The following is a 72089-nucleotide window of genomic DNA, read 5'->3' on the forward strand; positions in this document are numbered from 1 at the left end:
GCACTCTACCACTGAGCCACTTTCCCAGCCCAGCTCTGTTTTTACTGTTATCTATAAAGTTCAATTAAAAATTTTCTCCCACCTTGCTGGGTGTCAGTGGCTCATGCTTGTAATCCTAGCTACTCAGGAAGCTAAGATCTGAAGAACATGGCTCAAAGCCAGCCCTGGCAGAAAAGTCTGTGAAACCCTTATCTCCAGTAAACCACCAGAAAACCGGAAATGGCGCTGTGGCTCAAGTGGTAGAGTGCTAGCCTTGAGCTAAAGAGCTGAGGGACAGCACTCAGACCCAGTGTTCAAGCCCCATGAATGACAAAAAAAAAAAAAAAAAAATTTCCCACCTCACCTATGCAGTGGATAATTAATCTTTCCCTAAATCAAAGCAATCACTTAGTATACTATAATAATTTGAAATTCAAAACAGACCTCTCTTTAAATATTTTCCTGAAACTTATCATTGTTTTATTTTTCAGATAGAAATAGGTAGGTGGCCCTATAAGAAAATATAAAGGAAAATTAAATCTACAAGGCAGATAAAGGGATGAAGAAAGATGAATTGTACTTCAATGTTTTTCCCAGAATTTTGTTTCAAACCCGAGGCTTTTCTAGCCTCAAGTTTAAAATATAGAATTAAGAAGATAATAACTAAAATTAATAATATATTAGTCATAATCATAAATTTTTAAGATGATAAATTTTTTGAGGAAATTTATTTCCTTTATAATAAAAAAGTTCAGGTAATTTTGCCATAATAAACACATGACTTAAAATGCATGTATAGTAAAGTAGAAAAGGAAGAAACTAAGAATATAAATTAGTATCATGACCAAGTCATTTTTCTCTAAACAATAACCATGAATTTTTTGTAGTAGGCTGAAACAGTATTTTCTGTTTCAATCTCCAAGTAACTGGGATTACAGGTGTGATATACTATCCCTGACACCTATACTTTTAAAAAGATAGTTGTTGTGGTGGTGGCATACACCTACAATTCAAGTACTCAGGAGGCAGAGGCAGGAAAATCATGAAAAATCATGCCAGCCTGGGCTAGCTTAGAAAGGAAGACCCTATCAAAAAGCAAAACAGAACCAAAAAGGTAACAGTCTGCACTGGTGGTTCATGCCTGTAATCCAACTCAAAAGGCTGAAATCTGAGGATCAAGGTTCAAAAACAGCTTGGGCAGGAAAGTGGGTGAGACTATTATATCTCCAATTAGCCACCAAGAAAAAAAAGGCTAGAAGTTGTACTGTGGCTCAAGTGGGAGAGCACTAATCCTGAGCAAAAAAGTTCAGGGGTAGTGCCCAGACCCTGAATTTAAAGCCCCAGAACTGGCACACGCGCACGCGCGCGCACACACACACACACACACACACACACACACACACACACACACATACGATATAAAAATAGAGTTGAAATAATAAGCAAAATTCTATGCCCTACTTTTTGGAAAATATATTTTCCTATGTTTTACATAGTCATATAACCATTATCTTAAATGTTTGCATAGCAAGAAAACGTACCATAAGTTATGTAACTCCTTTTGTTATGTAACTCTTGGATATCTCTGTTGCTTCCTCTTGTACACATATATCCCTGCAATGAACATCTTGTGCACATTGTTTTTACATCTCTTAAATATATAAGCCAGATTTGCAGAAATGAAGTTTCTAAGCCATAAGATAGGAACATATTTAAGGACTCTTGATGGATATTATCAAATTTTAATGCCTTCTTTTTGCCATTCACTGTCCACAACTCTAAAAATAGTACAAGGAAAAATTTTGACAAGGACAGTCTTAGGAACTTGAGTTTCATGTTTCTCTTTGTATTGCTGAGTGCCACCACACGAATACTGAGTGTCCTGGGAGAAAAAAAAAATTAAAGCTATGAAAAGAGAAGTGCAAACAAGGAAAAAAAAGATTTTTGAATTAAGGAGAAACTGATAAGGGACAGGAAAGGGATTAGGCAAGCTGGTCACAGTCAGCGACAGTGAGATGTGACAATAAAAACTGGGTCATTGAGTTGGGACAGCCCTAGGACATAAAAAGACTGAAATGAAGTAAAGCTCTGGATTACTTTGTTCTTGAATATTGAATTTTTTCAGAAGCATAGAGCATGAAATATTATTGTGATAAGCCTAGATTGGAAACACAGCCAAGAAAAAAAGAGCTCTTTAAGGGATGGTTTCAATCGTGCTGAAGGAATAATTTGGTTTGGTCTTAAAACGGCTCAAAAAGTAAATTGACATAAAGCTTTTGCATAGCAAAATAGGTGTAGAGACAGGAAACAATGAGGAAGTAGAATAGTTTACCTGTACATTTATTAACATGCAAAGTATTAGATTTTGGTCAAAGGAAATGTTTGTCAGATGTAACTGCTGTATTTTGTATGTTCAACTAATACCAGTTTATTATGAGTATATGTATTTTAGTTTCTTAAAACTTCAATTTCAGGACTGTAAGCCAATAAGCATTATTTAGATATTGTAAGCATTATTTAAAATACACACTCATATTTTTAAACACTCAGGCCTTAGAAATATATGTTTAAATATAACTTAAGCCACTAAGTTTTCTTCTGGGCCAGTACTAAGGACTTGAACTCAGGGTCTTGTGTTCTCATTTGGCTTTTTCCCCTTAAGACTAGGACTCTACCACTTGAACCACAGCTCCAGTTCCACTTTTTTGGTAATTAATTGGAGATAAGAGTTTCATGGACTTTCCAGCCCCAGCTGGCTTCTGACTACAATCTTCAGATTTCAACCTTCTGAATAACTAAGATTACAGGCATGCGTCACCAGTGCGTGGCCTGCCACAAGGCTTAATAGTTGGTGCATAGATTTGTATCTTCTTGAAAATGAGCACAAGTATTGGTGTGTAATGTTGAACCAAAATCACAAAATGACAGGATACACATCGCAGAAGATAGCATGGATCATATATTATGTGAAAGCCCAAAGACATTTGGAAATGTATCTTGGCAACATGATCAAGCTACACAACCCACAACTGAACACCTTTGTCTGGAGGGTCTTTTCTCTGAATGATGTATGCAGTCACATGGTTCGTGTCTCAGCTGAGCATCCTGCATTGTGGTATAGACTAGGTGTTTTCCCTTCAGCAACATTAAAAATGAAGGCCTTTAAAAACAACAATCAACCAAGAATGGCCTTGTCTTTAATTTTTCAAAACCCTAATAGCACCATATTTGCCGAATAGGAAAATGGTATTATCAATTCATCACTAATGGTTTTTAGTTCCTGAGTTTGAGTTATTTATAGTTTAATTGAAAACACATCAGAGACACTGTTTGTCAAGCCACAAAGAGAATAATACTTAATATTCAAGTTATATACACATTTAATAATGCTTTTATAAATGCTTGATTTATTATTGTCTAGAAATACTAAAATGACCACTAGAGAGACATAGAAGTTTAGGAATAGAAAGGCAACAAAAGTAGTAAAAGAAAAAAAGGGGGAGTGTCCCATGAGCTATTGTCATTACTTATTTATTTTAATCCAATATCATGTTTATGTATGTAAAGACAGAGCCAGCATACTACAAAGACTGGGTAAAACTTTGGGGTGCAATTCCACTGCCCCTCAGCATTGAGCAGTATTTTCAGTCATTTCATGTTGATCCAAGTAGACTGGCAGTTACAGAAATGTGGGTTTGCTTTACTTTTTAATGGAATTACCCTTTGTAGACTAATTAAAAGGATTGTGCTTTACTATAGTAGGTCCTTGTGAAATGTTGTTTTCATTGTAATCCTATTTACCCCTTGAAGAAGAAGAAACTTCTGAGAAATGCAGCTGTATCATTATGCAAACATCATACAAACTAAGACAGTGACAGTATATAATCTTGGGTAATATAATCTTAGAGAACCATATTCTTATAGACAATTTGTCATTGACTGAAATGTCATTATGCAGTGCATGACTGTAATTGTGTCATTAATGTTATAATGATAATGCCATTTTCCATTTTGAAAACGAGGAAAACTGAGTCTCAGAGAGGTTGAATAAGTTAACCAAGATCACACAACTAATGACCGGCAGAATTCAGATTCAAATAGACACTCCAAGGCTTTCCCATGTAGTTCTGTTCTACAAGTTAATTGAGGTCCCATGGCTTGCAGGCACAGGAGATTCTAGGATGAGAAAGATGCTGTTCATATGTAGTCCAAGACTTGGAGTGCAGGAGGGAAATAAGGGCCCTTGGTGTGGGGCTGAGCCGCCCTGAACCACACTCTGTCCCATTTCAAATGCCAAGAGGTACAGAGCAGAAGGCCAGTGCTGGAGCCAGGAGGCAACCCGGCTTCTAACCCTCTCCCTCCCTTTGGAATAAAACTGAAAGCTCATTTTCATAAAGCAAAATTCCTGGCATTGCAAATTGATCAAGTACAAGCTGAGACAGAGACAAAGAAAACAAGGGACCCTCATGAGGACATCAGAAAAGGGTTCTTGACGGAGACTATTTGGCTCTTTGTGACACGTAGGGTGTTCCCATATACTTCTGTTTCTCTGGTAAAGGACCTAGTTGTTAACAGAGAGAGACAGAGAGAGAAACACCATTTCCCCAAACACGTAGCTTCTTGAATTCTTTAGAGCAACTCATGAATCTATGAATCTATGACTCAATGTTTCTACACTGTAATCTTAAGAATATGAGAAGTTTTCAGACCTTCCTCAGCATTTAAAATAAGGCTTTTTAAAACATCACACAAATATTTTCTGAAATCAATCTTATCTTTAGACTTAATAATAAGGGACTTGTTATTTTTCGATTTGGTAGACGTGAAGACCGTGGAGCTCAAATGGACAGAAGTATCTAACAGAATCTTGATGCAGGGATTTTGGTTTTGTTGTTTTTGTTGTTGGTGGTGATGGTGGTAATAGTGGTAATGGTGATGATGTTGATGGTGATGATGGTGGTGGTGGTGGTGGTGGTGGTGGTGGTGGTGGTGGTGGTGTGTGTGTGTGTGTGGTGGTACTGGAGCTCGAATTTAGGATCTTGGCACTGCCCTGGCCTTTTTTCCTCAAAGTTAGCTTTTACCATTTAAGCCACAGCTCTACTTGCAGCTCTTTGGGGTTTGGGTTTGGTTTTGCGTGTTGTGTATTCTCTGTGCCTGTATATGTGTGTGTGCAAGTGTGTGCACACACTCGTATGTGTATGTGCCAGTCCTGGGGCTTGAACTCAGGGCATGGGTGCTGTTCATAAGCTTTTGTGCTCAAGGCTAGCACTCTACCACTTCAGGTATAGCTCCAATCTGGCTTGTTGGTGACTAATTGGAGATGAGTCACTTTCCTGCCTGAACTTTGAACCTTGCCCTCTGAGTAGCTAGGATTATAAGTACGAGCTAGTGACATGACTTACTTTCAATTTTGATTTTTGTTTTCTCCATAAAGAGGCACTGTGGCTCAAGTGGTAGAGTGATAGCCTTGAGCAAAAGAAGCTCAGGGACATGGCCCAGGTCCTGAGGTCAAGCCCCAGGACTGGCAAAAAAAAGAGAGAGAGAGAGAGAGAGAGAGAGAGGCATAAGTGCACTTCAGGTATTACATGATTCCTTATCACACAAAATTTTGATTATGTATTTTGAAAACTTCTGCCTGCTGTTATAAAAACAGTTCCTAAGACCCCTGTAAGCTCCTGCCTTTCTTGCAGGAGCCAAGTATTTCTTCCTTTTGCAAACAAGCCCAAATCAGCGTCTGAAAACAATCAGCATATGAAAAATGAAAAAGACAACAAAAATACATGAGAGACTAACAAGCCTCTCATGAAATAACCCTCTCTTTGCTGCAGCCAGGCCATCGCGGGTCCACATTGATCTTCACCAAAGCAAACCTAAATGTGGCTAATAACACAAGCAATATCAAGAGCAGATCTGACTGCACACATGCCAGTAAGAGATTTTCCTGATTTCGGTAGTGAAAACTCCACCTTTTACTCCATTCATAGCCAAAAGCAAAGACAGGCAAGCGGAAAATATGCTGGAAACACTGTTGGGACTCTCCAACAAAAACATTCCTTCCCTTGTCATTTTAACTCTTTGAGGCATGCATGCTTTGGAGCTGTCTGAGCTACTGGGCCACTCAGGGACACCTTTGCCATTTCATATGGGGAGGTGGGTCAGGGTTCTGTGGGATTTGTGCTGCCGACCTTGAGTCCTCTAGTAAAAGTGTCTATGAAAGTCACCATCATTTTTAATTCCTAGTTTGAGTATACTCTCTGGACAAATAGCCCATGTTTCTCCCATATGTCGAAGCTAGATCTAAAACACAACTGGACATGATAATTTATACAGAGCTTTATGCATTTACACACACACTGGCTAAAGGAGCACACACTAGGGGGGGAACTCAAAGGCGTAACTCTTCTGAACATCTAAAGTATTATTTCTCAAAATAAATTCCAGGAAATGGAAACATAAGGAGGGGAGAATGAGTTTTTGGAATAGGGAGGGGGGAGAGGGCAGGAGGGAGGAAATAGGGAAAGTAAAAGAAGGGGTGATATTGTCCAAGAAGCATTATACTTATTACCTGACTTGCAGAATTGTAACCCATGAACAACTCCTTAATAATAACAATTTAAAAAGAAAAGAGTACATTGTATTACTGATAAAGAGAAATCCAAGTGCCCCAATAGGGTATTCCAGTGTGCATGTGTATGTGTTCTGTTTTACTGTTTAAGAATCTGGCCTCTGAGAAGAAAAGTTATGCTAAGACTGAAGTAGTTTATTTAATTCTACTCCAATATACGAAGCAAACAAAGTAGAATGAAAGAGTTACTGCCCACAGGGGCTTGGTGTAATTTTTATATGTCCAGCCTCTTTTGTAGGTTGGACACTGTGCCTTTTGTTGTTGTTGCTGTTGTTGTTATTGCTGATCCCTGGACTCAGAATACAGTTGCTGAGCTCCTTGTTACCGTGCAGAGGAAACCAAGCTTGTTGGGAGAATCTCCTAGCTGGGTACTGAACATTTGAACCACAGGGATGGAATGAGTCAGAATTCTTCCTTACTAGTTGCTTTCAGTATAGTCCTAAATTCCATGAGTTTTTTTTCTTGGTCCAAAATTCTCATCCTTTATTTAAAAAAAAAGTCCATATGTTGATTGCTTGTGATAAATTATCTAGAATAAATAATCTATTCCTCCACTCCACAAAGCCAGAATTCAGATCATGATTTTTATTTTCCATTCATCCTCTTTCTATGGAACTAATTTTAATAAATGCAAGTAGCATGGCATTTGGTTTTTGGGTCCGGTCGTGGGGCCTGAACTCTGGGCCTGGGCGCTGTCCCTCAGTTCTTCAGCTCAAGGCTAGTGCTCTACCACTTGAGCCACAGCACCACTTCCGGCTTTTTTCTTTTTGCTTATGTGGTGCTGAGGAATCGAACCCAGGGCCTCATGCATGCAAGGCAAGCACTCTACCACTGAGCCACCTTCCCAGTCCCCCTAGCATGGCATTTGGGTCATACTCTTCCACTAAGCCTTTTTTAAACTATCATCTTGGTCGCTTTCAACTCACTTAGGAAGACAAAAATCATACTATCACAAGCTCAGGAAGAGGAAAAGAAGGCCACATTGAGTTTGCACAAGCATAAAACTCGAGCCCAGGCCTGACAGCTGGCCACACACAACTTAACTTTCCCCTGGTTCCTCTTCTTTAACTTTCACCTAGAGACATAGCCTTGAAATAAACTGGGTACCATAACCAGTATCCCAACCACATGCCACTCTCTATTTCCTAGTAACTCAGGTAAGGGCCTACACAAGGTTTGTTTTTAGTTTTTGTCTCTTCTTTCTCCATAAAAGATATATTCCTGGCAGGTGCACATCTGTAATCCTCACATCTATAATCCTAGCTACTCAGGAGGCTGAGCTCTGAGGATCATGGTTGGAAGCCCGCCCGGGCAGGAAAGTCTGTGAGGCTCTTATCTCAATTAAAACTGAAAGTGCTAGAGCCCTGGCCTTGAGTAAAAAGCTCAGGGTAATACCCAGGCCCTGAATTCAAGATCCAGGACTAGCACCAAAACAACAAAACCAGACAGGGGAAGTGGGGTGGAAATTCCTCACTTTCCTCTTTCATAGGTATTATTAAGGTCAAAGGAGGTCTGTAAAAGAGCCCCAAGAAAGGTCCGTGTATGTAAGTGAAATGAGCTCCCTTCCCATAGCGTAGTACACTCCTTCCCCTCTCCACAGCTTAGCACGCTTCCTTCCTAGGCAACACTAGGCCCATTTAGTAACGGCAGTAAATAATCAGCCTCAAATCCCCTTTACCTTGGGATGGCACTTCTCTGGGGCAGCTACCACAATATAAGGCAACAAGAGCCCCTTAGAGTGACCTTCAGGTCTGGGCAGTTGCAGGACCCCTTATCTACTATTTGGACAGCAGCCATAAATCCTAGTCCACCATGATGAAGCCCTGGCCCCAACATCCACACCAGGATCTCTGCCTTCTAGCCCCTCCTAAACCTCCTAGGTTACATAGGTCACCTCAGACAATAGCCAGCGCTTCTTCTCACTTCTCCCTTGTGAGAAGGGATCTTACCAGCTCCTTTCCTGACAATAAACCTTTCTTTGTTCTCTGTACCTAGATGTCTGCATGGTTCTCTGGCAAAGTCTAATTTACCCTATCAGTTATTATTATTACTATTATTATTATCATGGAAAGCAGAATAATGACCCCTAGAGACATCCATATCCTAATCCCCAGATCTCATGGATATCTTAGGCTACATGGAAAAGGACAGCAAAGTCTGTTTATGGAAGGAAAGTTATTAATGTTGAAATAAGCAGAACATCTGGATCATTTGAGTAGGTCCATTGTAATCACCAGGGTTCTCAAATGAGGGAGAGGAAAGCAGAAAAATGGTGTCAGAGTGAAGAGATGTGATTGATTGGTGGAAGATTCAACCAATCATGGCTGACTCTGAAGCTGGAAGGGGTCAGGAGCCAAGGAATGTAGCACCTCTAGAAGCTGCAAAAGCCAAGAAAGTGAATTCTCCCCTATAGCTCAGAAAGAAATTCACCCCTGCCAATAAGCTATGTTAAGCCTAGTGAAACCCATTTGGGGTCTTCAGAACTTTAATATAAACATGTGTTGTTTTAAGACCTCTGGCTTTTGTGGAGATTTGATACACAGCCATCGGAAACACAATTACTAAACTGACAAGATCTAAATGGATGATGAGCGGAATACAATGAGCGGTCCTGAGTATCTGCCTTGTTGGTCAACAAAGCACATTTGCTAAGAGAAAGACAGCCAGACAGCAGGAGTGTAGTAACCAACCAGAGAGTGGCATAGATCAAAATGGAACTGTCCCCCAATGTTGTCCCATCTGTTCATAAAACACTCCACTCTGTCACCAAGGTGGGGGGACCTAACATCCTCTCCTCTCATACTGTCCCCGACACCACACACACACACACACACACACACACACACACACACACACACACACACACACACACACACACACACACACACACACACACACACACACACACACACACACACACACACACACACACACACACACACACACACACACACACACACTGGAGAAATGTCCTTGCCTCTCTGGGTTCCCCTCTACTATTTCAATCTACTCTCCTCAACTAATTCCCTAGCAGCAAAGATTGGAATTCTATTATCTGCCTTAGGCGAATTCAATCTCTAGGAGCACCTCTGACTGCAGGCTCAAAGTTCACAATCAGGAGAGAGTAAGTAAGCAAATGTAGCCTGATTTTGTTCTTGCTGGGAGATATTATTGCTTCTCATCAGAGGGCCTTCAGGAACAGAGGTGAAACAAATGCCTGGTTTTAAATTTATTTTCCTCTGGCTGTACATTAACATTTTACTTCAATCTTCACCCAAAGCCTGCTCAAGATGGAAAGCTTAAGGGTTTCCAAGGTTGGATAAGAGCCAAACTGACTTTTGTCCATGTCTCCAGGCCCCATCTCTCCCCCACCTCTAGGAGCCTTCTTGTGAAATGAGAGCCTGCCTTGGTGAGACCTGGTTCCGGCAGCTGTGCAGACACCCAGTGCCCCTGCCAGGCCTGCGTGGCTCAGGCCTGATCAATTCAACTTCCACAGGAGTGGCCACTCTGACCCACATCCTGGAACAATTTCTTTTGCAAATCAGCGAGTTTTAAGCAAACAAGGACATATTTCAGGACACTGAACTATGCAATTAGCTGAGGGTAAATTTGGCAAAGCATCTGGTCTGTTCACCAAAATGGAAAGAGGGGGGGAAAGTGTATATTTTTAAATTAAACATTAACTTTGTAAGTTAATTCTGTGCAAATCTACTTGAATGACACAGAGACACTGAATCTATACAAGAAGATGGGGAGAGCAGGATTGGTAGGACTGCGTGGAGTATCACCCACTTACTGGGCAGATGCTGACATGAAGATAAATCTCATTTCATAATGCCAAAGGATGAGAACAAATAACAAATCTGTTGGCATGTCCAAAGTCAACCTTAGCAGGTTTCTGTATTTGCTCACTAAGAGCATTAAACTGTGAAAAGTGTAACTGGGTTAAAAAAATTAAAAAACACTGTCTGAGCAGAGTACCAGGTGGCTTAGATCTGAAAACTGAAGTTGGAAACCAACCAACCAACTTTTCTTTCCAATTAACTCCCAAAAAGTCAGAAGTGGAGCTATGGCTCAAGTGGTAAAATACTAGCTAAAGGACAGCACCCAGAGGCCCTGAGATCAAGCTCTAGTACCTAGTACTAGTACCAAGCTCTAGTCTTTGCCTGACCTTTTGGCTGTTCAAACACATATCTTACATAAAAGCTTTGATCATTCTGCTCTTCTGTCAAGGTCAAAAGCTCAGACTAGGAAGAAATAGGACAATGGGGAGAAAATGGTGGCAGAATGTTCGCTATTAGGCCCTTCTAGCTACTTCCTTTTCATGCTTGTATATGTTGAACTACTGTCCTTTCCCCCTGAGAATAACAAAAGTCAATTTGAAATATATGCAAATACATGGAAAAGCAGGAAAGTCAGGGAAGCAGGTTTTCATGTGGCATCAGCAACATCATTTTCCATCCTTCCCAGCAACAAGCAGCTTCTGGTATAATAGAAATTATGAATCAGCTAGGAAAACTAGGATGGTCTATCTCCTTTCATGTTTCCTTCTGCTTGTCTGAGGAGTTCTTACATAGTTCTCCACCAGCTGGCTTTGTGGTATGACTATCCCTTTTGGTCAAAGCCAAACTATTCCAAACAAGATGAGGAACAAGAGTCAAAGGACAAGTTCAGTAGTAAGGACTACAGAATAGCAGAAATGAAATCCAACAAAGGTGTCACACAAATGTTGTAAAGTCTTGGAGTTCATTTCACTTAGCATCATCTTATATGGTCATATGTACATAGCTATTGAGCTATTCTGCTCATCTGCTAAGATTATCCTAGACATATACTAATTATTGCAAATAAGGGAAACCATGGAACCTATGTTTCTTTGGGTCTGGCTTACTTCATTTAATATTATTTTTTCCACGTCTTTCCATTGTCATTCTTTCTGATAGACTCCAAGAGATGAGGTTTTTCTTTGTTGTTTTTAATGTACTATGTGATTTTTTTTGTTTCTTTTGTATGTTCTTCCCTATGGTATATTCTCTGTTGTCACTGTATCTGATTTTGGTGCGCTGATATTGCATACATGTTTATTTGAATTAGGGAAGGAAAGGGGAAACAACAAAGTGGTGAGACAAAGGACAAGGGGGAACCAATGCAACAGTGACACTCACAATATGTTGGAAACAATCTGTACAACTTGGGGAGGGATGGGGGGAAGGGAAAGTAGGAGAAAATTGAGAAAACAAGGTTGAAAAGAAATGTACTCATTTCCTTATGTAACTGAAACGCTCTGTACATCACCTTGACAATAAAAAAAAGAAAAAGAAGAAGAAGAAGTTGGAAAGTGCCAGACACCAGTGGCTCACGCCTGTAATCCTAGCTACTCAGGAGACTGAGATCTGAGGATCACAGTTCAAAGCCAGCTTGGGCAAGGAAAGTCTGTGAGACTCTGATTTCCAGTTAATCACTAAATTCCAGAAGTAGAACTGTGGCTCAAGAGGTAGAGCGCTTGCCTTGAGCTGAAAAGTTCAGGGACAGTGCCCAGGCCCAGAATTCAAGCCCCATGACCAACAGAAAAAACAACAACAACAACAAAAACTTTTAAAGTATGAATACATGAGGTAAAGTATCTCAGAGACCCAATCTGAAAAAAAAAGTGTGTGTGTGTGTGTGTGTGTGTGTGTGTGTGTGTGTGTGTGCTCACGTACGCGCATGCCAGTCCTGGGGCTTGAACTTAGAACCTACACATTGTCCTTGAACTTTTTCACACAAGGCTAGCCCTCTACCACTTGAGCCACAACTCTACTTCTGCCTTTTTGGTGGTTAACTAGAGATAAGAGTCTCATGAACTTTCCTGCCCGGGCTGGCTTCAAGCTGGGATCCTCCAATCTCAGCTTCTCAAGTAGATATGAACCACTGGTGTGCAGCTTCTTAGTCAGCAGAACTTTAAAGAGAAAAGATAGAGCTTGGCATAGTGGTTCATACTTGTAATCCCAGCTACATGGGAGGGGTGGTTAGGAGGCTTGGTCTGAGGCTAATCTAGGGGGGAAAGCACAAGCTTCTGTCTTAAAAAAAAAAAGAAGCCGGGCGCTGGTGGCTCACGCCTGTAATCCTAGCTACTCAGGAGGCTGAGATCTGAGGATCGTGGTTCAAAGCCAGCCCGGGCAGGAGAGACCATGAGACTCCTATCTCCAATAAACCACCGGAAAACCGGAAGTGGCGCTGTAGCTCAAGTGGTAGAGCGCTCGCCTTGAGCTGAAGAGCTGAGGGACAGCGCCCAGGCCCAGAGTTCAAGCCCCACGACCGACAAAAAAAAAAAAAAAAAAAAAAAAAAAAAAAAAGAAGAAGAAGAAGAAAATGAAGGATTTGCAATATGACTCAAGTGGCAGAACACCCGATTAGCCAGCCTAAGGCCCTGCATAGAAACCCCAATATTGACAAAAATAGAATGAAGAGAGGGAGGAACAGTAAAAGAGAAGAAATGAAGATGAGAAGAAAGACAAAGGGAAAAGGGGAGGAAGGAAGACCTTGGAGAGTGGAGAAACAAAACTGGAACAAGTAGACACCTAGTACCATTATGGGAGTTAGTTTCTGGATCCACTTGATTCTTTTAAATGTAAATTTATTTCACGTAAACAAAATTTAAAATTCATTTCCTCCCGCACACTAACTACATCTCAAGTCAAGTACCCCTTGTGGCTGCTGGGAGCTACTACATGGGATTTTACCTTTGCTGAAAGCTATGTTGGATGGCCAAGACAGTATGAAGAGACACAGAGGAAAGAAGCCCTTCAAATTAAGTTTCTTAAGCTTGGGAAAGAAAAGGGAGCGGAGTGATTTTTAGACTTTAAAACTATGGTAACTGGCATGTGTGGTGGTACATATCTATCATCTCAGTACTCTACAGGCTAAGGCATGAGGATCTGTGTGTGTGTGTGTGTGTGTGTGTGTGTGTGTGTGAGAGAGAGAGAGAGAGAGAGAGAGAGAGAGAGAGAGAGAGAGAGAGAGAGAGAGAGAGAGATGGGGCTTGAACTCTGGTCCTGGGTGCTGTCCCTTAGCTCTTTAGCTCAAAGTGAACGTTCTACCACTTGAGCCACAGCGCCACCTCTGGTTTTCTGGTGGTTAATTGGAGATAAGAGTCTCATGGACTTTCCTGCCTGGGCTGGCTTTGAACCTCAATCCTTAGATCTCAGTCTCCTGAGTAGCTAGGATTTCAGGCGTGAGCCACCAGTGCTCAATTGGGCATGAGGATCTTGAGCACCAGGACAAGGGTTATAGGGCCAAGACTCTGTCTCAAAATATTAGAACAAAAGATATATGATTATTGCTGAGTGAGCTCCAACTGTTTTCCACTTGCTAAAAGAACTTAAAGCAGGAAGCTTGTAGGTCGTGGGAAATGACTGGACACTAGAATGGAAAGCAACACGGTAGAGGTAGTACATTTACACCTAGGATTCAGTAGAAGGGATTCACTGGAACCACCTTGGCCCTAATTATCAAGTTGCTATGATCTGTTCAACTCCTGAGTATAGATTATACACGCATGAATCCCAGAGGCTTCTGTGAACTTTGTTAAAAAGATATTCATCATCCCTACCACAGTCTCAGATCCTAACCTCAGAATCTAGTCATTTGTGCTTCAACTCCCATACTCTGTTTCCAAAAGGAATTAGAAAAGCTCCCTCCATTGTCAGTGACAAGCTGCATAACCTTGTATTTGCAGACTAAAGCAGCATGGCGCATAGAAAGAACCAGGGCTTTGGAATCAGAGTCCTGGATTTAGCTTCCTCCTATGAGCTGAGCAGTCTTGGGGGAGCCATTTTACCTTTGTTATTACACATAAATCTTTTGATTTACAAGTAACACTTTCTTCAGAGAAACTGAAAATGGATGGGTTTCAGACTTGGAAATGGAAGGCATCTGCTCTTCATATATAAGCAATCTATATTTTAGGATCTTACAATATTCTTCTGATACCCATTTGTTTATTATTCTCTTTTGGTGGCAACTGACAAAATCCACTCCAGGCATTGGTGACTCATGTCTATAATCCTAGCTACTCAGGAAGCTGAGATCTGGAATCGAGATTCAAAGTCAGCCCAGGAAGACAAATCCTTGGGTCTCTTACCTGCAAACAACCATCAAAAAGCCAGAAGTGCAGGTGTGGCTCAAGCAGTAGAGCTTGGAGTTCTAGCCTCAGTACTGTCATAAAAAAGCAAATCCAAACCCAAACTAATATAAGTAAATAGGATATAATTAAATAAGAAGCCTGTAGTCAAATTTAAGAATGGTTGAATGTAGAGGTTCTTTCTCAGCTGGGCATGGTAGTATGAGCCTGTAATCCAAGCTACCTGGGAAGCAGAGGTAGGAGGATCTTGAGGTTGAGGCCAATCCTTACTAAGTTAGCCAGAAATCCTATCCTGAAGACAAAAATACAAACAAAAGGGCTGGGAGCATGTTCATGTGTAAATGCTGGATTTAATCCCCAGTGATGGGTGAGGAGGAACCCAACAAGAACACAATGCTGCTATCTGTCTACCTTTCAGATAAACCTGCTCTACAGAGTAACTTGGCGACTAAGACATAAAGTGACAACTTCCTAGAGAAAAGACTACATCTGGAAAGTTTCTGAATGACTCAGTGACTGCTTATGGCTGAATGTGACCAAGATGCTATGTCCTGATTCGCCACAGCTGGATACCTATTTGTCCTTTTGACTAAGCATAGACTGTATAAAATGAAGTACCCCAAAAGAGAGGGGCAAGATGCTGTTAGAGAATAACATGTTCTCTGTAATTTTATGGGGATGGAATACTTTTCTCACAGGACTATTAGTAAATCACCTGATACACTGCTCAAATGATAGCAGTACAGATTTTGCCAAACAGTAATTTAATATATTATTCCGGGAAAGTAGTGGCTTTCAAATGTGTCCATTTGGCTAAGTCGAACTACATTTCCCAGAATTCCCTTTCCTGCATGTTTCTGCATAGGCTATGCCAAAAGAGCTTTTTGTGTGAGATTTGAAAAATGGACTAAAGGCAGCAGCTTTTTTGTACCTTACAAACATGGTCATTTATCTGATAGTTCTCCTCACTTATACGGGACAACAGTCAAGCTTACAACAGTTGCACCTTGTTCTGGATTCTTCTCAGCTTTGTCAGCTTCCCCAACAGATGTGTGTTTGCTTCTGTGTCAGGGAGACCAAGCTTCTGTAAAGAACATTCACACCATCCATCAGGGGCAAGAATCAACACTGGCGCTGATCTGCCCTTTCTCTTGGCTTGTACCTCGAGCTTGTGGTTGCAGCTTGACCTTATTCTCCTTCCCTTTCTAACCACCTTCCCTGAGGCCTTCAAACCCCAGCATTAGATACAAAGACAACCTTACAGACACTCCTTCACCAGCCCCCACAATTCTGAAAAGTCAAATCCTTTTCCCTGTGTCTTTTTCTATGTCTGTCTCTCTGTGTCTGTATCTGTGACTCTCCATCTCTTTGTCTTTGTCTCTGGTTCTCTCTGTCTGTCTCTGTCTCTGTCTCTCTCTCTCTCACACACACACACACACACACGCATGTGCGTGCGCACACACACATACACACACACACACACACACACGGAGCTATCTGTAAATTGTTCTGCATTTCGCTTTGGACCCTGACTGATAAAACCAGAGCCCAATTTTTCTGCACTTCCCTTTGTGAGTTTCCTTTGGTAGGGGGAAATTGTTTCAAGGGAAGTAAAATTTAGATAAAATTTAGTGCTATAGCTAACTTGTAAGGTAACCTTCACAAACTAATAATTTTTCAAAGACTCAAACCTCACAGCACTAACCATAGTTTGCCCTCTCTGTGATAGGCACAGTAAGTGAAATATACAGGACTGTCCTCTTCTATTACTAGTGATCCACGACTGGCTCACACCTGCCCCACGTCAGCAGGAATGCCCCCCCACACACTACAAGATTCTTGGAAAGGGAAGTTTGACTGCATACATCAAGCAGAAGCCCATTTCAGTGTGCCTACATACCAGGTTAACACCAAGGAGTGTGGTGTTCACATGCACAAATTTCTCGCCTTGTACCTTTCTACGCCCAAAGACTTGGGTGGGTCCCCAGAACAGGGCTTTCCAGAACAGAGCTCTCTGGACTTCCTCATTCCTGCCCTCTCTCTACAGGAAGCCACAAGCAGTACATGCTGCTCCCTTCTCTGAGCTGAAGAGAACTCATAACAGGCAATCCTGGCTAAGCAAGGAAGAATTCCTATTCTGTCACTTAAGCTGAGACAAAACATGAGTTCAATTTGGGGCTTCATCAAGGTGTCTCTCAAGGTAGGAAGTTCACTGGCTTTTTGATCTTGCTCCCAGCTCTGTCTACGAATCTCTCTTCCTTGGACCTGCTCACTTGAAGTTCTACTACTAGTGTCACTTATCTGGGGCCCAACTATGTGAGATAGTTTAATCATATTTTGCCTGATAGCTGTAAGCAGAGATCCTTCCAGTAAGAGGTAGGAATTTTAATGGCAGTTTGGTGGGGCTACTGGGGGCTCCTAAGACCCAGGCAATAGGGCAGAAGAGCCCTGAAGAAAGAGAATGATATGGTGACAGTTCTAGGAAATGCCCTTACAGGAACTTTGCAACTGCTGCAATGGGGGAAGGGAAGGTGCATAGGTCAGGAGACCCCTCAAGGTGAGAAAGGAACATAACAGAATGCAAGTAGGCCCTGCACTTTCCTGTTGCAGCTTGGCTTAAGACCTCATCTGACTGTAGTTCAGTCACTTCATGCATGAAGTCGGGGGACCTTGTCAAAGTTTTTGGTAAAGATAGACAAGATGCTTGACCTCACATCTCATTCCAATCACAATCTATGTTGACCTCGTTCTCACAGCTCTTGGCTCAAGAACAGGCCTGTATCTCTGCCTTCTCTCTTTTGGGGTTTCTATGGTGCCAAGGACATTTATGGGATCCCCCTTAGCTCACATATGTGGGGGAACTAAAGCACTATTGTAAGCCTCAAAAATGAGTTATGGGAGCTGATGGTTAAATGTCTCTTCTGGTTGATCATCAGGACAATCCTGAGAAATTGTTCCACACTCCTCAAAAGTCCTGAGTAAGGATGATGCTCCAACTGGAGCCTCAGGAATGGCTGCAAAAATACTTTTTATAACAACTTTTCTTCCCTCTCTGCCCCCCCAGTCACTCAGCATTGCTCCCTGGAATCTCCTAAATGAACTCCAAAATAACCAAGCTCTATCTAGTCCCTTATCTAGGCCTCAGCTGCCAAGGACAGCTAGAATAGGAAAAGTAACATTTTTGTATAACTTCAATAGGTCTTAGTAAACCATGAAGCTCAGTCTTTATAGGAAGTTCAGTACCTAGTCTAGCAAGAATTTCAGTTCCTAGCATTTGTGAAAAATTCATCAAGGCACCTGCTTTTCACGCCTGTAATCCTAGCTACTCAGCAGGCTGAGATCTGAGGATCAGGGTTCCAAGCCAGCCCGGGCGGGAAAATGTATGGGGCTCTCATCTCAAAGCAAGCACCAAAAAGCCAAAAGCCAAGCTAAGGCTCAAGTGGCCAAGTGCTAGCTTTGAGCAAAAGAAATCTTTAGGGACAACATGCAGGTGCTGAGTTCAAGCTATAAATCTGGTGTGTGCCCGCACATGCACACACATGCACACGCACACACACGCACATGCATGAACACGCACACACACAAGATATATCAAAAGGCATCCAACACTTGGCAAATTTCCTTTTGTTTGTGCCCCAGACATCACCCAGCTACTCTAGATCAATCCCTTTGGTGTCTTGCTCATCTTTGTTCTACTTCATTTATTAGGTGAATGCATTTAGCTTCTCTGGCATGCCTGGGCATATGCACACGCACGCATACACAGTTGTTCTGACTAAGCATAGCTTTAATTGGAGATGGTGCTGCTAGCAGTGGTGGGCTAAGCAACCCCATCTTCAACTATTGCCCAATTTGGTTTCCAGAGCATAAATACAGCCCCTGGCATGCATGGTGTCTACATAGAATCCATAGCACACTTTTCAAATCATAACCTGCAAGGGAAAAAAGGGTCTGTTTTGCCCCATACATTACAGTGTGGATAAACCTGCTATAATGTGTGACCCATTTGCAGCTCAGTAGCATGCCAAACCACCCCAGTCAGGATAGCTGTGGAACCTGCAGGGAGTGACCAGGACTCTGCCACCGTGGGAGATCCTGAGAACACTGAGGAGCATTTGGGGAGCATGGGAAGGGGGGCTCCCTCTCCCAGCTTCTAATGAGCGCCAGCACTTGCTTGACATTGCCCTGTCTGCTCATTCGTACAGTTTCCAATGGCCTCCCTGCCCCCATCTAGGCATTCCACAACGCAGCGGCACTGGGGCGCACAGCCACCACTGTATTATTGCTTTGTTCCCGATTTAATCAGTGGATGTCCCTAGCTGTCCCTCAAAGCACCAAAGCCAGCCAGCTGCAGGCCCAGCTGTCAGAGAGTCCCGACACTAGCATTCAAGTGGCCACAAGGGAGCCCATCCAGTGCCCAGAGAGAGCCACTGTCTGCTTTTCTCCTGCTCACAATTGGCAGGCTCGAGGGGAGGAAACAGAGCTGTGGGCTTGGCAGCGGGGCAGGAGGCTCTTGGTAACAGCTTGCCTTCCTGTTTATATGGGATCTGGCAAAACTGTTAATTTCTCTCTCACAGAAGTGACAAATGGGAAACCCAGGACCACCAAGGAACACAGCCTAGAAAAGAGCCCAGGTGAGCAACTTACTGAAGCAAGGCTAGGAGGCTAGAAGTGGGTGGGCAGGGATCCCAGGAAGTTCCCAGGTCCAAGGAAGAGAACATCTGCGCTAGGCTGTCCCTCTAGAAAGATGCACTGGGCCAACTGTGTAGCAAGCTTCTCCACCAAAGCCCCTGGAAACAGGCGCCACAGCTTCTCTCCAATGAAACTGCAAAACACTAATAAAGAATCCTGATTTTCCTTCTGGAAAAACACAGTTTCATACTCTGCAATTCGGAGGCTAATTCCTGAGTAAGCATTCCTTGGGACCTGAGGGGTAACCTCCTGACCTATCAAGACTCAGCAGGTCTGGTCTGCCAAAAACTGGCGATAACCAGAACTAGGCAGCCCCTTTCCTGCTGACCGTAGGCTATGGTCCCAACCTGAAAATACAAGGAAAACACCTGGGGAAAGCCAGGCTTCATTTTTGTTGGTGGTCCTGTGCACTTGAACTTTTTCAAAACTTCCCAAAGTAACTGGGCACAGGTGGCTCATGCCTGTAATCCTACATATGTAGGAGGTTGAGATCTGAGGATTGAGGTTCAAGACCAGCCTGAGCAGGTAAAGTTTATGATCCTCTTGCCTCCAATTAACACCCCCATATACACACCACACACACACACACACACACACACACACACACACACACACACACACACACACACACACACACACACACACACACACACACACACACACACACACACACACACACACACACACACACACACACACACACCCGGAAAGTAGAGTTCTGGCTCAAGTGGTAGAGTGTAGCCTTAAGCAAAAGAGCTCAGGGACAACACCCAGGTCCTGAGTGCAAACCCCAGTACCAATACAAAATTAAACAAACAAACAAAAACTTCCCAAGTGATTAAAATCACTAGAATGAGCATCTAGAGTAAAGAGCTCCTAGAAAGGATCAATGGTTCCTTTTTTTTCCACTATTGTTATTTTCATTTTACATTAAATAAAAGATTCTTTTTGAAAGCCTGTGTTCAGGGCTGAGATGGAGCAAGGAAAGAGATGAGGACAAAAAGAAAACCCCAATCATGGGCAAGTGACCACAGTCCCTGTTTGATAACCAGGGGAAATAGTTCTGAGATGTGGGACTTCCAGTGCTAACACTGGAAAGTTTGTCACCTTGCCAGCCCACGGAGCTTCCTGCAGGCAGGGAAGGAAGCTTTTCCAGCAGTCAGGGCTCCTTATTCAGTTCCTCATTTGCTGCCTTGTGTTTATTTCAACAAAGGCCCTTCACGGCTGACATTTCATGAAGGAATGCTACCATGAGTCCATGGCCTGGAGGGAGCTATAGTATTATTTGTTCTTGAGAGAGAAGCAGCCTCGGTGTGGGTGGCAGAGGAGGCCCCAGGCTGAGTTTGGAGAGAGCATTTTGCAAGACTGTGGACACAGGATTCTGTGGCTGTAAATGCTTCAGAGACAGAGATGTTCTCACCAGATATAGATCTCATTTAAATATCCCTGTGCATACAGTTTTCCTATCAGAGAACTCAGCAGAAAAAATAAAACAGCTATTTTGGAAATTTTGTCTCTCATAGAAGGAAAATCAGGATTTGGGGGGAGAGGGGGGCTTCAGTTTCATAAAGAGGATGTAAAATGAGGATCTGTGGTGAGCCCAGCAGGGCTAGGCTTCTTAAGGAATCAAAGGCTAACAGGCTGCTCCTCCAGAAGCTGACGATGAATGCCCCGCCCCATCCCAGCCTGGCTACCCCAGGTCCCGGCAAGGCCCACCTCCTACCTCCAACCCAACGCCTCTTACTTTCACACTTTCTTCAAGGGTCAGCTGAAGCCTCGGCTCCTCCTTGAAGCCCTACTCCTCTCCCTCTCTTCTGGAAGATTCCGAAGCAAGCAAATCCAGATCCTCTCTCTATGATCCTTTCTGGAGATTACCAGGTAATTAATTCCACCAACATTTCCTTTGCTGAGATATTCTCCACCCACTGGCCCCCGTTATCTTCTTACTGAGGTGCTGTATGTAGTCTGCCTACCTGGTTAGCATGACAGATATATCAGCAGCAGGAAAGTGTGTGGGCCTGCCAACTAGTCAGCAAGAGCTGGGGGAGGCTACCTCCTCTGCTTCCTCCTTCCAGGCAGTGGAAGGGATGGGGATGGCGTGGGTTGTGTTGGCTCTGCAGCTACAAGGTCTTAGGTGCAAGGTCTCTGCTGTAGCTGCTGATTCTGCTGCTGCATTGGGTTATCCCGCTGGAGCATCCAGGATCACAGGCTGCCTGTCATCTCTGTTGCAGTCTCTCCTGAGCACTCAGCTACAAGTCCTGGCCAGGTCCTCAGCAGGGTCTCACAGGGAGCAGCTGAGCACGCCATCAGGAACCTGAACCTGGAATCTGTTACATCTGACTGGAATCACTGTTTCCTCATCCAGAAAAGGAAGTAACCATAGTACCTATTTCACTGAGCTATTCACGGGAACAAGCTGTTAAAGCAGATAGTACCTGACAAATAATAATGTTGGCTATTACTAGCTAATATTCTTTTAATGGAAGAGGAGGAGGAAATGGCCAGTCACCTGTAGATGAAAGACTACCTGATTTGTGTGAATCCTGAAGTGGGAAGTTTTTCTGTCTCTGAGTTTGGTTCCTATTGCTAGGGGCAGTTCTGCTCTCCCCCTCAACCCAGTCACTCTAGGGTTTTCCTGCTACACTGTGTCATCTCCTGAAGAGGCCAGTGATGGCCAAATTGTGGGTGTGTGGCAGGGAGGGGGAGGGGGGAAGAAGGGGAGGATCGAGGAACCAACAACTTTAATTACCACCCTGACCGTCTAGTTTATTGTTTTGAACATGTTAATCTCTCAAGCCTCTCTGTACTTTTTGAAGCAAATAATTTTTCTTTTTGTTGTTGTTGGTCGTGGGGCCTGAACTCTGGGCCTGAGCGCTGTCCCTCAGCTCTGCAGCTCAAGGCTAGCACTCCACCACTTAAGCCACAGCGCCACTTCCAACTTTTTCTGCTTATGTGGTGCTAACGAGTCAAATCCAGGGGCTCATGCATGCAAGGCAAGCACTCTACCACTGAGCCACCTTCCCAGCCCAGTAATTTTTCTTTGTGCTAATGCTGGAGCTTGAACTCAGAGCCTCTTGCTCATACTCAGCTTTTTTAAACTCACATCTTAAACCATAGCTCCACCTTTAACTCTTGGGGTGGTTAATTGAAAATAAGAATCTTACAGACTGTCTGCCAGGCTGGCTTCAAACTGTCATCTTTAGAAAGAGTAGCTAGGGTTACAGGTATGAACCACCAGCACTCAGGTGAGACAAACAATTCTGTCCTGTGCATTTTCCTTCTCTGCCAATAATCCCTAATAGTTCTCTAGATACTGGCTGTGTGATACATTTGAAAGCAGGAGAACCCAAAGGAGTGAGTCATCTCATTACCTAATGTCCATAAGATCAGAAGTAGCAGTGAAGGGATCCTATTAACCTTGGCTTGTGGATTTAGATAAATTGGGATAGTGATAACTAGTAGAACTTCCAGCTCTAGCCTCTATCTACTCCAGAAGGTTTAGAGTCAGACCAAATAACTTTATTTGGGAGCAGACAGAGGAGAACCCAGCCAGTGCTAATAAAGATACATGTTTATCCCTCGGTTTTCGTTCTAGAGTAGTACACTGGAGCCTAGAGTCTGTAGTAATTAAAAAAAAAAAAAGGAAACAAGGATCATGAAAGCATTATCGCCAGGCTGCAGGAACACACGGTCGTGCACTGGCTCTCCATGGCCACTCTTTCTGTACCAAAAAGGGAGGTGTTACAGGTGACATCTCTTGAGTCCCTCTGACATTTAGAATCTTTGTTGGCAAAATGCTTTTAGGTTAGCATCCAGTCTGCACTGCCCTTGAAAAGACTGCATGAGTAATAAATGAGCTAACCTATTCTATTTTCCATAAAGAACTCTAAATTACTCCCACTTCCCTGAACAAAATATCTGTATTCCCACCCACACCCTGGGCTACCTGCTGCCGAGGCTGCAACCCTGCCAAGCTCCACTTCAACACTGCTGCATCAGAGCCTGGGGCTTCAGGCTCCTCCCTGAGTCCACTCAGGTCCTCCAGACCATGTGCTGATACAGAAAAAGGCATAGTAATGAGGCCAGGAGTCCCTGGCTAGATGGGTTGAAATGCCATGGGCTGACTGCAATCCGCTGCCCTCCAAGAAAAGAATTCAGACATTAACTGCTTTGCTGCAAGCGAGTTGTCAGCCAACAGCAGGGCCGTCCAGCCCCCTCCTGCCACCCATGCCACATTCCAGCCTGAAACGCCCTCCCTTCTTCTAGGCACCTGACGATCCTACCATCTTTCCACACTTAGCCTGAACTCCCCCCTCCCACCAATCCCCCCCCCCCCATCTATTCCTTCAGAATGAATGTACTGAGCACTTAGTGCATTCCAGGTGGGCTAGGGAGCATGCACAAATGAACAAGCTCCCAGTCTACCACACTTCCTGCCCATTCACACAGTCAGTGAGAGGTCAAGGTCGCACCGAATCCCCACTGCTCTAAGTGCAATTTAGGTTGTTCTTATTTCCCCAATGGGTTCCCAAGCTCCCAGGAGGGGGCCAGGACACTTTAGCTTCCTCATGCATAGCCTTCCTGTCAACGCCTTGCACACACTCAATGCCTGACAAACTCAGATGCCTTGCTGATTGTTTCTCAGCTGCCTAACTCACAGGGGCCAAGGTCAGACGTCTTGTCATTGGAACCCTGCCCTGGTGCTCCTGGCTGACACCTTTCTTCTCCAGGGCTCCAGCCTCACGCATTCCCCTATCCTGTGGCTTGTTCTGGAGCAACAATGGCTTTTTGGCATCAAATAGGAACATATATCTCATTGTTGAAGATCATTTTTTGTTTGCTCCATAGGCTCTATCGGCCCCAAGATGTGCCCAAATGAGAAGCTGAAAGACAGGAGAGGTTTGGCTCAATAGGATACTGGGCTATAGCCTTCTTGTTCAGAGAGAATAAAATCACCCCATCTCTTTTGTCCCATGAGTATTAGGAGAACAGAAAATAAAGGAAGCTGACTTCTGCCCCCCCCCCCATTTCCCAAGTTCCCCCCCCCTGCCCGCGGCTCCTTGTACTCTGGAGGAGCTGTGGTCTTGCCAGGAGAAGACTTCGAGGTGAGAGGTGGGAGCAGCATGAGAGATGTCCTGTGCTGGGCCTTTGGCTGAGGAGGTGAGGCCAAAGACAGCTGCTCTGCTGTAGACTTGGCACACTTGGAATGCCACCATCCAGGGCATGGGCCAAGTCCATTTGGAGGCCTTTGTCCCTCTATGGGCAGCCCTACCAAGCACAGAGGCAGAACTGGTGGTGGTAATGATTTAGAAAGCAGAAGCTGAGAACTCCACTTGGGAACACAGAGTTTTAAATGGCCCGTTTTTCTCTCCTCTCTCTCTCTCTCTCTCTCTCTCTCTCTCTCTCTCTCTCTCTCTCTCTCTCTCCTCCCTTTCCCTCCCTCCCTCTCTCTCCCTCTCCCTCTCCCTCTCCCTCTCCCTCTAGAGCTGAGCTCAGGATCTGGCAAGTTAGGAGAAGACCTCTGGGGCTAAAGAAACAAGGAGGCAAGTAAGTGCTCAGGACAGATGAAAAGATGCTCACTCCCTGTGCATGGGAGAGGCAGACTGAACACAGGGTTACGGCAAAGGGAAGCAAACCAATCAATGAGCATCTTTTTAGAGTTGCTAAGGAGCCCTTTGCTGGCTTGCAGGGGAGGCAGAGTAGGTGAGCAGAGACTAGTACACAAAGACAGAAGTCCTAGGCTAGAGTAAGGTTGGGCTTTCTCATGGAATGAGGAAGAGAGAAGGACTAGCAAGCTGAGACAAACTCACAGCTAGCCAGCAAGGTCCAGGCTGGCCACAGCTACACAGCACCACAACACTGTCTCTTTCCAAAGACTACCTGGTATCTGCCAACAGGAGAGCCACCTGGCCTGGTTGCACATTTTCCTCCCTTCAAGAGCCAGGAATGCGCCACCTCTGTCCCTCTGATTCCCTGACCACACCAACTATGCTCTGCAGGACAGCCACATATTTCCAAACTGCTGATGGCCTCCTATCACTTGGCAACTGGCCACAGGCAGACTGAGTAACTATTACCTTACATTTCTTGTTTTCTTTAAAAGCTTCAGCTGTAAGGAGAAGAAATCCTAATTTGGGAACAATCATGAAATGTTTCCATTTTCCAGGGCAATCCATACTCTGGATTTGTAATTGGGGGAAAGAAAACCCCAAGAAGAATCTCAGGACATAGTTAAGTGAACTCATACAGCTTGAAACTGAACACAAACATCTCAGCAAACTTTGTGTTTCCCTTGGCCCTTACACGTGACAGGACTAGGTGATCACCCACCCTTGCTCAGCACATCATCCACCTCTATCTCCATCCTGGGCCCATTTTCAGGGAAGAACTTAGCAGTGTCTGCAAACCTGACCACATCCTCTGGACCTGACTCAAGGGTAGCCACTATCCAGTTTAGGGACATGGGTTCTTCTATACCACAGAACATAAAAAGGGAGGCCAAATAAAAGTTAAATGTGTGCTTGAAATCATATAACCATGCATTTTGTACATTTCCTGCAAAAATAATAGTGGTGTTTGGCTTGGCCCTCCAGGGTGCAATGACAAAAGGTAAAAGAGGTGTCTAGCTGCCTGCCATGGCTGGGTTTGATAGGACATAGATTTGAGATGACCCTGTAGTGTATACTCAGAGATGGGGTGTAGGGACTGCTTTTTTTCCTTGGGTCCTATCAGACTTTCATACCACCTGCAGCAAGTCCCCTCCGATCTGACAGCACTGTCCTCTGTCCTCTGACTGCTGCACCTAGCAGACATCAGTCCTCTGAGTCAGACTTGCCAGCACACAGGAATAAAGGCTTCCTTGGGTCTCTCCCATATAGGCCTGTCTTCCCCAGCAGCTGGAGAGCAAAGTGGTTGATTTCACCCTCAATTCTCCCAAGGATTTCAGAGGTTGGTCTCTGATGCTTACTTAGTCTGGACAGCCCTTCCCCTAACACCCACATGGGCCCAGTTTTACCTGGTAGTTTAATAGTTAAACATGAACAAGACAAAATTAGTAACAGCCCTGAGTCAAGGCCTCAGCTGTAATTTCACCAGATGCCTCTGATTATGTGCGTGTGCGTGTGCGTGTGCGTGTGTGTGTGTGTGTGTGTGTGTGTGCGCGCGCGCGTGCATGCACCAATCCTGGGGCTTGAACTCAGAACCTGGGTGCTGTCCCTGAAGTTTTTTTCCCTCAAGGCTAGCTCTCTGCCACTTGAGCCACAGCTCCAGTTCTGGCTTTTTGGCTGTCAATCGGACTTTCCTATCCAGGTTGGCTTTGAACCTCAATCCTCAGATCTCAGTCTCTAGTGTAGCTAGAATTACAGGAGCCACCAGCACCGAAATTTTTTTAAGTCCCTGTGGATTTTAGTCTAACTGGCAAATGATGATGTGGAGTCTGACCCTTTATCTATTGGGGGAGGGGCTCCCACGAGGCCCTGGTGGGATGTGGGCTGGTGGGGGGGGCACACAGACCCCCGCCTCCCCACCCTCCTGAGACTACAGCACACATACAGCTTTTCTCTTCATTCAACCTTGGCCCAGCCACAGCCTCTGTAAGAGCCAAGGAGTCAGGCTGCTGTCTGTCTCTGCAGATCACTCAGAACAGTGGCAGGCTGAAGGCCCACACTGGCAGGAGTGAAGTGGAAGGGAATCTTCCTAAAGACAGGGAAAAAAATAATCTAACCCCTTACCTATTCATGGAAGCCGTCAGAAGCCCCAGTTCTGGGGCTGCTGTTACCACCGAGAATTTCCCACCCTCACCGGAACCAGCCCAGTACAGGAGCTTGCTTCCATTACTAACCATTCCTTTCCCCTCCAAGAGGTCAACAAACACCTGGTTTCACAATTAGCATCCCTCCTCTGACTAGAAAAGACAGGGTATGAGAAGCCCAGCGTATCTATCTACCGGCCCTGTGGGCAGCTTACCCACTGCCCCAGGCCCTGCCACCTGGTGCTCTCTGAGCTCTCTGGAGTACAGAGGATTCCCCGTGAGTTAGAAAGCCTGGCTTCCCCCGCCCTGAGTTATCTCAGCCCCACCTGGCCCAGAAGCCACAACACAGAACAGCCTTAGAGCCAGGAAGATCCAAACAGGCTGTTTGTGGGTTCTCACAATGAGACTAGGCTCTGCCTGGTGAGACAGAAGCAGAAGAAAAGAATTTCGATTGGCACCTAAGGCAGAGGCTCACACTGTCTCTGGGAGGCCTTGGCTCAGGCCAGGCTAAGCTGTGCCAGAAGTATTCTGAGAAGGATGCTCCAGAAGTCTCTATAGAGCTTCTGAGTTCACTTGTTCATGGGTGTTAAGGTAGGAAGGGGTTTTTGTAGGACTTATGCAAATCTTTGCTCCTTTCTGAACTACAGTTGCTTAATCTGTAAGATGAAAGGATTGGACTAGATCTGTGGGTCTCAACCCTGTCTGGACAGGAGAACCACCTGGAGATGATGCAATCCTGAGCTTGTGACATTGACGGTGACTTCAAAACAACCCAGGAGGCCAGTGGGGAAGGTGCCACAACAGAGCTGGCCAAAGGTTGAAAGTTAAGTGGATGATAGGTAACCTGGGGTAAGGTATATTCTGTTCACTCAGATTTTCCAAACAAAAGTAAAGCCAGGTGCCAGCAGCTCAGACCTGTAATCCTGGCTACTCAAAAGACTAAGATCTGAGGATCATGGTTAGAAGTCAGCCTGGGTAGAAAAGTCTGTGAGACTCTTCTCTCCAATTAACTACAAAAAGCCAGAAGTGGAGCTGTGACTAAAGTGGTAAAAAGCTAACCTTGATCACAAATGCTCAGGGACAGTGCCTAGGCCCAGAGTTCAAGTCCCAGGACCACAAAAAACACCACAGATCCTCTAAAACTAGTTATGCCTGGATTTCACTTGGAACCTGTTAGAATTCAAAGGTGGCTATCTCGGCTATCAAGATCCTCAGGCAACTCTAGATGGTAGTCAGGACTGAGAAACTGAGCCCTCCATGGGATCAGTTGAGCCACCCACACTTCGCTCCAAACAGCCAGTCACACTCAGGTCACTGGCTTCAACTTTGTCTGTCATCCTTCGTCTCAAAGGGAGCTAATGATAGGGGTCAGGGTGCAGTCCTGCTACTGCACATGGAGCAGGGAGCTGCCTAAACCTGGGGCTTCTGGTGATCCAATAGTGGACCCTTTGAGTAGCCTGCTCCCCAGGGCTCAGAAAGGACTGGGGCTTACATGTTCCAGATGCATCACAAAGTTCTAGACAGGACCACCCCCACTCACCCCAACAAAAAAACTTGAAGGTGAGCCTCATTTTCCATTTCCTCTTGTAGTTCAGTCATGGGGCCTCACTCCTCCCTGGAACATAGCAAGGCACGTCCACAATGCTGTTGTTTAAAACTCCCCAGCCGACACTGAACATTCCTGGACTGCTTGCCAACTTCTGATGCATTTCAGCATCTGGGACCAGCAAGCAGTAAGCAGGCTCAGCCTGGATTTCCACTCAGGATGCTCAGCTTCCTGGGGCCCCTCCAGAGGTTCCTGCCTTCCACCCAGTACATCAGCCCAGCCCTTCCCCCACCTCTGTGCCCTCCACCATGCCATCCTACTGGCAGGGATTGCCTTCCCTTTCCCCATAAGTGGAGGCATTTGTTTCCCCAAACTTCAGGGAATATTTCCCAGAAGCTTCCCTCTTTCTCCAATCCTTTGTCCTTCATAAATGACAAATGCAGAGCAGTGAGGGTCCCTCCTTCCTTGGCCCTTGCTGAGATCCAGAAACTGTGGCCTGGCCACTTTTCCTGCAGATATTCCTGCTGCCTTTTTCTAGCATTTTTTTTGGGGGGGGAGGAGGGGTTCTCTATAGCCCAAAGTGGATGGGTTAAATGTGTGGAGGGTGCTTTTCTTCCCCCTGATTTGTCTTCACAAGCCACAGGTAGGGCAGATTAGAATGAGAAGTCACAGGGACAGACATCCGGCTGATGTTCTACACACACCAGGATTGATTCGTGACTGACTTGAAGGTCACAGGGGGTCCTGTGACCCCTGTGCGCCAGGATGGGGTCCTGAGATGCGGATCTCATGGCTCTTCCCGCGCTACAGTGATCTTCACTCATGGCTGAAACCCCCAGGGCTGAAGGAAGTCTAGGAGGCTCAAGAGTAGTGTGGGCACAGTGAGAACAAAGGAGGAAACCCTGAGGAGAGGAACACAGAGGCACAAGGTCCGTGTGCTTCTGTCCGTATTAAATAATGTTTACGAAAATGAACTCCAGGAAATGGAAATGCGTTTTTTTTCCCTCTGTTCCTGTTTTCACTTTCCTTTCCATTTGTCTTGTTTGTTCTTTTATCTGTCTTTGGGAGAGTAAGAAGATGCACAGAATTGGTAGGACAAAGGGTGAGCAAATGCAGCTGTGGGACTCACTAGACACTATTTGAAAACAAACTATCCAACTTGTGGGTAATGATGGGAGGGAAAAATGGAGAGAGGAAGGGAAGGGATGACATTGTTCAAAAAGAAATGTACTCTGTCTGACCTAGGTAACTATAACCCTTCTGTACATCACCTTTATAATAATAAAAAATGCATAAAGAAAAGAGAGTGCTGTAGGTGTTTATGGGGAATGCATATGGAGCAGAAAGCAGGGAGCAGACGTCTGTGAAGACAGGGGCAGAGCTGAAGGAGGGATCATTCAACCACCAACTGAAAACACTTCGAAACAGCCTTTAGAGACCTCCAACTTCAATGTCCAGTTGCTAGAGTCTCCGCTTCTATAGCAACTATCAGGACTGGTACTCCTGATGCTCACAGTCAGGGGAAAACAGACCATCTGCACAGGGGAGGGGTGGAAGGAGCTAGGACTTAGAATAGGAATCATCTTGGCTCTTGTCCCAGATAAGTGGTTCTCAACAAAGTTGTTTACCTATCATGCTCCAGGCCACTCACTGGATGTCAAGTGAAAGCATGAGGCTGATTCCAAGTGATGGTTGTACTGTCTGTTGCTTTTGAGACAAGGTCTTGCTACGTAGCCCAGGCTGACTTCAAATGCACAGTCCTCCTGCCTCAGCCTCTGAAGGTGCTGAGATTGCAGGCATGCTCAGCTTTGTTCTGAGGTTTCCTTCAGTTGCATTGTGAAGAGAGTGGGCTCAAGGCCTATTCTAATAGATAAGTCTGGACCACTCCACTAGTCAGGGAGGACCTATTGGCCTTCACGGAGCCTGTACAGCAGCCCCATGTGGAGATGGGGGACTGACACAGAGGAGGAAGAGCCCCAGATGACAGGAGCCATGCCTCTGTCCAGGTCTCTGCTGTCCCACTCACCTCTCCCCTCTCTGACCTGGTCAGTTCATATCAACTCTCAACCATGCAGAGGCTTATTTCAACATGTTGGTACACCAGCAGGCAGAATTCAGGGCCTGTGTCCTGGAAATTGCAGGAGATCAACAAGTAAGAGACACCTAACAGCAACCAAGAGGCTAGATGGACACCGCGACTCAGTTCATCTGGGGGAAATTCTGCTTGTCAATTTTGACTCTGAATCTCATTTTGTCTCACTATGTCTGGGTCTTCTGTCCATCCTCTACGGTCAAAAACACATCTTTTAAGAACTCCTTCCTCCTCTACAGCCTCATGAGCCACTGTAGTGCCATTCCCTACACTATAAGGAAAAGTCGGTCCCATTGTTGTTCTACAGAGTGTGTGGCACATACAAATGTTCATCACACTCAAGATAAAAATGAAGGAAAACTGGTCATCAGTGCAAAAGGCATGGAAATTTCATATGACTTACTGCTTTCGATAAACCAGGGTTATAATGCATTACTGATTGCTAGAATCTGTTAATCATTCAGTAAATAACATACCACTTTTTCCAGCTCTAAGAAACCATTCACAAGTTAGTATTGAGTGATAGCTAAAGGAGCACCACAGAATGGGAAAGGATGATACTGGGCACCTCAATCTTCCAATCCACAGAGTCTCTCTCAGACCACAGAGGTGAATGGAATGAACAAGGCCACAGTCCTTGAACAGAGCTGGTAATTGCTACGGAATCATGACCTAAGAATGCAGGAATTCCACTAAGAGTGCTCGTAGGGGCAAAACCTAGTTCATACCTGGGTATGAGGTAGCCTCTGTCAGTAAGTTTTGAAATGTAATGATGCCCTCTGTAACCAACAGGGAGGGATTATCTGTAACTCATACCAAGAAGAGCTTTACTTCAGCAAGAACCCTGACCAGAAAATAGGAGACCATCGGAACAACATGAAATGTTGTTTTGGGGTAAATGTGATAAAAAAAATAAGTGAGGTGGATGGAAAAGAAAAAAAAAAAATCAATGAGGATACAACATGCTCTCCTTTGCAGGGAGTGCCCAGACCTAGCAACTGGCTTTTAGGAGAGGGGGCACAGCAGCATAATATTTAATTTTTTAAAAAGACAGTGGTAAAGTGCTTGCCTTTTCATGCATGAGGCTCTGGGTTCGATTCCTCAGCTCTACACAAGCAGAAAAAGCCAGAAGTGGCACTGTGGCTCAAGTGGTAGAGCGCTAGTCTTGAGCTGAAGAACTGAGGGGCAGCGCCCAGGCCCTGAGTTCAGGCCCCTCAATTGACCTCCCCCCCCAAAAAAGACAGTAGAGAGTTTGTAGATAAAAGCAATCAATGAACCAGGTGCCAGTGGCTCATCTCTGTCATTCTAGCTACTCAGAAGATTGAGATCTGAGGATTGTGGTTCAAAGCCAGCCCAGGCAGGAAAGTCCAGCAAAAAGCCAGAAGTGGAACTATGGCTCAAGTGCTAGTAACCCTGAGCAAAAATCTCAGAGCCCCTTCCTTCACCTCTGGTGAAGTCCAAGATCATCAAAAAGAGCAGCAAGAAGTTCATCCGCCAGCAGTCCGACCGATATGTCAAGATTAAGCGAAACTGGCGGAAACGCAGGGGCATTGACAACAGCGGGCGGAGGAGATTCAAGGGCCAGATCTTGATGCCCACTATTGGTTATGGGAGCAACAAGGAAACAAAGCACATGCTGTCCAGTGGATTCCGGAAGTTCCTGGTCCACAATGTCAAGGAGCTGGGAGTGCTGCTCATGTGCAACAAGTGTCACTGCGCTGAGATCGCCTGCAATGTTTCCGCCAAGAACCGAAAATCCATCGTGGAAAGAGCAGGCCGGCTGGCCATCAGAGTCACCAATCCCAATGCCAGGCTGCGCAGTGAGGAAAACAAATAGATGGCTCACATCCGCCCTTTATTTGTGCTTAAATAAACCACAGACACTGCTAAAAACAAAACAACTCAGAGACAGTACCCAGGCTATGAATTCAAGCTCCAGAACAGTACAAAAAGAGAAAAAGCAATCAAATGGGCCTAGGACATGAAGAAACATGGGAAGCTGTGGGAAGTGGGAATGTGATGGCAGAAAAACCTTGAAGTTTAATGACCACCCATGATACCAGCAGTCTTACTCTGGCAGGCATTTGCCCCATGCCTCATTTCAAACACTAAATTGCAGCATGGAAAGGAAGAAAAACTCGCCTACTCATGGAGTCTCAACATACTCATCTTTAAAACAGGAATAGCCACCATCTCTCCCCTGAGGGGTTGTAAGGACTAAATAAAATCACAGGGCTGACAGATGCTGAGACCAGAGGCAATGGGGCTGAGCCTGGTGAATGATGGGAAAATGTCCACATTCTACTGGGAAGACAGAGATATTGTTCATAACTCATCCCAACAGCACGAGCATCATCCCCCACTCCGCTGTTGCTGTTTTCTGGTTTTATGATTTGTTCTTGTTGCTTTACTTACTTTAGAAAGTGATTTCTTCAAGACCTGAGGAAAGTGTAGCACTCCAAATTGTTTACAGTAAGACAACATAGCAAATTTAAACAATGACATTTGGGCTGATTATGAGCATTCTCCTTTTCCCTGTCATTGGAAACTTATGCAGATGACTCGAAAATTAAATTAAGTATTACAGTTTAGTCTGTAAAAATAAATCAGCACATAAGACTCCACTGGCATTGTTTGATGTAATGGAAACTGTTAGTTTAAATTCTTACAAAAGTCCCTTGGTGCCACAGTCTGGAAAAACAGCTAAAGGAGAATGTTGAGCCTCCATAAAGAGAGCTGATCTAGAGACACAGTCAGGACAGCAGAAACCTGAGCTTTGCCTGAATACTCAGCACCCAGGACCCAGGTAGGCCTAAGGCAGGGGGCCTCAAGTCCACCAGCTTTGACTTGAAACCAGCCACCATGAGGAACTTCTAAAGATACCCCCTGCTAAATGGAAACCCACACAGATTTCAGTCATACATCAAGGAGCCACCAAGAATCATGCCATGGCTGCCTCTCTACAGCTACAGCAGAGGCCTTGAACTGGTGTGCTAGTGCAGCCCCAAGTGAAGGCCGGAGACCTCCTCAACCCAAACACACACATCATGCACAACCACTGCTACCTGAAACATGCTCCCTGCTGTCATCCAATTGAAATATCTCCCATGAGAGCTGCAAGACTCCAACTATCTTACAATTTTCAATTTAAAAAAAAAATCTATGAACAAGGGAAACACATGCTCCAAAAATAATGCTTCTAGGAATGTATGCAAGACAAATGAAAATGTTTGTCCAGACCAAGGATATACACAAGTGCTCGTAACAGCTTTATTCACCATCCATTGTGAGTCTAAGAGTTTATTTCAAAATCCAAAATGTAGCTGGGCATGATGGTGCACACCTGTAATCCCAGCTCTCAGGAGGCTGAGGCAAGTTAATCAAGAGTTCAAGGCAAGTCTGAGCTACATAACAAGACCTGTCTTAAACAAACCAAACAGTGGGGCTGGGGGTTTAGCCCAGCAGAAGGGCGCGCGCAAGGCCCTGGGTTCAGTCCTCAGCCCTGGGGGAAAAGAAAAAATCAGTTTCTCTTTGCACTATCTGTAGATTTCCATATCAGCACTGAGGTGGACTCTTCTGATTAGTATTGGGACACCTGGTCTCACAAATGTCTAGGGATGTCCAAAGCACTGCCTGAGCCTGGTTTTTGCAGAGATATATCAACCAGAAGTAGCAAGAGCCTTACCTGAAGGCCTCATGTCAGGTGGTGGTTTTCACTTTTTCTGGCCTTAGATCCAGACGCAGTGTTGGTCTGGTTACTAGAGTCAGCTTGCTGCTTCTAGGCCTTCACAGTGCGTCCACACTGTAGGTTATGTGAGACCCATGGTACAGATGAGAAAACCAAACCCACAGAGATACAGTTACTGTCCTAAAACCACGTAACTAATGAATTGTGGGCTGGGGCTGAGCCCCCATGATCTGGCTACATCTATTCAGTAACTGAGGCGGCCAATCACAGGTAGAATGAACTGACTTGCACTGATCTCTGAGCTGGACCAATTAGGAGCCTAAGAGGTTTGTGCCAAGAAAGCACATGCTCAGTTAGCCAGGCTGCATTTCCTGTCCTCTGGGGTAGGCTGTTCTAGGGGCAGGCTCAGCACAAGGCCACACCCACCAGCTGGCTAGAAGGCTCTCCTGCGATACAAAAATGGGTTTTAAAGTCTATCCTTAGCAGTGTGTGTGTGTGTGTGTGTGTGTGTGTGTACACGCGCACGTGCGGTAGTGGGGGCTTGAACTCAGGACTCTGTCCTCTCCATTAGTCCCCCCCAGGTTGGTCCTCTAGCACTTGAGCTATGTACCTCCACTACCAGATTTTTGGTGGTTAAACTGGTGCTGAGTCTCGTGGACATTTCTGCCCAGGCTGGCCTTGAACCTCAGTCCTTTTCTCTCTGCTTCCTAAGTAGCTAGGATCACAGTCTGGAGCCACCTGGGGCTGGCTCTCTCCTTAGCTCTTTACTAGCACTACCTGAATGACTGCGCACAGTATACAGTTAGCCTGAAAACCGAGGCCACAAAAAGCAAAGTGCTCGGCCATCATCTCCAAGTAATAAGTGGCAGTCAGAACTAACACCGAGAATTTTCTGACACTAGAACCAGGCCTTGATCTTTGACCTCTCTAAGGCTAGAAAAACGGGGGGGGGGGGGGGGGGGAGGGGAGGGGAGGGGAGAGGAGAAAACTTCAAGTAATGAAAGTCTTTTTTTTCTAGAATAGCCATTTGTGGGTACCATGACGCAGCAGTGGTGGCTCTGGAGGCTGCTGGGAGCAGCTGCTCAGATCAGGCTACAAACACGTGGGAAAGAGGCTAATTAGGCGAGCAAGGAGTTAATCCCATCGCTGGTTTCCCCCAGAATTCAGCAGCCAAAGCTCACTGCGGCTCACAGGCGATGGACTAAGAGCTGCGCCCAGGCCCGATGCTGCAGCCGCTCCCGCCCCACCTTCTGGAGACCGGCAGCGCTGGCACCTGGAACCAGGGCCCTTGGAAATCAGACTCCCGAGATGCGCAGTGGGAAACTCATTCTCACTCGAATAGTTCTCCGCGGTCGGGAAGTCCTTCCCTGAGCTCTGAGAGTCACAAAACTGCTGCCTCTGCCCCCAGGACCCGCAGCTGCTCCCGGGCTACGCCTCACCAGGCGCGCAGACGCACCCAAGCACACCCCGGCCTTCCCCGGGCCGAGGCCCGCGCTCCCTGCAGCCCCCGGACGCCCCTCTCCGCCCTCCACCGGTCCTCTCTCTGGCCGTCACGCCCAAACCTCCTTCTGCAGGGGCGGACGGTGAGGACACAGATGGCCGCGTGGCCGGACCACGCAGCTGCAGCACGCACAGCTGGAGCCGGCTGCGGGGCGTCGCGGACCGGCCCGCCGCGGCCGCGCGCGCGGATGCTGACCCCTGCTGGCCGCGCACGGGATCGCAGCGTGCGGTCTGCTCTAAGAAACTGCCGGGGACGCGGCGACCCAGGCCAGGACCCAGAGTCTGGGAAAGGCCTGGGCTGGGCTGTCCGACAGCGCAGCACCCACACTCCAGAGAGTGGGCCTGGAGGGGAGGTGGGAGAAGGCAAGGTCGGAGGCACTGGGTTGCAGAGGCCCTGAGCTCTAGTCGTGTCCCCTCTGCCACCCAAGAACAGGGCTGGCTGTGACAGCTCCTCCTGTTTCTAGAAAGGAGGTAAGAGCAAAGCAAAAGCTCTAGTAGCCCTCCAGAGCCTACCTGAGCCTCCAAAGACCCCTCCATCAGGCTTCTTCCTCAGCGCCAGCACACACCAGACCTAAGCTTGAAGCTCCACGTGTTGAACTGATGGGTACAGGTTGCGGTAGGCTGATTATGTAGGTCCTAATCCAGAAAACCTGTGGGGCTTTCCTTAAAATGCAAAACAGACAGCAGGTGTGATTAAGTGAAGGATTGTTAGAGGGTATCTTGTATTATTCAGGTGTGGGGGGGGGGGCTCTAGGTAATCACAGGAATCACTCATCAGAGGGAGGTAGAGGCAAAGGATTCATTTGAGGAGAAACCAAGTCATATCATGGAGAGAAGAGAGGGAAGGAGAGAGCGGGGAGGGAGAGAATTTTCTCTGTAGCCCCAAATCTCTGCTGACTGTGGTCTGATTTGGGCTCTGTGAAACTGATTTCAGACTTCAGATCCCCAAAACTGTAAGACAATGCAATGCCGGTTGTTTATAGCCAACCAAGTTTGTGATAATTATTTTGTGTGTATGTTAATTGTCTTAAGTTCTTTTTAAAATTATCTTTAAGTAATTGAACAGAGGTGTTTCAATGAATGTTAATTGGCAATAAAAGGGAACTAATTACTCTTTGTGTGTGACAGAGAGAGAGAGACAGAGAGACAGAGAGAGACAGAGAAAAGCAGGTCAAGTGAAGGCAACTGAATCCAAAAGACCACATCTTATATAACTCAGTTTATCAAGCAATGTTAAGAGACAAATTACAGAAATATTGCCCATACTCTGGGGCAGGGGATATAAGGAATTGGGGGTTTGGCTACAATAGATAGGGAAGGAAGATCTTTCTGGATTATGATGGCTGCACAATGTGTTTAAAACAGGCAAACTTTGTGATACAGAAATTACACAAGTTTCAATTCATTAGGATTTGCATGCCCCAGCATTCTGCACTTTAAGAGTTCTTTAAAAAAGATTTTTAAAGACTCAAGTATGGTAGGTCAGATGACAGACCGGGTTTGGGGACAACTGCCCAATGCTCCTTTGTCTCACTGATAATAGCTCCACTACCAGGGCCCTGCTGTGAGGTGCTGTGTCTTATATTCAGGGAAGGCAAGAAAACACAACTGCATGCAGCTCACTTCCCCCCTAGGCCAAGGCTCCAAGGGGAAGTCGGTCTGTGCCTATAATTGCTGCAGTTCATGCAACAGCAACCCTGGCCCAATGTCTGAGTGTTGCTGGTTTCCTCCACCTCCCCTACGGCCCCACTTCTTCTACCCCTATGGCTAGTGGGTTTGTCTAAACATTTGAACTCCTATGTTCCCTCCTATGTTCCCCTCAGGAAGGCCCTGCCCCACGCCTACCCAGCCCTTCCTAGCTGCATCCAGCCTCAGGAGCCATTAGAAGAAACGGCAGGTATGAGGTTACAGTTCCCAGTGCTGCACTGTCCTGTATCACCCCAGACCCTAACATCCTCTCATATGAGCTCCTTATCCACATGCTGTACCTCACAAGGGGTGAGGGCAGTTACCCCTACTCCTGAGCATTCACTGAAATGAGTGCATTCTAGACAGATTAATAGGAGAGAAGACATACGAATACAGCCATGTGCACAGGACATCCCATGAAGGTGACCACCCAGGAACCCAGTGAGATTCAGAAACTTCCTCACCCCTCCCTCTAGGGGAGAGGGAAATGGAGGGATGTGGGCAATTCCAAAGGTTCATGAAGGGTTTTCAAGAGAATGCAATGGATAATAGTTTACAAATTGTCTCATAGAAGCTGATCAAAGAACAAGCAATAACAGCTGTGAAAAGGACGGTCTGGGTACAGTGGCGCCGCTCTGGCGTCCTAATCTCTGGTTAAAGGTGTCTCAAGCAAGGAGATCAAAGACAACTGCATTCCTTCAGCAATACAATTTGGACTTTGGGTAGCTAAAGGAAATTCAGACTAAAGCCTCCTCCATGATCTGCTGATTCCCAAGTGCCTTTAATTTACAAGTCAGCATACTAGAGCATTAGTCCTTGGGGTGACGTTATTCCTTGGACTCCTTTAATTTCAATAAATGAGCTTCTTCTGCTAAACTGGCAGGCCTCCACCTCGCTCTGGGGAGGGAACGGTCCCCCGCTCTCCAGTAGTCTCCCCATAAAATGCCAAGTGTAGGTAGAGGGCAGAGGAGTGGTAATCTCACCCACTTTCAAATGTTAAAGGGCCCAACATTAGGGGCAAATTTTCAAAAGAAGGCCTATATTCCCACCCCCCTCCGCCCCTTAATACCAAAGAGTTTCTTTCATTGGGGGTTAAGCTGCCTGGAAAAGACTATGGTCAAAAGAGAATCAGAAGACAGAATCAATCGACAAACACAAATTCATAGTCTAATAAAACAACTATAGAAGTTGAGGAAGCAGTGAGCCTGGGAATGGAGCTCAACGCTGCTGTACCTGCCTGGCCTGTGAGAGGCCTGGGCTTGATCCTGAGATTAAAAAAAAAAAAAGAGGCAGTAAGAGGGAGGAAGGAAGGAGGGAGAAAGGGAGAGAAAGAGGGAAAGAGCAAGAGAGGAGGGAAGGAGAAAAAGAGGGAAGGAGGGAAAGAAGGAAAGGAAAGAAGGAAGGAAGGAAGTAAAGAAGGGAGAAAGGAAGGGAGAGAGGGAGGGAGGGAGGGAGGGAGGGAGGAAGGAAGGAAAAATCAGGAGTAAGCATTCTCACCCTCTTCCTAGTTCTAAGTGGGGAAGACTTAAATGCTGAGGATAGAGACCAGGAGTTTCCTCAAGTGTGTGAACAGTTCCTCAGGCTGTCTCATTCTCTCAACTCTGTGAGTTGGTGTCCTATGCTCCCTGCTCCCCAGGGGACTTCTTGGGGACTGTATTCATGATCAGAAGTGTCTGGGTCACAAGAAGTCTACTGCACCCCACTGCTATGATCACAGGCTGAATCTATGCCAAGCACACAGCCTGCTCCCAGGTAGTCAGGAGCCACACCACCGGCCAACCACAGAGAACGAGGCTGACACACAGGCTGGGCATCAATCTCTCTTGCTAAACTTCCGGAGTGCTGTGTCACTTGGAGGCACAGTGACTTTGCCACCTCCATCAGGGGATAAAGTAGTCCTCTGTCCCCCCCCCTCCTTTACAGACAGGTGTCAAAGAGATGCCAGCTCTCATCAGAGCCTCTCATTGCTCCAAGCACCCCTGTTATTCTGGACTTGAATGAATCTTCTTGTGGCACACCTCAGCACATAGCTGAGATGGGGTCCAAAGGGAAGGAACTTCTAGAAACTTCCTCAGAGGCTGTCAGGAGGTACTCCATGGCACTGAAGTCTGTCACAGAGCATTTGCCTTTTTGTTTGTTTGTTTTTGTTTTTCTGGTCCTGGGGTTTGAACTCTGGGCCTAGACACTGACCCTGGGCTACTTTTTCTCAAGGCTAGCGCTCTACCACTTGAGCCACGATGCCACTTCCAGCTTTTTCTGTGCTTAACTGGAGATAAGAGGCTCACAGACTTTCCTGCCATGGCTGGCTTCAAACTGCCATCTTCAGATCTCAGCCTCCTGAGAAGCTAGGATTACAGGCGTGAGCCACCGGTGCCCAGCAGAATTTGCCTTCTTCATATAGGCTCTAGCCTCAAGTCCCATGAGTCCAGTAAGTGAGCCTGACAGGTGTACAGAAACTCCACTCACAGGTCTGGCAGTTAAAGGACAACACAGATCCTAAACTACAACCAAGTTGACAGGCTTATGTCTCTTAATACACTAGTTTCTTCAGGGCCAGGTTCCTGTGGCTCATACCTAAACCCCAGCTATTCAGGAGGCTAAGATCTGAGGATCAAAGTTCATAGCTGGTCAAGGCAGTGAAGTACATGAGATGCATATCTCCAGTTAGCCACTAAAAAGCCAGAAGTGCAGCTGTGGCTCAAATGGTAGAGCACCAGCCTTGAATGAAAAAACTAAAAGACAGAGCCCAGGCCCTGAGTTTAAGCCCTAGTACCAGCAAACACACACACAGAAAAATTTCCTCAGAGGAAGGGGGCCAGGAATAAGAGATGGTGGGCAAACAAGAGAAGGTAATGGAGGAGTGAATATGATCAATATACAATATACATGTATATTAAAATTCATAATGACACCCATTATTTTGTACCAAAAAGCATTTTCAGAGATGGGACCCTTATTCCCCTATCCCTAGCACTTTGTTGTGCTTGTTTTTTGTTATCCTCTAAACCTAAATCTTCTAACTTAAAAGTTTTTTTCTTTTAATTTTATTTCTTTTACTTATTTTTCTGTTTATGTGGTACTGAGGAGTCAAATCCAGGGCTTCATGCAGGCTAGGCAAGCACTCTACCACCAAGCCACTTTCCCAGCCCATGCTTGTTTCTTTTTCAGACTATTTGTTTCTTTTTAAAAGCATAGAACTCCCTGTTAACATTTTATCAAAAGCCAAAGCCTGACTTGGGAAAAATGAACCTGAAAATGTAAGGTCTTTTCACCAATGATTGCCTTCCTAACTCTATGCCTGCGCACAGAGGTGACCTTGGAAAATGCCCCGCATCCCTTGGGAGGAAGAATCTGAATTGTCTAAGACATAGTAACTAAAAGACTTTAATTTTGTAACTCTGAGAGTAAAGGCATGTGCTCAAAGGCTAGTTGGATTCCAGAATATATTTGATTAATAGTCAGTTTATTGTGGACACAAATCCACAGATGCCAGATTATCTGCAATTTCAAGATGGCTACTTCAGTCCTGTTCCACTCTAATTCATGTCACTGCCTTAATCTGGACACCTGTGAAGGCAAGAAACAGGGGAGAACTTGCAAAAATGATAGACTATAGCTTCAGGTAGGCTTCTAGCCATAAGAAATGGCTGGTTATCAATTAATAGTTGGACAAATAATAACAGGCTCATGCCTGTTATCCTAGCTACTCAGGAGGCTGAGATCAGAGACTCACAGTTCAAAGCTAACCTGGGCAGAAAAGTTCACTAGCATCCACTTTCAAATTAGCCAGCAAAAACAGGGTTGGACCAGATGCCCTTCAGTAGATGAATGGATCAAGAAAATGTGCTATATATACACAATGGAATTCTATGCCTCCATCAGAAAGAATGACATTGCCCCATTTGTTAGGAAATGGAAAAACTTGGAAAAAATTATATTAAGTGAAGTAAGCCAGGCCCAAAGAAACACAGATCCCATGGTTTCCCTTATTTGCAATATCTAGTATATGTATGAGTCAAGCGGAAAAGGTCGGATAATGTAATGTTAGGAAAATGAACCCTTAGATATGTATTTTAATGTTTTTTTTCTTTCATGCATGTGTTTCTAACGCATTTATAAGATTATTTCTTTGTTGCTTTGTATGTCCCTCCCCCACAGTATAACCCCCCACTTTCACTATATTTGATGTCAGTATAACTTGTGGAGGAGATGGGGAAAACAAGTCGTTTAAGGATTCAGGTGGACCTGTTGCAACAATGAGAAGTACAAGTTGTCATGTCAAAAATGAGCTTTACAACGTCGGTGGGGGGGGGGGGGGGAGGCTGGGAAGGGATGTGAAGGGTAAACAAAGGAGGAGGCTGCAATACTTGGTAAGAAATGTATGCATTATCCTGCCCATGTAATTGTAACCCCTCTGTACAGTATGTTCACAAATAAAATAAAATAAAATAAAAAAATAAAAAACCAGGGTTGGAGGTGTGGCTCAAGTGGTAGAGTATCAGCAAAGTGACCAAGCAAACTGAGCAAGCATGAGGCACCTAATTCACATCCAGTACCATAAAAAAACATTTTAATAATAAGTATGGAGAAAAACAAACAACTCACAAATAGCACTGTAAGGCCACTTTCCTGCTGGTAGAGTTCCATGGAAGAAGATCAATATATTGCAACTTTGCTGGAATTTTAACATCTGATTAAACATAACTAAAAATGAAGGAAAACCAAACAGGAACAAGCCTAAACAGGAAGAAAAAATGCTAAACACGAGGGAGTTTTCTAAAGTGAATTAGTCCCTTGCTCTTACTAAATTCATTCATTCAACTTTGCCAGTTCAAAGATCTAGACAAATCCATGTGTTTTATAAAGATAATGAGAGAGAAAGAAAGTAGTTCACATTATTTCAGAGAAAATTTTACCAAACAAAGATACTGAATAGTTCATTATCATTTCCTCTATCCTGGGCCATCCCTGCTCCAGGAGTTCATGTCAATTGTTGCAGGTCCCTACCCACTCTTGTCTTTGGTTAAAAAAAACAAAATTAAAAGTATAAGAAAAGCTGCAAGCCTCCTCCTACATGAAATCCTAGCTACTAAGGAGGCAGAGATCTGATTATTGTGGTTCAAAGCCAGACCAGGGAAGTCCATGAGACTAGTTAACATGCAAAAAGCCAGAGTAGAATTGTGGTTCAAGTGGCAGAGAGCCAGCTTTGAGTCAAAAAGGTAAGGTACAGCACGCCCTGGATTCAAGCCCAACTACTGGCACACAAAAAGAAGAAAGGGAGGGAGGGAGGGAGGGAGGGAGGGAGGGAGGAAGGAAGGAAGGAAGGAAGGAAGGAAGGAAGGAAGGAAGGAAGGAAGGAAGGAAGGAAGGAAGGAAAGAAGGAAGGAAGGAGAGGGAGGAAGGAGAGGGAGGAAAGAGAGGGAGGGAGGAAGGAAGGAAGGAAGGAAGGAAGGAAGGAAGGAAGGAAGGAAGGAAGGAAGGAAGGAAAGAAGGAAGGAAGGAAGGAAAAAGAAAGAAAGAAAGATGGGGCTGGGAAGGTGGCTCAGTGGTAGAGTGCTTGCCTTGCATGCCTGAAGCCCGGGTTCAATTCCTCAGCACTACATAAGCAGAAAAAGCCGGAAGTGGTGCTATAGCTCAAGTGGTTGAGCACTAGCCTTAAGCTGAAGAGCTGAGGGACAGCGCCCAGGCCCAGAGTTCATGCCCATGACTGACACAAAAAAAAAAAAGAGAGAAAGAAAGAAAGAAAGGAGGGAGGGAAGGAAGAGAGAGAAAGAGAAAGGGAGATGGAGGGAGGGCCAGAGGGAGGGAGGAAGGAAGGAGGGAGGGAGGGTAGGAGGGAAAGAGAGAGAGAGAGAGAGAGAAAGAAAAGAAAGGAAAGAAGCCAAAGACATGAAAGAACCCTGAGTGAACAAGTGGAAGGTCAAGTTCATTCCACACATGGCTACTGTGATCAGTCAGGAGTAGCAAGCCTAAAGCTTGCAAAAGCAAAGTCAGTATGGTGGCAAATTATTTTACAATGGATCCCAAGTTCTAGAGCAGTTGTTGGCTTTGGGGCTTTGGGCCAGAGGCATCAGAAGGAGAGGCTGACCCTGACCCACTCAGGGTCCAGGTCTTACAGGAGATATTCCAGCAGCTTCAAAGACCATGGAGTGGTAGGGCATCCAGACCGCGGGCATCTTGGGGAGGATGTGCACCTGGCAGCCTGCGTGGGGGTGTGGTCTTCACACTCCTTGGGCAGCCATGGAGCTGGGAGCCCATACTGTTGACACATTCTGGCCCATCCACCACAGAGCTCCAGGTCAATCTCACATGACTTCATATCTAAAAACAGAACACAGGGAAGCATCACACGCCCATCAATGTCACTTCCCCGTCCCTCCTCCTACATGACCTTCCAGGCTATTCCAAAGCCACATCTACTGCCTTTTGCCTGTCTTGCTTGTCTCCACACTCTGCTGAGCACACCAGCATCCAGCTCTGGGCATCTATGCTATCAGGAAGCCTCTTCTCGTGGTGTCGTGGCTTCTGAATGAGACCTTCCTTCAGCTGTTTATATACACTATATGCTTCCCTCCCTCAGCCAGTAAACTCATTTGTTGATTTCTACTCTATAGATTATCGATCCCAAGCATCCATGAGGGAAGCCAGGCACCTGTGGCTTATGCCTGTAATCATTGCTACTCAGGAGGCTGAAATCTGAGGATCATGGTTCAAAACTAGCCCCAACAGGAAAAATTGGTGAGCCTCTTATCTCCAGCATAGGGGGACTTTTGCCTGCTCTACAAGTCTTGGTCCAGTTTTGCCTAGTCCTCCAAGACTGGTACACACCAATAGCCACCAGCAACCAAGAGCTCCACCTACCACGAGCTCCATTTATACCATCAGGAAAGAGGCATCTCTGCTCCATCTCGAAGTTCCCAGAGAATCCTTGATGAGGGCTCTTGGCTCCTAAAACAGGGAACCCAGCACGCTCACTCCTTCAGACATTAAGTGTAACCAAAAATTGTATATGACCATCACATCTTTTCTGGAATATTTTAGAAGGGAAGAGAAGAAAATAATCTAAATATGTTAAATCTAATCTAAATATGTTAAATCATTTTCGAGACTCTACGCCTAGACAAGTTAGTTATGAATCTATACTGTTGACATTATAATAATGTAACTGTTTAAATTCAAGTCTCTTCTTTTTTTTTTTTTTTTTGGGTCCGGTCGCGGGGCCTGAACTCTGGGTCTGGGCGTTGTCCCGCAGCTCTTCAGCTCAAGGCTAGCGCTCTACCACTTGAGCCACAGCGCCACTTCCAGCTTTTTTCTTTTTGCTTATGTGGTGCTGGGGAATCGAACCCAGGGCCTCATGCATGCAAGGCAAGCACTCTACCACTGAGCTACCTCCCCAGCCCCTCAAGTCTCTTCTATCAAGTAATAGATCTCAGTTTGTGTCTGTATAAAAGTAGATATCTTACATGGAAAGTTAACTCAAGAAGAAGATTTTAAATAATACTCTTGCTGGGATATTGGCTACAACTATGGTGTCTTATCAGGCCCTTTTCCTATTTGCTACAAAGGAAGGGAAAAATGTGTCCTTTCATTTTGTTCTGTGGTGCTGGTCCTGGGGAACTCAGGGCCTGGGCATTTTCCCTAAGCTTATATTTGCTTATGGCTAATGTTCTATCATTTGAGCCATGGCTCCACTTCTGGCTTTTTGGTGGTTAATTGGATATAAGAGTCCCATGGAGGGGCTGGGAAAGTGACTCAGTGGTAGAGTGCTTGCCCTGCATGCATGAGGCCCTGGGTTCGATTCCTTAGCACCACATAAGCAGAAAAGGCTGGAAGTGGTGCTGAGGCTCAAGTTGTAGGGCGCTGGCCTTGAGTTGAAGAGCTGAGGGACAGCTCCCAGGCCCAGAGTTCAGGTCCCATGACCAACAACAACAACAAAAAAGAGTCCCATGGACTTCCTAGCCTGGGCAGGCTTTAAACTGTGATCCTCAGATCTTAGCCTCCTGAGTAGCTAGGACTACAGATGTGAGTCACCAGCACCCAACAACATCCATATGTAGACACATATATGTGTATATGAATTTATTTATATATAGTTATATGTAATTATATATTTATAATATATAACATATATAATTATATACAATATATAATTATATCTATAATATAGTATACAATTATACTATATTGTATATTATATAGTATATGCTATATGCTATATATTAAATATACTATTATATGGTATACATAAATTTTATACATATTCAATACTCTAATTTTAACACTTTATGGTTTTGCTTTCTCCTCCTTTTATTTCAAGTCCTTGGGTTGTAACAGAAATGAATTTAACTTTTTATCTCCAGATGAAATAACCACATTAATACAATGTGAATAAATAAACAAAACCTCCAGAACATGCACTTTTCCATTCTAGTCAGCCTGTCCTCATCTCTTTGGAGTAAGCAGTTTGGTTTTTGTTTTTTTTTTTTGTAAGATCTGCAAGCAAAAGCAAAGGTCCTGACTGTATGTGATTGAGTTTGCTCCTATTCTAATTGGTTAAGAGTTAACTCACCCCTCACCCAAGATTACAGAGGCTGCCTTCGGCCTGAGAACACAAGGAATCTCACTGTAACCAACCAAAGATTCTCCCATTTAGGAAGAAAACTGTTGCTCCTCTATGTTAGGACTGTTTTCCTCTGAACAAAGGATTTTTTCAGGAACAAAAGTTTAAAAGCAACTAACTCCAAGAAAGAACAAAGTAGGGGCTAGGAAGGTGGCTCAGTGGTAGAGCGCTTGCCTTGCATGCTTGAGGTCCTGGGTTCGATTCCTCAACACCATATAAGCAAAAAGAAAAAAGCCGGAAGTGGTGCTGTGGCTCAAGTGGTAGAGCACTAGCCTTGAGCTGAAGAGTTGAGGGACAGCGTCCAGGCCCAGAGTTCAGGCCCCATGACCGGACCCCCCCCCCAAAAAAAAGAAAGAACAAAGTGGGCACTTACTTATCAGTGACAAGTCAAGTCAAGTTTTCCTGATAAAATGTATAAAACCTCATCTTCTTGTTTCCACTTTCAGCTTGGACTCTCTTTGGCATCTGTTAAGAATGTCTTTATTAATTATAAAAGAAAAAAAGGAAAGCTCACAAGGCTACCACTCACACATTCTAAGAGGTGCATCCCATTTTCCACCAGGAATCATAATTGCATACTACTTAATTATTGTTGTGTTAGGGTTTGTACCTTTTTTTTAAAGGATTGGCATTGCTACCCATTTTTTGTGACTACAAAGGAGTTAGTCAAGTATATGATCCTCTAATTTGTTAAAGATTTATATATCTAATCTTTATTACAACCCTCTGGTAAACATGCTGGAATTTGTCTTCTTACATATTTCCAAGATCTCTAGAAATAGAATATCTAGACTTAGCTGGGCATGGTTGGTCACACCTATAATCCTAACTACTCAGGAGGCAGAGATGTGAGGATTGAGGTTCAAAACCAGCATGGGCAGAAAAGTCCATGAGACTCTTCTTTCCAATTAACCAGCAGAAAACCTGAAGTGGAGCTATAGCTCAAAGTGGTAGAGCACTAGCCTTGAGCAAAAAGGCTCAGGGACAGCACCTATGCCCCGAGTTCAAGCTTCTGGACTTAAAGCCATTTGTTTGGGGCTTTTAGTATGCCTATTGTTATTTTCAAAAAGTACATGACATATAGTCTCATGGGCAATAACTAATAATAGCTACTGTAATAACTAATTTACAGCTTTATCATATCCATGCACTGCTCTAAAATTTCTTATCAACTCAATCCTCACAACAAGCTTGCAATATAGATTCTATTACTATTCCCATTATTACTGCATCCCTAGGAGAGAAATAAGACACACAGAGTGGTTACAAACATTGTGCCAGATCTGTTTACATGAGGAAGATTAGCTCAGGGACCCAGAGTCACCACAATAACTGCTGTCTATTCCAGTGTGAGATTTTATTGTCTGAACTGTGAGGTGAGGAGGCGTATGAAATAAACTGTTCCCACACACACACCGTGATCCAAATGGAGTATGGCCCTTCCCCAAAACAGCTCTTCAATCATCAGGATCTGACAATAATGCAGGTGGTAAGAGGTGGGACAGTAATAAAACAAAAAACAAAAAACAATTAGGCCAGGAACTGGTAGCTTGAGCCTGTAGTCCTAGCAACTCAGGAGGCTGAGATCTAAGGATAACAGTTCAAAACCATCCCCAGCAGGAAAGTTTGTGAGACTCTTATCTACAATCAGCCACCAGAAAACCGGAAGTGGCGCTGTGACTCAAAGTGGTAGAATACTAGCCTTGAACAAAAGAGCTCAGGGACAGTGTCCAGGTCCTGGGTTCAAGCCCCATGACTAAAAAATTTCAAGTAATAATAATAATAAACAAGCCATACTGGCCTCTTAGCCCTAAACCACTGACACTTCTGGAGTGTTTGGTTGGAAGCCACTGCATGGGAGAATGGTGGAAGCCCCTGCCAGGTCAGAGAACATCCGGCCTGAGCTGCCTACAGCTGGCTTAGGACCAAGACCCACTCAATTTTATTTCCCCTCAACTTCCTGGACTTTTGGAGTCAAGACACAAGACAGTAGCAGAACAGAAGGCTAGGTCTTATCTTAGGGGTGTCACAATTTGAATGACTTCCTCCTTGCTCATTTCCTCAAGAGGCCAAAGTTCCAAGTTGTTGTGACAATGTAGACTTTGTACTCAGACAAGCCTGATTGTCTGGGTCCCTCAAATGTCACTGCCTCTAGAGTTCCTCTCCCAGGTCACGAATTGTTGGCTGCTTAGGTGTTGGCTGACTGCTGCCACAGATGAGTTTCCCAGAGGTCTGAGACTATTGGAAGTACTGGGGTATGTACAGACACTGGCTCATGGGGAGAAGTGGGGAGAAATGGGAGAACAGGGCTCATCTGAGAACTAAACAAGATTGAGGGCACAGTGGCTGGCATGCAGAAGAGTTCAGCTTGTCACTCACTCCTATCCAGGGGCCTGAGGTGTAGAAGGCGGGCACTTCCTGTCAGGAACAGGAACACTTGTTTTCCTTAGCCGCCTGTTCTCATCCCTCATGCCTGCTCTGCCCTCTTCCCCTGTTTTATATGGAAGCACACCCCATTACTTCCCCCCATGACTGACAGCTCTCAAGTAGCTCTGACACATGCTGATGTACTGTTTGGGGATTGAGGCCAATCCCCGTATACACAGTCAAGGGCACCACAAGATATCCATTTCTGGACGATCTCCTTTCCTTGAGGCTCCCCCAGATCAATGGATACCCCAAGTTCAAGCCCAATATCAGCACAATCAATGAATCAATCAAACAAATGGTCAAACTGGCCTACTGAAATGTCACGACGGGAATGCTCCACTGGGGCCTTTCCTCACACGCACACAGAAAAGCTCACGAGGTCACATCTGCCAGGACAAAACTCCCTGGGCAGGAGACTGTCCACCCACAAGAGCCAAGAGCCAAGCCTCACAGCCGCAGCCAGCGGAGTTGTCCAAGATGCTCTCTCAAGAGATGATTTTCCTCTTGGATGGCACCTTGGAAGCCTTTGGCATTCACACACACTCAAATCCAAGCAGTCGCTGAAACCAGAAAAATGAGCAGATCCGAGATGAAGATGCCATCCAATATCCACAGGGGAGTTCAACACTTTTTTTTTTTTTTTTTACGCATTACAGGGCTTTATGAGCAGACTCACCCATTCACCAAGATACCTGGCTCCTGTGAGCACTTTGCTCAGATTTCTTACTCCAGGCATTTCTGGGCTTCTAAATAAAGTGTCCTGCTGAGGTCCATCCCCTCACACACCCTGAGGTCAGGGTTCACACTTGTTGATTCACAGGCAGCAATCTAACTGGCAACAATTCGACTTGTAAGCCTCGGGCTCCCCAACCTCCAGGATAACACCAGCCCTGGGAAGTAAGGAAACTGCTCCCCCTGCTTCTCTCCTAGAAGCTGCCCTTTTCTAATATGTGTTTTAGTTTTATCTATCTATCTATCTATCTATCTATCTATCTATCTATCTATCTATCTATCTATCTATCTTTTCTGGAACAGCTGTCATGTCTCAGGCTTTGGCTTCCCAGCCTCCATCTGCAAACGGAGGAGGCCATTGCAAGAGAGGAGAAGACGACGAGACTGGACGGACTGAACAGATGGACGGATGGACACAAGAACCAGGACTCCACGAATCACAGACGATGACAAAGATGTTGAGGACAAAGGACGATGACTACCATGTCGGACAGGACTGGCCCTGGAACCTGGATTTGAGCTGGAATGAACCAGATTGAGCTGGATTGAGCCAGACTGAACCAGATTGAGCTGAACTGAGTAAGAATGAGCCAGAATGAGCCAGGTTCAGCCAGACTGAGCCAGATTGAAGTTGTAAAGTTTGTTTTCAACATAGTGTCTTGTGCATCTCATTGTTACAATGGGTCAACCTGTATCCCCATTTAAGCATTTTGTTTTTTCCCTTCCCCTCCTCAACTTATATAAGTGTATATACAAGATACAGTACACCGGAATCAAATACAGGGAAAACAGGGGTTATTCCATGGGGGAGGAACATACCAAAGAAACAAAAAAAAAAATCACATAATATGTTTTAAATACGTTAAAAACAATAACAAAGAAAAAACCACTTGTGTCCCTGTCTTGGAGTTCATTTCACTGAACTTCATCTTATATGGTCATATATACATAGCTTTTGACCTTTTCTGCTTGTCCTAGATTTACACTAGTTATTACAAATAAGGGAGCCCATGGGACCTATGTTTCTTTGGGCCTGGCTTACTTCACTTAATATAATTTTTTCCAAGTCTTTCCATCTCCTAACAAACAGAGTGATATCATTCTTTCTGATGGAGGCATAGAATTCCATTGTATAAATATACCACATTTTCTTGATCTATTCATCTACTGAGGGGCCTCTGGGTTGATTCCACATCTTAACTATGGTAAATAATGCTGCGATAAACATAGTTGTGCACTTAGCTTTAGTGTACCCTTGTTGGTGATTGTTTGAGTAAACGAAACAAGCAAAGGGCAGAGCAGGCTGCTCAGAACCTACCACTATCCAGATCTCTACAGTGAAGATGAATTTTGAATCACTTTTCTAAAACATTAAAAAAACCCTTTTGATGCTTGGTGGAAACAGAGGGTAAGAGCCTTTCACATAAACAGAGGCAGACATATGATGCCAACACTGGCATCTGGGGAAAGAAAACTGGCTCAGAGAAGGAGGTGTGTCAGACTCCTCAAGTCCAAAGTCAGCTGCTGTAATTGGAGGATGGGCCTCCTCACAGGCTCTGCTAGGGGATTTTGAGCAAAAGCCGCTTTGGATGCTAAGGACAGTGGAAATGAATGTCAGAGATGACCCCTAGAGCCCTAGATGACCTTTTGGGGTCCTTCCCACAGCCACTGATCTGGAGTCAGTCCCCAGATCCACACAGACACCTGACAAGGCCTCTGCACTCACCTCCGTTTCCCCCAACCCAGTGTCCTCCAGGCCTACGCACTCACCTGGCAGGCCTTTCCACAGATGCTGATAAAAGTTGTGTGTAATCAATGACCCCACCTTAAATGCCTCCATTTCCACGCTATATTTTCCTTCCTTCACTGAGCATATTTCTCATGAGGTTTTAGGCTGTGTCTAATATTTATCTTTCTAGCTAAAATGTAAGGTGCAAGAACGGAAACATTTTTACTTATAGCCAGGTTTCCAGACCTTAGGACAATGACTGGCATATAAAAGCTTAGCAAACATTTGTTGAATGAGTGAATGAATCTGGAAGCTGGAATTGAGTCCAACGGCAAAAAGCAAGTATTTCATTGGGCAAAGTATGTACTCACCCAGAAAGTATGTGGAAGAAGATGGTGAGTATGGAGTAGGAGGGTATTGCCTATGGAAGAAAAAAGAACCATAGCTGGAGTTACATGTATGGAAAATAGGGTTGGGGCACATGGTTGTAATTCCTCCTCTTAGCCACAAGATGGCACTATTAGAAAGGACGCCTCACCAACCACTCTCCTTCCTATTTCATTCTTCGTGTGTGTGTGTGTGTGTGTGTGTGTGTGTGTGTGTCTGTCTGTCTGTCTGTCTGTCTGTCTGTCTGTCTCCTAGGGCTTGAACTCAGGGCCTAAGCATTGTCCCTGAGCTTTTCTGTTCAAAGCTAGCACTCTACCACTTGAGTCACAGCTTCACTTCCAGCTTTTTCTGGAGAGTTTATTGGAGATAAGATTCTTACAGACTTTCCTTCCTGGGCTGGCTTTGAACTATGATCCTTAAATCTCAGCCTCCTGAATAGCTAGCTAGGATTACAGGCATGAGCCACTGGTGCCCGGCTCTTCCCCCTTTTTTAACACTGCCTTTCTGATAGGCTTAAAAAACAATGTAAGCCTTTCATGAAGCTCTGAGAAACAGACTCTGAGATGGATTTTTGACCACACATAGTGCACTGGTTTTCTCGAGGCCTGATGGGAAAGGCTGGGTCTATATGCTTGGTCTGGACCAAGCCCATAGCCCTGCCGTCCCAGGTCTGCCAGGCAGTTTAGGAGACTTGTTCTTATTAGTTCTCCACCTCCAACCACAGACACACACCCTGCCTCCCCAAGCCTAACCCAATCCAGGCCTAGGGGTCCTGAGCATGCCTCTTGTGAAACCAGTGCACAGGGACCATCTATCTCTAAGGGATGCCTTTGCCTCCCTAGCATTTTTTTAGCCTTAGGAAAATGCCGGTGTGGTTTGGAGGATGATGAGTAGAACTTGTGATATGTTTCTAGGCTTTTGCGGTTGGGAAACAAATTTCCTGGGATAGGGAAAGAACTGCTGGTTAATTCTAGTTTAGGATTAAACTACGAAAACAGACAAAATACACTTAAAGGACAGTGGGAAGGGGCCTGAGGATGGTAGCTCTCACCCTCTGGCTTCTAGTTATACCTTGGGCGTGATTTGATAGGCCCCAGAAGCTGCTGGCTCACCCCAAGCTTCTAAATTTGCGGGCTGCTGATCTCTCTGTAGAGCAGAGGCCAGTTTTCTCTCCCAGCTGAAGCTAGGGCTAAATCATGAATAGTGGCTTTGGGAATTATGATGGTGTTCATAGACTTGAGGGCTACTTCTTCTCAGTCCCAGGAAACCCTGACACAGCTACTTTGTAGAGACGGGTGAGAATGACTAATGCTAGAAGGTCATGTAGGGTGATAATTAGGACAGTCATAAATTTCTGAGGCCTAAGAGTGACTCATTTATCTCTGATATGCACAGGATCAAAGGAGGGTATTTATGGCTCAGAAACAAACCTCCTATTCTCTCCCTTGCTATTAATTATTTATTAATATAAAAGGCTCCTTTGCCTCTTTTCCTGTCCATCTTCTCCTTGCTCCCTCCTCTGTCTCAAATTGTCCCTGTGCAAAACGTCCAGCTCTTCCGTTCCTCTATTCTTCTTCTCTCTGTAAGAACCAACTGTTCAAGCTGCTTGCTTTCTCTCTGTTTCTCTCTGTCTCTGTCTCTGTCTCTGTCTGTCTACCTGTCTGCCTGCCTGTCTGTCTGTCTATGCGTGTGTGTGTCTCTCTCTCTGCTGCTGCTGCTGTCTCTGAGCAACTTTGCTGTACCTGTGCTATATAGTGTGGGGACCTGGTCCCTTTGTCCCCAGGGAAGGACAATGGCTCTTTCTCTGGGAACTTAACAATCTTGACTTTGCCTCCTGTGTTTCTTAGAAGCTGCCCTAGCTATCATTTTAATTGGTCTGCAACCTTGGGCAGCTTTTTTTTTTTTTTTTAACTTTTTAAGTTTCAGCTTTCCAATCTGTGAACTACAGAAAATACCATCAAAGGTTGGTTTATGAAAATGAGGAGATAAGGTATGTACAGTATTTAGCTAATCTAACTTGTGGCTGGAGTGTAAACTGAGTCCTTCCTGTTCTGATCTGGGTGATACTAAGTGAAGATGTGTTTGTCCCCCTTCCCCCCCGGGCACAGGACCCAAGAACCCCACCGTAACAAGAGGAAAATGGCAAAAGGGGCTTCCTTGTCTGAGGATGTGGGGAGGTGGGCCTAGCTCTCAGGTTCTCAATGGTGGCATTGTTGACATTTCAGACCAGAAGGTTCTTTGCTGCCAGCCATTGTCCTGTGCATGAGAATGATTCGCAGTATCTTTGGCTTCTGTTTACTACCTGGCAAATAGTAGTCTTTTGGTTTGTCAGATAGACCCCCCAAATCCCCAAAGCCTTCTATATCCAGAAGTGCCTGGCTGGACTTGGAGGTCTACCAGTGGAGGCTTTATGAGTCCCCGGCCATCTGCACCACAGGCCAGGACAGGACTGTGTGTCCTGACATTTCTGCCATCAAAGAAGTTGTTCTTTACAGAAATCTCAGTGCAGAAAAGCTTCAGAACTTCCCGTGTGGCAGCCCCTGGGGATTTCTCTGGTTTGAGGGGATTAGAAGACAATTTTCCCCCCTCCCAATTGAGCCAGTGGGGGCTGATGAGTTAACTGACAATAAATAGCAAAGACCCATTTGCTGTGGAAGCACTCAGAGTACCAAGGCAAAGAGCACATGCAACTTAATAAATGAAGGGTGGGTGGGTTAGGGCCTTCAACTTAATAGATGGGGGTTGGTTAGGGCCTTAAAGACTAGAAATGGTTTGTTTACCTCATTTTTTTTGGAATGTGCAGATGTTTAAGACCAATCACATCTTTGACCAGACACTTTTGGACAGAGAGAGGCTTAGGGTAAACTCTGCTTCACTCAGATAAGGCAAGTTCCAACTTGGCAACTTAAACTCTCTCTCTCTCTCTCTCTCACACACACACACACACACACACACACAATGTGGTGGACATACACACGTAAGTTTATCTGTTTTGGGAAGGTAAGAGGGAGCATTGAAATGGTGGGACAAAGGGTGAACAAATGCAGCAGTGACACTCACTAGACACCATGTTGAAAATGAACAGTATAACGTGGAGGAGGGGAGCTGGGAGAGAAAAAGAACTGGGAGAAAATGAGGGAAGAGGTGGCACAGTTCAAAAAAGAAATGTACTCATTACCTGACTTATGTAACAGTAACCCCTCTGGATCTGTACATCACCTTTACAACAACACTAATTACACACACACACACACACACACACACATATACACACATATATATATGTAACATGGACATCATCTTCTCCAACAGAATGTAAGGGTCAGGATCTTGAAAGCAATTAAGCTGGGTGGTTCTGCTTTAAGGTTTTCCATGAAGTGGTAGTTAATATATGAACAGGGCTAGCCACATGGAAGGGCTCAATATGGCCCCCAAATCTGCATCCATGATAGCTCCTCATGTGGCCATTGGTAGCAGGCCTCACTTCCTTACCACATAGACTGTTGAGAGAGCTGCATGCCATCCTTATAACATGTCAGTTGGAGCTAAGCACCGGTGGCTCACACCTGTAATCCTAGCTAGTCATGAAGCTGAGATCTGAGAAGCCAGCCTGAGCAAGAAAGTCTGTGACACTCTTATCTCCTATTAACCACCAAAAAAGCAAGAAGTAGATCTGTGGCTCAAGTGGTAGAGTGCTATCCCTGAGCACAAAAGCTCAAGGACAATGCTCAGGCCCCGAATTCAAGCTCTAGGATCAATACACACACACACACACACACACACACACACACACACACACACACAATGTGGTGGACATACATGTGGCTGATAACATGTGTTCCATCATAGCCTATCTTGTTCCCATAGTGCTTTGGGTGCCTTCTGAAATGCTTCTTTCTACTCAAACACTTCTTCCCATAATGCCCTGGGTACCCACTTAGTCATGGGGTAGTGCGTGTAGGAACCAGCAAACACTGAGTGCAAAGCGTAGAGGAGGCAGTTCGGGAGGCACCCAGTACTACATAAACCACCCTCTGGAGGACTCCATCCGACTCACTCTGACTCCTCTTTGGACCCCTCTCCAGATGGAGGGTTTCTCTTTCTTTCACAGCTTTCCTTTCACTTCCAAGTAACTTCCTCTGTTCACTTTCAAGGCTCTCTTGCCTTTTAATTTTTTAATGAACAGAGAAAACACACCTGCCCTTAATATGGCTAGCATTACAGGAGTGTGCTACCAGCTCCTAGTTTGTTCCTGTCTTCTTGTCATTCTACACTTGGCTCCCAGAAGCACCTCTGATAACTTCCCACCTGCCATTACCCCTCCCCTGCCTTTGTGGTCCCAAAGCACCCCCCATAAGCCCCTGCATGCCTCTCCTTCCCCCCTGCTAACCTAAGCTCCCACCCGCACAGCTCCCAGAACTAAGTACAAAGTGTTTGTGGGTGAGAAAGAGGTTGGGAGAGGAAGGAAGGATTCAGGAGGGAGTACATGCCCCATCTGTTTCTCCCCTTGGTTCCCTAAGAGTGGGGCTCCAGCCCCTTTCAAGCTGTAGGCCTGACTTGCTCCCCTCCACCCTCCACACGAAAAATAATCAAGACAGTACCAGGGCACCCCACACTACCTAAGAATTCTCCTTGGCACTCGCTGGGACTCATGCTGGGGGAAGCTCGGCTTGATAACAGGTTGAAACCACCACCACCTCGGTGACAATCTCTGTGGGGAAATCTCGTGACTCAGCAGTTTCTCTGAGAGCAGAGAGGCCGAACATCTGTCCTTCACCTGAATCAATGGGAGGCCAGAGGACTAACTCCACAGTGGCTTCTCCCGGCCATTTGAAGACAGCCCCAAGGTGGAAGGCTCCAGAATGTCCTGTGTCCATGGACATGGGGCTTGAACTTCAGGCCTAGGTGCTGTCCCTGAGCTTACTTTGTTCAAGACTAGCACTTTACCACTTGAGCCACAGCTCTACATACAGCTTTTGGTGATTAATTGGAGATAAGAGTCCCACAGACTTTCCTGACAGGACTGACCTCAAACCATGATCCTTAGATTTCAGCCTCCTGAGGTAGCTACTGCCAGGCAGGAAACCACGGCCTGCAGGAGGTTTCAGTTTAACATGTCCATTTATGAGTTCACTGTATCTTGGTCGGTCATCCCTTCCCAGCCCCATCTCATTCCTCTCTTCATTTCCTGGTTCCATTTTCACATATGTGCATTGAATCTTGTGGCTCTATTCATTGGGTGCACTGTGTGTGTGTGTGTGTGTGTGTGTGTGTGTGTGTGTGTACTTGAACTCAGGGCTTAGGTACTGTGTCAGCTTTTTTACTCAGAGCTGGCACTCGCTATCCTCTGAGCCAAACTACCAGCTTTTTGTTGATTAAGCGTAGCTAAGAGTCTCACAGACTTTCCTGCCCAGGCTGGCTTTGAACTATGATCCTCAGATCTCAGCCTCCTGAGTAGGATTACAGGGGTGAGCCACTAACTCCAGACCATTAGGTTTTGTGTGTGTGTGTGTGTGTGTGTGTGTGTGTGTGTGTGTGTGTGTGTGTGTGTACTTGCACATGCACGTGTGTACAGCACATGCACATGTTGATCCTGGGGCTTGAACTCAGAGCCTTGGTACTGTCTCAGAGTTTTTGCACTCAAGGCTAGTGCTCTACCACTTTGAGCCACAGCTTCATTTCTAGCTTTTTGGTAGTTAATTGGAAATAAGATTCTCAGAGACTTTTCTCCCTGTACTGTCTTTGAACTGTGATCCTTAAATCTTAGCCTCCTGAGTACCTAGGATTATAGGCATGAGCCATACATGTATTTTTTAAGTGGGGGTCTGGTGTACACTTCTAACTGCTTTCACATTTCCCCCAGGCCAGGTTATGCTTTTGATATAAGTAGAAGTGTGCCAGCATTTCCTTCTATCTGCTGAGACATAGTTTCAGTATCTACTTTTCTATTAATAAACGTCTAGTTATTTCTAACCCATCCGTATTATAAATGGCTGTCTAATGGGCAGTTTTACATGTTTTTTTTTTTTTTGGGGGGGGGGGGGGCTTGGGCAAGTTTCCCTGGCTCAGTACCAGGAATGGCATGGCTGGGTGGGAAGTCCTGTTTGCCCATGTTCAGTGCCACTTAACGTGTCCAAACTGCTTCCTAGAGAGGTGATAGTGGGTGGCGTTCTCCTAGGCTTTCTGATTGCTTTCACCTTTGGCAGTGCTTCATACCCAGATTCTAAAGACTTACCAATCTGGTGGTGCCCAACCGGTACCTGTATCTTACCTAAAAGCTCTTTCCATTCTCATCAGTTACCATTCCCTACCCTACCTTCACCTCTGCCCTCTGCTCCCCTCCACCCTCCACCCTCACCCTATGATAAGCCACACCTCCAGCCTTGCTGTGTGTGTGTGTGTGTGTGTGTATGTGTGTGTGTGTGTGTGTGTTAGTACTGGAGTTTCACTCCCAACTGAGCTTTTTCACTCAAGGCTCACCCAACTCTGTCTTTTGACTTTCAAAATCCTGAAAGGATAAAGATTCTGGACCAAAAAGGATACATAGCACAGAAGAAAGATCTGGGAGAACATCGGAAGAAGGAAGGCAGGAAGAAAGGAAGGGAGGAAGGAAGGGAGGGAGGGAGGGAGGAAGGAAAGGAGGGAGGAAGGAAGGGAGGGAGGGAGGGAAGGAGGAAAGGCCAGCCCCCTTTGACCAGGCCAGTTTGAGCAAAGGTGGCTGGGCAGGGCAAAGGAGAGCATGCGATGGGAATAAAGAGAGTTCCATCAGGGTGGTCACCCCACATGCTTAAGGAGAGGCAGGCGCACACAAGATCTGGCCAGGGCGAAGGGCAATGGAATGGCATGGCCCGTGATTGCTTGCATCACACCTTCCTTGCACTACTTCTCAAGTTCAGCTGGTTGTTGCCATGTGAATCTAACCAAGTGTTACCAGAGCTTTCCATCCTTTCATGAGAATCTACATGTGCAATTTTCCTATGAAAGTTCTTTTTTACAAATTGCTATTTTGGCCAGATATCTGTAAGCCGAACTACTCAGGAGGCTGAGACATGGAAAATTGAGGCTTGAAACCAACTTGGGCAGAACAGTCTGTGAGACTTCATCTCCAAAGTGTTGGATGCACTCCTCAAGTTGTAGAATCAGCTGTGAGTGAAAAAGCAAGACCTTGAGTTCAATTCCTAGTATCAACATAAAAAAATAAAATGTTGTTTTGGAAAACTTCAAGCATTTAAAATAAGCAAAAGAATCTAACAAGTTCCTAATATCCATCATCAAATATTGTTTATACTGGAGCTTAGACTCAGGGCCTTGTGTTTGTTAGACAGGTGCTCTACCACTTGAGTTACAATTCCAATCTTCTGTACATTCATTATTTTTCAGATATGATCTGAGCTTTCTGCCTAAGGCATATACATCACTAGCATCACTATACTAGCTCCTGTCACTAGGTTGTTTTTGTTGGTGTTGGTCATGGGGCTTCAACTCTGGGCCTGGGTGCTGTCCCTGAGCTCTTCAGCTCAAGGCTAGCACTCTACCACTTGAGCCACAGAGCCACTTCCAGTTTTCTGGTGGTTTATTGGAGATCAGAGTTTCATGGACTTTCCTGCTCGGGCTGGCTTTGAACCTCGATCCTCAAATCTCAGTCTCCTGAGTAGTTAGGATTACAGGTGTGAGCCACCAGCGCCAGGCACAAAGTTTTAACAATAATCAAGGATGGTCAATTTTGTTTAATCTGTATCTCAACCCACTTCTCCTATCCTAAATGAATTCTATATTCATGATTTTCTTTGTAAAGACAAGGACTATTGTTGCAAATTATGATATAATAATCATAATTAAGTAAACTCTTAACTTATTAACATTAAATAGCATGTCAGTGCTAAAAATGTGTATTATCTTCACAAAATACATGTATGTATGCATGTATATGTGCATATATGTGTGTATACATGTATGTATGTATCTATCTATTATCTATATGTTTGTCCAAACAGGATCAAAACAAACAAGGTCCATACATTAAAAGTGAGTGACATATTTTTTGAAGTGTCCTTAGTGCATAGCTTTATTCTGCTATTCTCGGTGTATTTATTAAGAATCCAGGTCTTGTGTCCTATAGCGTTTCCCATAGTCTAGATTTTTCTAGTATCAGTTAACATCTTCTGCATTTCCTGTTAATTGGTATTTGGGTGCAAGAATCTATAGATTTAACTTTGAAAAGATGTTAAAACACTGTTTGAGCCAAACAAACTATGCCCTAGACTGGATTGACCTGCATACTCATTGCTACCTCTGGCCTAGGGACAGCAGATCTTGGAGGAAAAGATTTAGAGCCTTCCTATGACTTTTAGTCATGAGCCCTGAAGCTCACTCTAGATAGAACTCCACTCAGAAAGGCACAGAACTCAGAAAAGTGGAGTCTTACTGGGCCTGGAAACTGATTGACAGAGTAGTGTCTCCCAGGGTCCTGCATCACCATAGCAACCATGGAGCAGGTGCCCCGCCTTACTTCCATTCCTGGCAAGTCTACAGGATTCAGACATCTGAGGAAAAAGCAGTAGGACCCCAGTGGCTAAGATGGAGCTTAGGACCTGTCCACAAAATAAGGAGGCTGCCAGAGACTTTAGGATGCATCCAAGAAAAGATCAAACCTTGTACGTATTACGAGCTCATTTTAGGGCCAAGATGGGAACCTCATGGGACCCCCCCCCCCAAGAACCGGCCTGCAGCAAGCTCCAGAGCCAAGACAGTCAGGGGTAGAGCTCTCTGTGGCGGATGCATGGATGAGGTAAGGGGGCCCTCAGAGGCCATCCATGAGTTAGGTAATCCTCCTTTCCTGCTCTGTCTTTCTATCCAAATGGTCTCCTCGGGCAGAGGATGTGGCTCAATGGTAGAGTGCTTGCCTAGCATGCAAGAGGCCCTGGATTCAATCCTCAGCACCACACACACAAAAGATTCCTCTGATGTACTGGGATTTTTTATTTGTTTGTTTAATGAGTATAGCTACTAATTAATTTGCTAATGGGTCTTGTTTATTTCAGTCTGAACAGGGGCTCTTCATTTTTCATCAGAATTCTTACTCCATGTATTTACTGGTAGACTAATCATTTCCGCTCTATAGTGTTTAATTTTTATTTTTCCTTGTCCATTATGCCTCTTGGTTACTCATATCTCCTAAGTAACTATGTGTTAAGTTATGTCGTTCCAACAGGAAATTAACTTAAGATAATAAACTCTTTCTATATATAACCCCAAATAATAATATTCAGAATTTTCAACTCTCCTCTTTAAAAAAGAAGTGGGGGGGGAGGGGTGAAAGACGTTTGCTTTTCTGGCCTACCAAATAAAGGTAAGAAACATTTAAAAGAAAAAAAATCACATAATGGAAAAGACATTTTAAGTGTTAAGAATATAGAATATTTATCATTCCAAAATATAGCCAAAAATTACACAAAGCAAAAATTGGTGATCTGAGCCAGGCACTGATGGCTCATGTCTATAATCCTAGCTACTCAGGAGGCTGAGATCTGAGGATCAAGGTTCAAATCACTCCACACAGGAAAGTTTTTAAGACTCTAACATCCAATTAACCACTAAAAAAAAACTTGAAGCAGCCAGGTATCAGCGGCTTATACCTGTAATCCTAGCTAAGATCTGAAGATCGAGATTTGAAGCCAGTCCTGGCAGGAAAATTCATGAGACTCTTGTCTCCAATTAACCACCCAAAAGCAGGAAGTGGAGGTGTGGCTCAAGTAGTAGAGCTCCAGCCTTGAATGGAAAAGCTGAGGGACAGAGCCCAAGTCCTGAGTTTAAGCCTAGGTATTGGCACAAAAAAGAAAAGAAAAGAAGAGAAAGAAGGAAGGAAGGAAGAAAAGAAGGAAGGAAGGGACAAAGAAAGGAATTTTAAGATCTCATCTTCATTTAGGCTTGAATTCAACTACATAGTAATAGAAACTCAAATATGACAGCTCAACCAAATGGGTCTTTTCCCAGTAACAAGAAATCTGGTAGAAGGCCCCTAGGGCCAGTATAGAGGCTTATCAAGTACAGTGGCTGTTCTTGACCTCATTTTATAAAATGGCTGCATGGTTCCAGGTATCAACTCTATATTCAAGGCACAAAGGGTAAGGTTGAAACGAGAAGTCTTATGTGGCTGATTTCCTCTCTCTTAATCAGGAAAACACAAAGTTTTCTGGAAACTTCATTCAATGGCTTCTCTTTTAGATTTCAATGGGTCTCAAGTACGTAACATGGCCATTTCTGGTTGCAAGTGAGGTAGGGTTTGGAGGTTTGTTTTAAAAACTTAAGTGCATGCATCCTGAAAAAAATTAGCAAGATATAGAGGCTCTATGTCAGATCGCCCACCATGTAGCAACACCTGCTCCACACCTATCACTAAACAGTGTAGTGAGGCGTGTGTGTGTGTGTGTGTCCCCAATTTCATATTCTGACACTCTGGCCCCAGTGTATGGCCTTTGAGAGATAATTAGCTTAGATGAGTCACCAGGGTAAGACTTTCAGGATGAGTTCAGTGTCCTAAAAAGAGGAAGAGAGAGATCTTTCTCCAAGAGTAACGAGTGAGCCACCACAAGACCACAGCTGTTGACAAGTCAGAAAACAGACCCCACCAGCCCCAAATCTTGATCTTGGACTTCCCAGCCTCCAGAACAATGCGAAACGAGGATCTGTTGTTTAAAGCCACCCATTCTATGGTATTTTACTATAGCAGACCAGGCTAAGACGATTGGCAGAAAACAAAAAGGGAGAGGCAGTACAGTGAAGATATGGAGGATAAGGAAGCAGAAAAATCTAGTCTAGGCCCAGCTACACCACTTTTTTACAGAAGCACTTTGCCAACAGCAATTGGTTTGAGTGTAGACTTGGGCTTTGCTTTATTTGCTTTGTTTTATTAAAGCAAATTCAGACTTAACCTTTCTAAGTCAGTAGATCTAAGTCCATAAATCTCTATGTAGGTCCAGTCCAGCGGGCCTGAACTTAGGATCATCCCAGTAGACCACACAGGGTTTCCATGGCGGACTCTATGCCCTGTTTCCTTCCTCCACAGTCACAGAGCCTGTTTGTAATCATGATGAAAACACAGAACTGGTGCTGATGGATATAGCAATGTGGAATTTCAGGAGGAATGAGGCAGCTCAGCTGGAAGGTGTTTTGGGGTTCTGGTTTTGTTTTTGGTCTTTTTCTCACTTTCCCTTCGCATGTCAGGAGTGTAGATACTGTGGCTGAGCTCCAAGAGTCAATTGTGACACTGGCAGCAAAGAGAGGGAAGCACTTGGGTGTCAGACTTTGGCTATGCAAACTGCCGTGTCAGCTCTGGGCAGGCTTCCTCCAGATGTCTTTCTTCTGGATAAGAGAATAAGCCTTGAGAGCCAAGCATAGGAGTCATGCCTAGAATCATAGCCTCTTGAGAAGCAGTGATAGGAAGTTCAAGGCCAGCCTAGGCAAAAAGCTAGCAAAGTTCTATCTCAAAAGAACAAGCTAGACGTGTTGGTATCATCTGTAATCCCAGCTAGTAGGAAGCATAGTCATGATTGCATCTGAGGCTAGCTACCTGGCAAAAGCATGAGACCCTATCTAAAATAGAACTAAAGCAAAAAGGACTGAAAATGTGGCTCAAGTGGAAGAGTGCTTGCTGAACAAGTGTAAGGCCCTGTGTTCAAATCCCAGTATATGAGCACCACAAAAAAACAAGGAAGGAACAAACACAATGCCCCCAAGACACAAAGTTATTGTTGTTTTGTTTTGTGGTAGTCCTGGGGCTTGAACTCAGGGCCTAGGTCACTGTCCCTGAGATTTTCTGCTCAAGGCTAGTGCTCTACCAACTGAGCCACAGCTCCACTTATGGCTTCATATATATATATACACATACATATGTATATATATATATATATATATATATATATATATATATATATATATATATAGTTTATGGGAGACGAGAGTCTCAAGGAGTTTCCTACCCAGCTGGCTTTGAACCTCAATCCTTAGGTCTCAGCTTCCTGAGTAGCTAGAATAAAAGGTGTGAGCCACCAGTGCCCTGCTGAAGGTACTGTTCTTTATGTACTTCCGCTGTATGCAGCAACACAAACCCTACCTAAGACAGTTCTTCTATGAGCTCTACATCTCTATCCCCACTTACTTCTTTACTCTCACACTGCTGTTTCCACTACTGAAAAACAAAATCTGTGTGCAACACAATTATAAGAGGTACATGTATTCAGCTTAAAAAAAAAAACTTAGAAAATTAGGCACATAGTTTGATAAAATCACACATAAGGACAGGCAAAAAAGCATTTCCTCAATGCAGTTTTCCCAGGGGGAAGGAGAGGAGCGCTGCCCCAACTCTGAGACTTCTGCAAAAGAGTTCTTGCCAGGAAGTTTCCATCTCAGCCACAAACTCCATCAAGGCAAACACCCAAGCTTTTCTGTTTTCCCTGATGCATCCTAAATCCTATGAATGATGGGCTCATGTTCCACCCTTGCCCCGGCTCCATCCTGGCCACCTAGATCCTTCTCTGAATTCTTTTAGCTGAATAAATTTCCAAATATTTCCCTCACTCCACAAACTATTAGTTTAATATTTAAAGTTTAAATTTTCCTATTGTAAAGAGATGTCTTTGATTCAGATATTCAAATGTTGTTTTTCCCTTTCTCTCTCTCTTTGCATGTGTTTTGCGTGGGGGAGGGACTTGAACTCAGGACCTTTCTTGCTTAGCTTTTTTGCTCAAGGCTGGTGCTCTCCCCTTAAGCCATACTTCCACTTCCTGCTTTTTTTTTCCAGGTTAATTGGTGATGAGAGTCTTGTAGATTTGTCTAGCTAGCTTCAAATCTCAGATCTTTAAATCTCAGCCTGAGTAACTAGGATTATAGGCATGAGCCACCAGCTCCCCAGCTCTCTTTTCTTTTTGTATATTGGCTGGTATCTCTTTCCTCAATTCAAATGTTATTGAATATGGTTTTACTTTTCAAATAGTTAGCTTTGGGGTTTTTTTTAGGCTATTGAGATTATTTTTCACTCTCAACCTCTCTCCTCGCTTTATTTCCCTGACTTTCTTCTTCCTGTTTACTTCGGGTGGTCTTCTCATTCTTTTCCTGGTATCTGACCTTGAATTCTTTCTAAAAAATGTTCTCTTTTTATCAACCACAAGAAAAGGAAGGCGAAAAAAAACCCTAAATCATAAAATGTCCTTAAAGTAATGTGAAACACATTCCACAGAGATTACCGGGGCACATTTTGCCCATCATTGTTTTCTGAATAAACTCCTTTTATGTTCTTGATTTCCTTCCCAATTCAACTGTTGATTCAGTAAGTATTTTTAAATTTCCAAGTAGTTGGTTTATTTTTATTTGGTCGTTATTTTATTTTATACCCTGTGTTGGCCCAAGAACATAATTCAGTTTGGAACTAATTGAAATTTTGTTTGTGATCTAGGATATGAATATAAGACCATATGGAAAACTGCCATTCATAGATTAAACTTACACATAGCACATGATAGCTACTAATTTCATCTCTAAGATGCTGGGACAGGCTTGGGGGCCAAAGTAAGGGTGGTAGCATTTCTGTGAGGACTTAGTATAGAAAGGGGGAGACACTTCTCACACAATCTTTGTGTGGCTGAAATAGAAAGAGAGTAGTTAAGAAAATAGCTGGCATAACTGGCTAGAGAGATGGGAAACAATCACAAAGTTTCTTAAGGGATGGTTGAACTAGAAGTAGAAACTCTAGGGCTGATCCCAATCATAAAGTCCAAAGTCAAATGTATTTGATGAGCCATCTTGGAAGATGGTCAGAGAAAAGCCAATGGATAGCCTAGGTCATCACTAAAATGAATTGGCCTTAAAGCATCGGTGTAGTTCTGTGCTTTGTTTCTAACCCTTGAAATGTGTGACTTACTGCATAGTTCATTACAGGAGGTAAAATATGGCTTGATCCTGAAATCTACTTATAGTAATACAAATAAACAATATTCTAGACCATGCATTCTCAAGGGGATGGGTATAAAACTCTCCCACGGAGTCAAATTTGGCTCTTGAAGAGGCTAAAAAAAATCTCACTTTTTATATATGAAAAGAGAAAATGCACATACAGCAAACATAGAGAGATACATTATATCTGTGGAATTAAATGGACGCTCTAAAAAGGCTGGCTAGGACAGTAACAATGAAAAGGACTGAAAACAAGCATTCTAAGGAATCCTCACCTGTGCATATAAACTACCCTCAGCTCTTACATTAAAATATACACCAAACAGACTTCACTAATATACTATGGGATGCATGAAATCATGAACAAAGAGGCTTTATCTAAAAACAATGACAGGTTTTAACATAACGATAATCATTAATAATAAAATATCACCACATCACTGGATGCTAACAATGTGATCATTTCAACAGATGCCAGAACAGCCATTTCACATTGAAGAAAGAGGAATAGAAATACATTACAATAATAAAATTCAGAGCTACTTAAAACAGGGGCTTTACCTTTGTACAAAGTAGATGCACTGCCATTTAAAAATAGGAACAAAACAGGAAGAACTGTATCACCAGTCTCACCTTTACCCCAGCACTTGAAGTGACAGCCAGGAGGAGGTCTCAGCCACAGGCAAGTGTGTCTGCAGCAAGCCTTCCTGCCCTTAGCCTGCGGTGGCTGGAGGTCTCTATCCATCTCTGTGCCAGCAGCTTCCTGGATCCCCAGCAGTTGCATCTACCCATTGTCTGCTCTAACAAAGGCCCGTAGACTGGGTGGTTAACAGATACTTGTTTCCCCTATTTCTGGAGGCTAGAAGTGCAAGATCAAGATGCTGGCACTCAGAATCTTAATCAGGCCTTCTTCTAGGTTGCAGACAGCTTTACTTCTCATTGTATCCTCAGACGTCAAAAAGAAAGTAAAAAAGCCCTTAAACCCTTTCCAGCAGACATTAGTTCAATTCATGAGGACTCACTCCACTGTCATGATCTATTACTTCCCAAGGAAACACTGGAAAAGAGTGGAGCTCTTCCCGCATTTTGGCCCATTGCACTTGGCTTGGCTTGGCTTAGCCTCTTCTCCTTGGGGTTCTACCTACTCTCCATCATTCAGACAGATGTCTTCCCTGATCAGAACCTGGCTCACCTGTATGTTCCACCTAGTAGACTTCTTACTCCCCTAGTCCCAATGATTGTTCATTCTAGTTCATTTCCTGTCACTTTTCTTGCATACGTATTTGTACATAATTCTGCTAGTCATTGTCAGCATCTTCTAGGAGCTTGTACTAGCCATGGTGCTTAGTTTTTAATAACAGAAATGAAACAAAAAAAGAAATTTACTTAAGGTATTGTGTTAGTTTTCTAGACAACGCTAACAAAGTACTCAAACTGGCTTGAGCAACAAAAATTTATTGTTTCAAAGTTATGAAAGCTAGAAGCCCAAGATTAGGATTAAGTCAGGAAGCCATGCATAGACGGCTCTCACCTATAATCCTAGCTACTCAGGAGGCTGACATCCAAGGACTGAGGTTCAAAGCAAGCCCAAGAAGACAAATTCATAATACTCTCACGTTCAGTTAACCAGCAAAAGCCAGAACTGGAAGTATGGCTCAAGTGGTAGGGTGCAATTGTGAGCAGAAAAGGCTAAGTGAGAATGTGAAGCTCTGAAGTCCTAGTACCAGCGTGTGCACGCACACGCATGTGCGCGCGTGCACACATACACACACACACACACAAAGAATGGTTTCTTTTTTTGTGGGGAGGGAAGTATGAATTCAAGGCCTCTACTTGCTAGGTAAGTCTATCACTCAAGCCATACCTCCAAAGTGTGTGTGGGGAAAGAAAGCCTTTTTGTTTTCCCTATTTTTTAGTTAGGGTCATACATTTTTGCCCAAGGCCAGACTCAAAACCCCATCCTATTTACACCTATAGAATATCTGCTCTCAAGGTGTTCTTTTTCAGGACAATGAAAGAAAATCAGCAGTTTCACTAGCTTCTGGTAACTTGTGAAAAATCTGCAACTCTCTTTAGCTTGTAGATCTTCCCATTCATCTTTGTGTGTATGTCTGTGTCCAAATTTTCCTGTTTTATAAAGTTTTTTGTTGTTGTTACTATTAAGTAGTTGTACAAAGTGGTTACGATTCCATAAGTCAGGTTATGAGGACGGTGCTTCTTGGTCAATATCATCACTTCCTTTGTTTTCCCCTACTTCTCTCCTCCCATCCCTACTCACAAGTTACGTAGTTAATTTTCTTGGTGTACATTTAAGTACAACAATTGCATTTGCTTGCCCTTCCTTCCTCCATTCCTATGCTCCCCCAATTTTCACTTTTAATAGTAACAACTGTTATTATAGTCATTACTACAGTATCTACAGTCATTATCTACATCTTATATGAGATGTAGTAGTCTATTCTCTTCCAGTATGGCATCATTTTTATTATCTTCACAATAACGCTATTTCCAGCTAAACTCACACTATTAACTACTAAGAGTTAAGACTTCCATGTATGAATTTCTAAGAGACATAAATCATTCCATAACCAGCATCCTCTCAGCAGCTCATAGGATCAGCAGCAGAACCAGGGAGAAAAAAGGAGCCAAGGTAAGAAATCTCAACCATAGCTATGCCTGAGGAGCAACCCCAAGGCCCACCACGGGACACAGCTTCCATGACCATACTGAGTCCATTTGGTCGTGAGGCTACCACTGAGCTGGGCTCCCCAGGCCTCTTCTGCTACATAGACACTCACAATGCTTATCCAAGAAGAGGCACATAACAAGGTTACTAATTATCTGAAGAGGGGAGGGGACAGGAAAAGGTAGATGTGCCCTACCTGCTTCAGGAGTGGAAGTGGATCCTGCCTCCATATTATATAGATTCCTTTCTAGTAAGTCAAGTATTGGAATACTAGGCAGATGGAACGCTGAAGAGCTTTAGAGCTGTTTGCCACATCTTGTACACTAGTGGAGCACATAGTATGAACAGCCAGCATCTACATCCCCTGAAGTGTCTGAGAAAGGTCAATCTTTGTCCCTACTCAGCTCTACTGAATCAGAAACACTAGGGGAAGGACCCAGAAGACTTTCAGCAAAGTTCTAAGGGATTCTTTTCATTCCCTTTTTCATAGCACAACTATATAGTTGGGCTATATTATGTAGTCCACACAGAACAGCTTACACATAAAGTACACAGACCGGTGAGTTTTGACGTATGTGTATATACGTGAAACAATAACTACTGTCAAATAATGCACCTATTTACCACTCCTCAAGTTTCCTTTGGACACTTATAATTCCTTCTTTCTACCCATCCTCACGCAACAGTGATTTGTCACTAAAGATCAGTTGGTAATTTTTATTACTTTTTATACAAGGAATCATGTAATATGTATTCTTTGCTTCTTTCACACAAATTAGTAAGTTTGGCATCAATCAATACTGTAGTGTGTACCATTCCTTTTTCAAAGCTGGGTAGTGTTTCATGATGTAGATATGCGTATTTGTTTATTAATTTGTTATGGACATTTGGATTCCTGTTCATTTAAGACTATTATAAATAAAGCTGAAATGAACATTGATGTATAAGTTTTTATTTGAAGATATACTTTCATTTCTGTTGGGTAAACCCCTAGAAGTGGAATGACTAAGTCATATGGTAGGCATAAGTTTATCTTTTAAAGAAACTGTCAGTTGGGCACCAGTGGCTCATGCCTATAATACTAGCTACTTAGGAGGCTGAGATCTAAGGATCGTGGTTAAAAGCCAGCCCAGCCAAGAAAGTTTCTAAGACTCTTATCTCCAATAAACTACTCAGAAAAAGCCAGAAGTGGCACTGTAGCTCAAGTGATAGAGCACTAACCTGGAGTACAAAGAGACTCAGAGACAGAGCCCAGGCACAAAGATCAAGCCCCAGGACCAGCAAAAAAACAACAACAACAAACAACAAACAACAAACAAACAAACAAAAACAGTTTTCCTAAGAATTTGCTTTCTTTTTCATTTCCACTAGTAACTGTGAGGTTCCTGTTTCTTGATACCCGGTCAACACTAGTCTATTCCATCTTTTTAAATATCAGCCATTCTGATAGTGTATATTGATATCTGTTTTATTAAATTCTCTTAGTGCCTAATGATGTTCTTCTGTTAATGTGTTTATATCCACACAGCTGCTCTGGTAAATTATGTTTAGGTCTTCCATCCTTTGTTCTGTTACTTATTAAGTTTTTGTTTTTTTTTGGTTGGTCGTGGGGCTTGAACTCTGGGCCTGGGTGCTGTCCCTCAGCTCTTCAGCTGAAGGCTAGTGGTCTACCACTTGAGCCACAGTGCCACTTCCACTTATTAAGTTTTAAGAGCTTTTCATATATAGTTTTTCATAGTCTTTAGTTTTTTCTTTTAATAGTGTCTTCAAAGAAACAAAAGTTTGTCTAATTTCATGATCTTTTTTCTTTTCTTTTTGTGCCAGTACTGGGGCTTGAACTCAGAGCCTCATGTCCTTGCTCAGTCTAACACAACCAATGCTCCCTCGAGACTGATGCTCTACCACTTGAGCCATACTTCCAATCATGACTTCTAGCTAGTTAATTTGAAGATAAGGGTCTCTATATTGACCTTGGCTGGCTTTGAACATCGATACTTAGATCTCAGTCTCCTGAGTAGCTAGGATTACTGGCATGAGTCACCAGTGTCCAGCTCCAATTAGAAATTTTAACTAAAAATGGGATTCTAGCCAGGTGCCAGTGGCTCACGCCTGTAATCCTAACTAGGCTGAGATCTGAGAATCATGGTTCAAAGCCAGTCCGGGTAGGACAGGCCACAAGACACTTATTTCCAATTAACCACCTCTTATTTCCAATTAATCATGGGGGGTCGGTGAGGAACAAAAGTGGAGTTGTGGCTCAAGTGGTAGAGCCCTGGCCTTGAGCATGAAAAAAGATCAGGGACAGTGCTTAGGGCCTGAGTTCAAGCCCCAGGACTCAGACCAAAGTAAAAAAAAAACAAAGGAGGGAGGGAGAGATGGAAGAAGAGAGAGAGAGAGAGAGAGAGAGAGAGAGAGAGAGAGAGATCCTATTCATATTAGTAACCAAATTTATTAGCGTGAGAATTTAATCATACTGAGTGATGTAATTTATGCTTTTTTAAATCTGTATGTTTCTATGTATGTATGATGTACAATTTTTATATAAATGAGTAGAAAATGGTTTGAAAGTCTGAGACAATTTGTTTTCTCAGGAGAGGGGGAGCAGATGGAGGGAGGATAGAGGAGACCATGTCTGCCTCTTTGAATTCCTTTCATTGGTAATGCATTAACACAAAACTACATGATAGAACTTTCCAAAACAGCACATATGATCCAAGTCTCTCAATTTACAAGGGTATTGTGCATATATAGAAAATGTCTCAAAAGATGATCACACAAACTGTAGCAGTTAAAAATAGATGAGGAATTTCAGATTCTTTCACTGCTTTTTCATTTGAATGTCTACTAGTGTTGTATAATGAGCAGTTGATTTTATAATTAAAAATAATAATAAAAAGCTGAGCCCTGATAGACCATGTCTATAATCCTTCCTAGCTGCTCAGGAGGCTGAAATCTGAGGATTGCAATTTGAAGCCAGCCCTGACAGACAAATCTGAGAGACTCTTATTCCCAATTAGCCAGCAGAAAGCTGGAAGTGGAGCTGTGGTTCAAGTTGGAGAGTGGCAGCCTTGAGGGCAAAAACCAAGTAAGAGCACAAGGCCCTAAGTTCAAGCCCCAGTATGGCACTAGCATGTATGCATGTGTGCACGTGCGTGCGCGTGTACACACACACACTCACACACAGATAATAAAGATATTATTTTGAAAGTAAGCAAACAGAGCCAAAGAAATTCTGTTTATGACATAAGCAAGGACACTGCAAACTAAGAGGCTGGTGATACACCTCATGGTAAAGGACTTGATTAGCATGGGTTGATCCTCAGCACAAAACCACCTAGGTTAGGAGAAACAGGACACAAACAATAGGAAAAAAATCACATTCCTAGTTATAATTTATAGTATATGCATGCATAAGTGTAATAAAAGTAAATCTTCCCAGGCTTGAAATAGTTTATTATAGTGCCACTGAGCTTTCCAAACCAAAACTTCCTGTTAAAATACTTATTTCCTTCTTTTGTTATGAAAAGCACCAAACATAGTTAAACAATTGAAAAATACAGAGGGAAGGTCTTCCTTTTCCATGGTGTGAAGACTGCCACTGTACCAACCAGAATCCATGAAGGAAAACTGCTGGATATTATGGGGCAGGAACTGGAAAAGGAAAGAAAAATGCCAAGGGCCTCCCTGGATCCAGGACAGGACCTGGTCTCTGCAACTTCTGTGGTAGAAGTTTGGCTGTTGATGCTTTGACTTTGTCTAGAACAAGTAATGGCACAGGCCTGTGGCGGGAGGGGTGGCTCCCATGAAGAGCAGCTGGCACTGCAGTAGCAGAGAAGGCTGAAGGAACTCCTTTGCTCACCTTATCTTCAAAAAGG

The 72089-nt window shown here is 44.3% G+C and overlaps 2 long non-coding RNA genes across 2 annotated transcripts; both read left to right on the forward strand.

The window, feature by feature from the left end:
- Positions 1-11638: 11638 nt before the first annotated feature.
- On the forward strand, positions 11639-32435 carry LOC122117473. Its single transcript, XR_006149170.1, has 3 exons — positions 11639-11649; positions 26891-26896; positions 32352-32435. It is a non-coding gene; the product is annotated as an uncharacterized LOC122117473 (long non-coding RNA).
- Positions 19294-21908, forward strand: LOC122117472. Its single transcript, XR_006149169.1, has 3 exons — positions 19294-19360; positions 21181-21296; positions 21650-21908. It is a non-coding gene; the product is annotated as an uncharacterized LOC122117472 (long non-coding RNA).
- Positions 32436-72089: the final 39654 nt, after the last annotated feature.

The sequence above is a fragment of the Dipodomys spectabilis genome, unplaced genomic scaffold (genome assembly GCF_019054845.1).
Source record: "Dipodomys spectabilis isolate Male_0828 unplaced genomic scaffold, ASM1905484v1 ptg000141l, whole genome shotgun sequence".
In the NCBI taxonomy this organism is placed as follows: domain Eukaryota; kingdom Metazoa; phylum Chordata; class Mammalia; order Rodentia; family Heteromyidae; genus Dipodomys; species Dipodomys spectabilis.